This window comes from Pinus tabuliformis, chromosome 3_2 (assembly GCF_031772625.1).
Source record: "Pinus tabuliformis cultivar Carrire ecotype Pingquan chromosome 3_2, CPIR1, whole genome shotgun sequence".
NCBI classification, from domain to species: domain Eukaryota; kingdom Viridiplantae; phylum Streptophyta; class Pinopsida; order Pinales; family Pinaceae; genus Pinus; species Pinus tabuliformis.
In genome coordinates, this window is record NC_142302.1 from 732,098,016 (window position 1) to 732,170,104 (window position 72,089).

The following is a 72,089-nucleotide window of genomic DNA, read 5'->3' on the forward strand; positions in this document are numbered from 1 at the left end:
TTTATATAGAGAAACCTCCTAGTTTCAAAGTTCTTGAATAAGAGCATAAGGTATGCAAACTGAAGAAATATTTGGATGGTTTGAAGTGAGATCCAAGCGCTTGGTACAGTCACATCAACATTTATCTCATCAAAAGTGTTTTTTTGCAGAAGAAACCGTGAGCCAACCTTGTATACCAAAACTCATGAAGGTAAAATTCTCATTATATCCCTTTACGTAGATGATCTTCTTTATACAGGAAATGATGTTAGAAGACTTCAAAGCAGCAATGCAAACAATGTTTGGTATGACTGATCTATAGGTCATGAAATACTTTTTAGGAATTTAAATTCATCAATCTTTTAATGGAATTTTTGTTCGTGAACAAATAGATGCCACTAATATCATAAAAAAATTTAGAATGACTGATTGCAAACTAGCTGATACACCAATTTCTCAAGGCACCAACCTCAACAAAGAATATGTAGCACCACTAGTTGAACCCACACAATATAAAAGTCTAGTTGGTACTTTGTTGTATCTCACTTCAACTAGACATGATCTCATGTTTACAACAAGTTTTATCTCCACGTTTATGGAGTCACCTAGGATTTTTCATTGGAAGGTAGCAAAAAGGATCTTAAGCTATATTGCAGGGACCATATACAATGGTTTTCTCTAGACACATTCTGAAAGTTGTTCACTTTCAGGTTATACAGACAACAATTATGTAGGCATCATGGATTATCACAAAAGCGCCTCGGGTATGATTTTCATCTCGGAACCAATTTGATTTCATGGACCGCTAAGGAACAATCAACTTTTTCAACATATTCTACAAAAGAAAAATATGTAGCAACAAATTCAACAACTTGTCAAGGAGCGTGGTTAATGACTAAGTGTTGGGCGGTGGAAAGTTTATATATGGGGGCGGTCCCGCACATGGGCGCCCACACCATGGGCCGACGCGAAGTTGGGGTGAGTTGGACAAAACAACGGGTCAGTTGGGTGAGTCGACACCCGAACGATGGACCAAATGCCATATAAGTAAAACGTTGGAGTGGTGGCAAAAGTCAATTCAAGGAAGTTTCCAAGTGTTCATGTGAGATGGAGGGTGAGCTAACTTGGAGAGGATTGAAATTTGGCAAAGTGTAGGCAGACTCTTGGGCCGAAACACTGAGCCAGGATAAATGTAGAAGATGGAGCCGCAGGTCATGCGAAGGCGTGCAAGGGTGTCGGGCTGAACGATTGTGCAAGGGCATGCAAGGGTATCAGGCCGAATGACTGTGCGATGGCATCGGCCCAAACAATTGGGTGAGGGCATCTGGCTGAATGACTGTGCGAGGGTCTGCAAGGGCATCGAGCAGAGCGACTGGGCGTAGGTGTTTGATGGTGTTTGTCTGAATGACTGGGCGAGGTCATGTGAAGGCATTTGGGTGAGGGTGTGTGAGGGTGTTGGGTGGAATGACCGAATGGGGTGAATGTTTGGGTGAAGTCATTTGAAGACATTTGAGTAAAGTTGTTCAAAGGCATTTAGGTGAAGGGGCTGAGCCAAACGAGTGAACGGGCGAGGGTTCCAGGCCGAATGATTGAACAGGTGACGACGTGCAAGGGCACTGGGCCGAACGAGTGAATGGGTGAGGGCGTGCGAGGGTGGTGGGCAGAACAACTGAACGGGCGAGGGCATGCGAGGGTGTCCAATTGAATGTGTTGAGGGCATTCGGCTCAATGGGCTGAGGGTGAATGACGTGCTGAACAGTGCGACAATGAACGAGGTGCGATGGGCGAAAGTATCCTTGGGAACTTCGAACACTGGTTCATGTAGTGCGAATGGTGCAAGTAGACTTGAACAATTTGATAGATATTGTATCAATGAAGCTTGGGGTTTCTTGGAAAGACTGTAAAACTGAATATTTGTGAACTATTGATATTATCGGGCAGACTCATATTTCATGGAGTTGCCCCTCCCAGCTTCTTATCCGCTATGCAAATATGTGTAAAAGATAATAATGATGAGTGATGTAAGAAAGTTTCTGTTGTGTTAATGAAAGTATACTTACGATAGTTGAAAGATAAACTAAGTATAGAAAGTAGGCGTAGTCCACAATCGTAAGTATTGTTAAAAAGAAAGTGGTCAGTGGTGTTGCACCTCCTATAGTGTGGTTGAAAGAGTACTGCCAGTCTAGGGGCGTGACAGTTGGTATCAGAGGCCTGAATCAGAGAATCGGATTTATAGAAAAGTTGATCTCACTGCACTTCATGACAATTGGTATTAGAGCCTACTGATACATGACAAAGAAAGATAAATACTTGACATTCATAATAGGTGATTTAGATTTGGAGAAGGGAAGTGTAGTACTTTGTGATAGGTTTAGCAGGGGTGAAGCATTGTGCTTGGACCAAACTGAACGACAAGACATGGCGGGTTTGTAAGAATTTCGAGGGAAGCTCTTGCTGACCTTATACAGGTTGAAGTGGATGAAAGAAGAGAACCCATGGATTCAAGATGAACTTGAAGTCTTGGAAAGGAATTCTTAAGATGAACTTCTTCGACTTGGTTGGGTAATGGAGCAGGTTGCAGCTGCAGATTGCGATGATGAAGAATAGGAAGCCATGAGGTTTGAGGATGTTGTAGATATGGCAACGATGGAGGATGAACTTGAAATTGATCAAGTTGGACCAAGATCATGCAGTTTGCCGATATTTGTGGATGAGCATACTCCTATGGATGAGCCTCATGGTGAAGTAAGCATTATTTATACTTGTGTTTCATTTCAGATTTTGGTAGATGGACCATATGCAAGGAAGGGAGAAATCAGTTTGTCGATGTGATGGAGGATCTTACCATGGATGTCAACAATGAGACCTTGTACGGAGAGGCAAGGACCATTTACTCTTGCATAGCTTGTTGGGGTTGTTTGTGACATTATGGCAGAAGGTGCAAAGGCCCGTGACAAGGGAGGAATGTGATGATCATTACGGAGGAATGGGTCATGCTTTAGCCATATGGAGAAATTGGCTAAGTGCCTGACATGACTCATGGACAGATTTGGGAAGGGCATGCACTTGAGTATGGTGATACTTGGGTGGATATCTCATGACCGAGACCAGGTGGAAGTCTTGGTGGAATCTTCAGTGGGGGAGCCATGGTGGAAGAGACTCATGTGATGATGATATGGTTTGGGTGACCAAGTTCACTAGACTGGATTGCAAACTTGGATGAGGATGGTCGATTGTTGTGACGGGTCTACTTAGTTGGATGACATGGGCTACTTGATTCATGGACGTCGAGTTGGTGACATGGAGCTCATGATGACATGAGGTTGTGACTTTTGGGGACTTCATATTACGGTGGACTTAGAGGATCTGATGCATTGAGAAGCTGAGGTCATAGACTTTGATGCAGTATGGGATGCATACTTTTGAGTACATTTATGGGTGTGCTTGAGAGAGTGACTTGATGTGGAGGATCGATATGAGACACTTTGGAGTGATGGAGTTGCAGCGATGATGATGCCTTGGTGGAAACACTTGGGCATGGATTGAGCCGAGACTTAACCACTTGTGATACATGGAGTTGATTGGTCTATGATCATGGGCAGCACATGGGAGATGAGACAGGTGTATACGTGTTTCCTTGGCAGACTTGAGGGATGGCACATTGAAGATATGATAGAGGCTGCTTCATGGGCCTAGATGTGGCACATCGAGAGTCGGATTTGATGAGAGGATCTCTTCACTTTGAGGAGATGGATTTTATACATATGGATGATGATGTTGGGATAGATGTGGCTGATTTCATGCAGCGCATTGACACCAAACATCATGGACAACATGTTGCATATGAGATGGAGTTTACTTCATGCACCTGGGCATGGCTTACCTAGATGGAGATGGATTCTTGATCGAGTTGATGTTGTGATAGGAGTCAGAGAAACGACTGATGATGGCATGAGGATGTTCATTATCATGGTTTGAGTGCGACAGTTAGACTAGCTACCCAACTAGTTCAAATCATGGGGTCGGGAAGTGTACAAAAATGTGTTGGCATTGCGTTGGAGTATCATGATAACAGTTCACATGATAGTGATACATGATGAGGTTGTGTTGGGTCCCTATAATACTAGTGATTACCCCATTACTATTATAGTTATACCCCTTATTAATATTTTTGTGCCCCTATTGTCCCTATATTGTTATTACTGTGCCCCATAGAATCCCTCTATTGTTATTTTTGTGGCTTTATATTATTATTGTTAGGTCGGCTGTATTATATTGTGACTCCTTAGACTCCTATATATAGAAAGGAGGCTTTGTCATTTGAATCATCCAAGAATTGTTCATTTATGTAATGTAAAGGAGGTTGCCCCCTCGAAGAGGCTGAATTCTAAGGCGTTTATCTATCCTTTCTATCTTTTCTTGAGCTAGTTTCATAACATTTGGTATCAGAGCTTTGGATTTTAGGGTTCCGCTGTTCCAAACAGGTCTTCGTGGCATTTTCGCTATAACTTTTTTTCTACGATGTTTCAGAAGTTGCAAAAAACACCCATTTGAGAAGAAATCACGCTGAACCTCAGGTCCAAATTTCAAAGCTTTTCACACTATATTTGCGGAGATATGATCTGAGGAAGTTGGTTTTTTTACAGACTCTTGAATTACATTCCAAACAGTTGACCTGGGGAAAATCGTCATAACCTTCTCTCTGGGGATCGGATTGAAATTTCATAAGAAGGTAAAAAAAGAGGACGGATTTTAGTTTCTTGTATGCATTTTTCAGATCCAAAGGCCGAAATAGTGACTCGTGGCATGTCGTACAAGTTCGCTCTATTGAACTAGTCTATAATCAAGTCACTGTGGGAGATTTAACATAACTATTCCTTGGAGAATCCAATTTGGGTCAGACTTGTGGCATTGGAAAGAGGATACAAAGGGCTACTATAGATCAAAAATTCAGAACTAGATGATCAGAAAGTACAGAGATACATCAGAGGTAATATCGAGCTCCTACAAAGTGAAAAAAAGGTGTGTAGTTTTTTAAATTTTTTGCATAAGATTGGTTTGAAAAATTAGTTTGAAGGAATTCAACGGGCATAGTAAAGCATTATTATTGGTAATTGATGCTTCGAGGAAAGAAAATGCAAACACCTAATAGGCAACTTGAAAGCTCTAGCATGACCCATGAAGAAGAGGAAGAAATGCAACACGATATATTAAAATTACGAGACCAAGTGCAACAATTGTCACTTGCACAAAAAGGAGCAGAATCTAAGATGGATGGTTTAAAGAAAGATGTAGAAGCTAAGATGGATGGTTTAAAGAAAGGTGTAGAAGCTAAGATGGACGATTTGAAGATAGATCTGAAGACAGACATGGACGAATTAAAGATAAATATGAATAAGTTGTTACAAGAAATGGTCACTAAGGGTGAAAGGTTACTAAAAGAAACACATGATGAGAACAAAAGAAATGTTAATCATGATTCCATAGACTCTAATGTTGGATCGAAGACTCACCATATTCCAAAAATCGGTATGAGGAAGTTTGATGGCAAGGATCCCGCCACATGGATATTGCAGATGGAGCAATTCTTCGATCTCAATAATGTGCAAAACACACAAAAGGTACGTATGGCAACTTTATATTTGGAACCAAATCAGTTTGTATGGTATCAATGGCTTTGCTCTCGTAAATAATTCATCACTTGGGAATTTTTACGGAAGAATTTATAGCACATTATGAGGATACAAAAAGCAACACTTTTTTTAGCCAATTGATAAGTCTCAAACAAAAGGGTTCAATAATGGAGCACATTGAGGAGTTCCAAAAATTGAACATAAGGGTAAAAGATATTCCAGAGGAGCATAGGATTGATGTGTTCATAGGGTCTTTAAAGGATAATATGCAACATGATGTTCGCCTTTGGGAACTTGATTCATTATACAAGGCATTTAGGTTAGCAAGAAAAATGGAAAGAAAAATTATGGCAACCAGGAAGCATACCACTCACAACTATAAAAATGGAAGTGTTGTTTTCCCTAGTCTTCCACAACCTATAAGGTTGACACCACAACAATTGGAAGAAAAAAGAGAAAAAGGGATTTGTTACAGTTGTGATAGCAAATACACTAAAGGTCATAAGTGTGCTGAGAAGAAATTATTCTACATAGATTGTGAAGAGGAAGATTCCACATGGGAGGATGAGAATTTTATGCAGAAGTATCCAGAACTACTCAAGCGATGAAGACAACACTTTTTTGAAGAAGAGGGGCATGTTGGGTCCCTATAATACTAGTGATTACCCCATTACTATTATAGTTATAACCCTTATTAATATTGTTGTGCCCCTATTGCCCCCATATTGTTATTACTGTGCCCCATAAAATCCCTCTATTGTTATTTTTGTGGCTTTATATTATTATTGTTAGGTGAGCTGGTTTCATAATAGGTTGACATGATATGTTCCAATAAGCATGTAGCTTGAGTTGGAGGGACCAACCTTCCACAGTGGGAGTAGCAGGTGGGGATTACGACGGATGTGGTTGATGATCATGGATTGGGGAGACTTTCTGATTCATGGAGACATAAGCCTTTATGGTTTGTGCGATGGCAGAGCAAAGGCAGGCAACATGGTCATCTTTCGATATTAGAGCTAACGACACTTTATGATGTTTTATGATGGTGTTGTCGAGGATGACAACCGTTTAGAGTGGGGGAGTATGTAAAACCCACGAGTCGGGCATGCCAGGCTGGCACATTTAACTGACGGGTCGACAAGAGTTGGAATGGGTGCACGGCGGTCGAGCGACGAGCTGGGAGGTTAAAGGATGAGTTGAGGGCGCGTGAAAATAGTGCGAAAATCCGACCGAATGAAGAAAACATGCGATGCGAAGTCATCTTGTGAAAATGACTAAGTGTTGGGCAGTGGAAAGTTTATATGTGGGGGTGGTCCTGTACATTGGCACCCACACCATGGGCCAATGTGAAGTTGGGGCGAGTTGGACAAAACAATGGCTGGGCTAGGTGAGTCGATGCCCAAACGATGGACCAACCACCATATAAGTAAAGCTTTGGAATGGTGGAAAAAATCAATTCAAGGAAGTTTCCAAGTGTTCATTTGAGCCTTGGAGAGGACTGAAATTTGGCAAAGTGTAAGTGGAGTCTTGGGCTAAAACACTAAGCCGAGATAAATGTAGAAAACAGAGCCGTAGGTCATGCGAAGGCATGCGAGGGCGTCGGGCTGAATGACCATGTGAGGGCATCGGTCCGAATGACAGTGCAAGGGCGTGCGAGGGTGTCAGGTCAAACGACCAGGCGAGGTTGTGCAAGTGTGTCGGGTCAAACCACTGTGTGAGGGATTCAGGGCAAACGACTAGTCGAGAGCATCCGAGGGTGTTTGTTTGAATGACCGGGCGAGGTCGTGTGAAGCCGTTCAGGCGAGGGCATGCGAGGGGGCTAGGCCGAACGCCCGAACAGGTGAACGTTTGGGTAAACTAATTTGATGACGTTCGGGAAAATTTGTTTGAAGGTCTTCAAGCGAAGGCGTGTGAGGGCACTTCGCCGAACGAGTGAACGAGAGAAGGCGTGCAAGGGCACTGGGCCGAACGAATGAATGAGAGAAGGCGTGCAAGGGCACTAGGCCGAACAAGTGAATGGGCGAGGGTACCAGGCTGAGAGATTGAATGGGTGAGGGCGTGCGAGGGTGCCGGGCTGAACAAGTGAATGGGTGAGGGCATGTAAGGGCACTGGGCTAAATGACTGAACGAGCAAGGGCGTCCACATGAATGAGTTGAGGGCGTTCGGCTGAACGGGTTGAGGGTGAATGATGTGTTGAACAGTGTAATGGTGAATGAGGTGCGATATGTGGAAGTATCCTTAGGCACTTCGAACATTGGTTGTAGCAGTGCGAACAGTGCAGGGAGACTTGCACGATTTGAGAAATATTGCACCAAGGAAACTTGGGGTTTCCTGCAAAGAATGTAAAACTGAATATTGTTGAAGTATTGATATTATCATGCAGACTCATATTTCAGGGAGTTGCCCCTCTCGGTTTGTTATCCGCTGTGCATATATGTGTAAAAGATAATAATGATGAATGATGTAAGAAAGTTTCCACTGTATTAATGAAGGTATACGTAGGAATGTTGAAAAATAAACTAAGTATAGAAAGTAAGCATATTCCACGATCACAAGTATTTTTAAAAAGAAAGTGGTCGGTGATGCCGCACCTCCTATAGTATGATTGGAAAAGTACTGCCAGTATAGGGGTGTGATAGATAGGGTACAATGTCAAGTTTCTTGATTTTCCATTCCAATAAGTTAGTGATGACATCTGATATTGTTCATGTTCTAACATAATTTTGCAACTATACATGGGATGGGATGGAAAGAATATTTTACTCTATACTGCTTCATTCCTTTAATATATTTATTTAATAGAAAATTGGAGATCCAAATGCATTTTTGTTTGTGACCGAAAATGATGGTACTAAAGTTTGTGTATATTTTGATTTTTATTTTTTTTAACTTGAGGTTATTTTATTTATTTTTAATTTGAATTTGTGAAGTGGGTTGTGATGGAATTGTGTTCTTCTTAGTGAGCTATGTTAACGTGAATGATTTCAAGTATAGTTAATGTAATTTAAAAATATCACTTAAATGTAAAAATGACTAACGCCTATCCACATTTCTCAATTTTGAAGTGATTTTAACTTGAATATGTGAGGTGATTTTATTTATTTTTAATTTGAATGTCTGAGGTGGGTTGCGAGGGAATTGTGTTATTCTTAATTGAAAAAAAATCACTTAAATGTAAAAATGGCTAATGCTTATCCACATTTCTGATAATGTCTAAGTGATTTTTACTTGAATATGTGAGGTGATTTTATTTATTTTTAATTTGAATGTGTGAGGTGGGTTGTGACGGAATTGTATTCTTTTGAGTTAGCTATGTGAACATGAGTGATTTCGAGTATAGTTAATGCAATTTAAAAGAAAATCGCTTAAATGTAAAAATGACTAACGCTTATCCACATTTCTCAAAACGTATTTCACTTATATTACAAATATTTCAACATAGTCCTGTTTTATAAAATTAGATTTAATTAATTGTATGATATATTTTTAATGGAAAATTTATGTATTAACTTGATTAAAGAAAACGACCATATTTTAAAAGTTGAATATATGTTAATTTATAACGTTTCTTAACCATAATATCTTTTAGACATTAAAGTGAATGTTAAATTATTAATTTTTAATATTCCGTAATCATAGAGATTATGCAGATAGATATGGAGATGTACTCGGATCGGTTTCTCAGGGTTCTTCCGTTAAATGCAAGATCATTTAATTCAAGATTTAATGATTGATATAGAAATGGATTAGTCTACCCAGGCGGAAGAATGGCCCAGTTTCTGGTCACCGCTCGGAAAAACCACCGGCTCCGACCATCGGTAATTTCTCCCCAGCTCCGCCACCCTCGGCGAGCTCCGCCCAACTCCGCCACCCTCCGCATTTAATGATTTCTGACAAGAGTTCCATCGCTGTGTTGCCGCCATTCACACCTCAGTTCGAATTTGGGAATTAACCGCTAGCTGCATTCGACCCGGCACTCCCTTGCAGGTCACTAGAACAAGCAAAACCGGAAGGGCAAGAACAGGTTCGAGGCTGCGCGCTGTGGCATCTCATTCATTCATGCAAACATCGTTTGCATTCTCTCTGTTCACGACATGCGCACTAACCCATGGAAGCTTGATGCACCCAACACATATTTAGAGAACAAAATCAACAAGTTCAACACTGCATATTTCGTTGTGGACTTGCTCCACTATTTGCTTGCCAACCCATCTGATCACCTCTTCCTTCTACCTAGTAACTTGCAGGTATTGTGCAGGCCATGGAGGGCTCTCGGCCATCTCTCTGATAGCTGCAGGGGAATCGACGACTCCATTACAAAATGTGTGGACAATTTCTCGTATGGCTAAAACGGAGTCTGCCTTGGTCAACATGATCTATAGTTCTGTTTCTCCATTTTTTACTGTGTATTTTACCGTGGTGAGGTGCATTGTTGGGCCTTGGTTGGCATGGAAGTTGACCTCCTTCTACTTAGCTGGTAAGGCAGATGTGTTATTCCTTACTGGATGGCTAGTTCATGGATGGTTAAACCGTATTGTGGGAAGAAAAATAAATCAGAGAAGCTGAAATTGAAGCATCTTTCGCCTGTGACTGATCAGCCTTTGTCAGATAAGAGGAGCTTGAATCTATTGGAATTCATATCAAAAGATCTTCCTGCTTTGGCCACGACCCCAGCAGATGTGAGTGCATCCCTTACAGAGCAAGTCAGAGCAGAAATTCTCTCAGTAATTTGAATCGTTTTTCTTCTTCTTGAATTACTAGGCTGTAACTTAATCTAATTCAATATGATGAGTGCTATAAATTTACTAAAATTTAATATGTTGGGGTATTGAACAGGACGCTGTGAATGAGATGATGAGACAATTAGAACAGGCCAAAGCGGAGCGCAAGGAGAGGAAAAAACAATTGAAAGCGTAGAAAAAGGCTCTGAAATTAGCTGAAAAGCAGAGGAAAAGAAAAGGCCATTGTGAAGACTCGTCCTCTTCATCGTCTGATAGTGAGAGCGAGGTCGTCGATATGACTCGGCTCCGGTCAACACAACAAGCTGATCGAATTTTAGAGACTTCTGACCAAAACCTGTCTGTGTCGATAGAAAACCCTCCAGCGGAGGTTAAAGGAGATGAAAAGGCTCTGCATGTAGAATTTGCAGAGGATAGTGATAGATTGGGATTGAATTCGGGGTTGAGCATTCCAGTGCAGGAGGCGAGCAGCGTGATAAAAGTTTGTATGGGTGGTAAGTGCAAGAAGTCAGGGTCTGAGATGTTGTTGGGGGCATTTGAAGAGAGATTAAGTAAATCAGGGTTTGAAGTTGAAGCAGTAGGGTGTAAGTGCATGGGCAAATGCCGAAATTCCCCCAATGTTCGAGTGTAAACCGAGGAAGATATCGGAAAAGGAATGTTGCATATGGGTTTCAACATTGGGGATGTTGATCAGATTATTTCTCACTACTTTGGATTGAATTTGCAGCAACCACCGTCACCAAAAGAAGGCCAAATTGCTACCGGCCTTGTTCCCACGTAATGGTATTTTTTTGTATTACTATCCCTCTTCTTTAAATTGGAGATCAGGGAAAGTCAGATTGGTACTTTGGAGGTGCTAGATTATGTGCTTCAAGGAATTTGGAGTCACCAAAACGTCCAAGCTTTTATTTTGTAACATATCTGATTCTTGGTGAGGGGAAAGGTCAACCAAGTTGTTGTGATTTGCTCTCAGGAAAATAGTCAATTATGTTCATGGTCATTGGATTTCGTCCCCTTAATCTTAGTACCAATAAAAGGTTTTGGGATTATATTCTTTTGCAAGTCTCCCAGCTTGTGTATTGAGATAGGTAGTGTCTAATAACTCCATCTCCAGCCTCTCCAATTCTTGGAGAAGGACAATGGGATTTATGTTCTGTTTTATCTATTTGTCTTCTCTCTTTACACTTTTTTTTGTCGATTCTTTGATTTTTGCTCTTTTTTTCTCTCCATGCTATTTGATATGATTCATATATAATCTATGCTTATGGATCATGATTTTGGACTTATGCAGAGTCTAGAATTGATTACATACATATACATTTGCAAGAAATTGATGGGTTGCTGGACAGAGCACTTGTGCTTCAGTAACATCTTCAGTAACTAGTTTTGGAGAATATGCGGAAGTGAATTTTCCAGAAGCCTTTTTTTTGCAAATATTACAGTTGATACTCCTTTTCCCCCGATATCCATGACAGTTACATGGATGGAAACTGTATAGGGTACGGAAGCATGCAACAAAGGGCATGCTATCCTTTAGACAACTATTCTATTTGCATTCACAAAATGTAATCCACATGAGCTTTGCTATAAATTAAATTGTTTGAATTGTGCTAGAGGATGATGCCCTGGCAGAAACCATCACTGCAGCTCCTAGAATTGCATTGCAAATGCCTTTTCTCTTCTGCATTATGCAACTGATTTTTTCAAGCATAGGAAGATCAACTTCCCCTAACTTCAATAGGTGATGGAAGCTGCCTTTGACAGGTAGACATGAACATAGGAAGATTCAGAAAACACACACGTTGTCAAAAGTGAAAACACTTGTGATGACAACGTGAAAACACTTGTGATGTTATATGACAAATGGCATTTCTGTCACACACAAGGCATATACATGAATCATTCCTTGCTTAGACAATGCTCTATTAGTCTAGGGTTATGTGGTTTTTGGTGTATGGACAGTCGGTAAGGATAAATATTTTTAGAGTTTGCAAGCAATTCCAGTAAAGTGGTGATTGCTAGATGTGTTTTTTGCATAATAGTTGCCAGTATTGAAACTGTTGCAGTGTAAATGAACACAAATTATCTGCTTTTTGAATTATATATGATTGAAAAACATGCTGAGTATTCGGAAATAGATAATTGCTTAACATGAATTTATTGTTATTTTATTTTGCAGGTTTTTTAAGTGTAAAAAATAGTGCAAAAGTGGTGTTTATGCATTGAAGTGTCCTGCTTTCCAAATCCAGGTCTAGCAGTTATTAAATTTGTCCTTTAAAATATGGAAACAAATCATTTATTTCATGGAAAGAGAGAAGTTCCTGGAATTACGACAAACAATGAGTCATATTACATTGCCCTTGTTGAAGGGCTAAAAGAAGCAAAACAACATGATGTCAATGATATTGAAGTCTTCACCAACTCGGAGTTGATATGTAATCAGATGAAAGGCATCTATCAGGTTCGGAAGGACAATTTAAAACCTCTTCATACGGAATCAATAAATTTGAGTTGTTAATTTCAACATTTTACCATCAGTCGCTCTGCAAATATTCAAAAGATGTCCACTGATATAATGTCCAGAGCATTTTTAAGCACATATGTAGATGTCAAATATGACATAGGATCACCATCCACTGCAACAGAAATCATTGATGACCATCAATATAGATCCTCATTGTGCGAATGGGTTGTTGTTATCATTTTTCTGGGGTCCATAATAGCATTGTTCTTTCACTAAAGAACGTTTTAATGTTTTATTTTTCCCCAAAATGCAATGATTACAGTTTTTTGTATGGGAGACAAATGTATTGACAAATGTGATATATTCCATGTACATGGACAGATGTATTTTGAGAAAAGTAATTGGTTGATGGTTTTGTGATTATCATTAATATATTATGGTGTTGTCTGATCCTTCCAAACACCTCAAATCTTTAATTCTGGAGAGATATTGATATGCTATGTGATTTCTTTGTCGGTTATTGATCAGTGATGAAAGGTTTTTTTACTATGTTTATAAGGAATTTAATCTTAATAACACTATTATTTCTCAATCACCCAGTCACTCTTCATGTCTCCACCTTGGATTTCATCCCAATAGTTTTTCTAGATCACAACTATATTTTGGCTTTCCTTTTCTGTATTCCATATCTTGTGCTTGTGGATTTATCATGATAGTAAGGACCTCGTCTTTTTAAATCAAAGCAAATCTTTCTCATGCTCAGTGTTTCATATGTAATGAAATGTCAATATTTCTCCAAGAAATCACATCCATCATGATGGTCTAGTATGCTAAATCTCCATGTGACCACCCCACTTCCTCCAAATATTGCACTAGTTTTTCCTCTACAAAGGGATTCTTAGATAAAAACTAGAAAATATGCAGTTAGTGTTTTGGCTGTCCTTGTAAGACAGCTAAGAGGATTACTTGCAATTAGTGACAAGAAACAATACAAGAAACAAACTTCTACATTTTTTTTCGAGAATAGAAATTAGTTTAGATCCTTTGCATTATTTTATAAAATGTGGATAAATATAGGGTAGCTTTGGTATTTTGACATTGCTGTAAATTATGTCTGAGCTTAAAGAACTTAAATTTTCAAAATTTTGATAAGGATCTTAGAGGCATCTTCATAAGCATCACTCTCTTTTTGTGATAAAATAAGCTCTCACATCACAAACACCAAAGAGTGCACACGATTACATTCAATGATACAACTGATCCTTTCCGAAAAATGTCCAAGCCATGTAGTTTTGAAGATCGTAAATGTTTAAACAAGATGGCAAAAAGTTTATTAGAGAACTTCAAAAATAGAATTCTGACTTTGTTATTGTCAAATTAGATTTTCCATTCAAAATAAAAAAATTCAGGGATTGTTGAAAGTAATCAAATCCTTTCTGCAATCTTTAGAAACCTGAAAATCAATTTGTCTAATGCTGTCCATATTGTTAATAATTTTAATATGATGTGATAGTTATCGGATCTTATGTTTTACAAGATACCAAAAGTTTCATGACAGGATTAATAAAGTGCATCATATATGGCTTCTTTTTATATTTCACCCATTCTTCTCATAATAAGGAATGAAAACAATTAAAAGAGAGCAAAGCAAGAAGAATCAAGGGCAACACTAGTTTTTTTGTTCATTCTCAAACTATTTGTGAGAAAGTGAAACTAATGGTGAACAAAAACCATAAGCATTATGGGTAACACAAATTCTTACATCATTATCTAAGTGATATAAATATTAACACCATAAGCATGATTAATGATAAAACCGTTTCAATGATAGTCCAAGCCATAGAAAGTTAATTAATATTTTAGAGAGACATCACCAGGGACTTCATTCATGCAATGATTGCATAGGAAACACTATCTTACCAGCTTATTACACATACAAGATTGTATTGCGATCATTAAATATTACAAACTAGTAAACCATCTTGTTTCAGATGCTTAGAGATCATTCTAACCTCCCTCAAAATTCAGTTTATAGCTAAAAACTTACCTTTAAGAAATATGACAGAGATGACAAACATATACATTATGATTGCAGAACATGATGAAGATATTCAGCTAGAGCCCATATGGGGAAGATATTATGATAGGCAACATAAACCATCACAAAGCAGCATAAAGGAAGGCTTAGCAGACCTGAAAGACCCATAAAGAGAGGTCTGAAGATATGAAATGGTACAAAATCTGAATAAACTTGTCAATAAAGGGGTATTCAATAAGGGGGAGTGCTCAATATAATGCAAACTGTCAATATAAGTTAATGATGAGATACTTTTATACAAATTAGATAATGGAATAATATTTCCCCACTTAAACACTAAGGGGTGATGTTAGAATTACTTGTACGTAGATACCTTTCTACTTGCAACTGGTGAATGGAAAATCAGGTAATTGACAACACATAAGACTGAAAATAGGTTTTACTAATAAGGGAATAATTTTCTTTGTTACCAGTTCAACACGAAATGAACTAAAGATAGCAAAATGTTCAAAAACATCTAAAAATAGCATAGGCTCATGGCTCTGCAATTATTAACCTGTTGAATCTTCACTCTTTCTTCACAAGTACTCGATTAAACTTCCAAACTAACTACAGCTACAAATCAATTTTAGTTAGCAGTATATTCATGGCCACAAGTTTTCAATATAAACAAAGGCTATATTCCAGAGCTGTAAATATACAAAACTGAATGTAACAATTTTGAAGTTCCTAGTAACATGCATTCTAATTGCAAGGCTATTGCCGCTCAATAACCACATCACAAGACATGCTAGAATGAATTAAAGCGACATTTATGCTCTTTGCTGTGAAAACGGGCTGTAAATTTCCCAATTCCTTCCTTATCCATTTAGTGACTTCTTCTGGCACACGAAAGTGCTTACATAAGCTACTCCTGTGACTTTGGAAAGAAAGTGGATGCTAAAGAAGATGATGATGAAGAAGATGTAGGTGACTCCCTTCCATATGTTTTGACAGACTTTAGGAATTCACTTCCTGATGAGAAACATGTGAACTTGTTTCTCTGTTGTGTAGATTTCACTGGAGACCCTGCTGGCGAGCTTTCTTCCGTATCAGAGAAGGTATGCATTGTTAAACGTCCATCCAAATAATCTACAATTGGTGAATCTGGCATGTTCACTTTATATAGATCAGGGGCAACAAGGCCAGATTCACTAGTCCACTCACTAGCACGTCCTCTGCCACTTGTTGTGCTAATATTCTCAGGTTTTGATGCCAATGAAGCACTTTGGCTACGGATACGAGGACTCCAAGGAGCATCCAGTTCATATCTTTGTTCCCTTTCAGCTCTCTGCCATAGAAAAATTGACAATTTGTTAGGCTCTCCTCAGCATGCTTTGAATCTCTAATCTCAACTGGTTCTTATTAGCAAAACAGATCTGACCCTAGAGTGAAAGATGTAGCTTTTCCTGACTATACCTTTTCTGCCTCGTATGGAAATTCCATGGAGTCCACTGGGCAAGCAAGAGCCTTCAACTGCTTACTAAGAACAAGTATGGTTTCCTGGCACTCTGCAAGCTTCCCTGCAGCCATGGCTATGTCCTTTTTCCTCAAATTACAGTTAAGTACAAGTTACTCCATTGCTATAGGACTTTAACAAACATTATTGCAAGTGTCTAGGAAGAACAGACTGACAAGGGAAGGCTGTAAAACCAACACAATTCGTTGAGGGAACTACTCTGGCCATGTGATTGATTGGCTCTATAACTGGGTAAATCTTGCCATTTAACTCTTTAACTGTCCTGCTCAATAGCATGTTCATGTCATTCTGTTTAAGATAAAAGCAGATCCAAAATACTGTCCAGACTCATAAATGTGGCCCAAATAACTTATTTCCTCTCACACTTCAAGCTTTTCTAAAATACTTCATGAATAGTTGATGAATTTATTTGTAGCCCACATATTGGAGTCACATTGTCCAAAAGATACAAACCACCATACAATATAATGAATTACCTGAACAAGTTATTACAAACTTCTACAAGAAAATACAATGAAGAATCCATTCAATACTCAGAAGGGTGTATTACGGACTCCACATAGCCACTACCATATCTTCAAGTAGTATTGGTTGTCAGTGGTAATATGATGACTACCACAATGCAACTACAAAAGCTCTTGCCAGTTTTGAGCGGACAGAATAAATATTGAGATGAAGAACAAAAGCTATTTAAGGACTCCAAATCTTAACACAACATGACTAACATGGTCCTATAGAGTGGAAATAACTATATTAAACACCTATGTGATTAAGACCTTGATTCCTGCTCTTTGGGTACTCAGAAGCCTAATATTTGAATGAACTGATGCATTACAATTATACTACATGGTTCCATAGTGACAGTCTCCTTCATCTCCTCATTCTCTGATAAATTTTGGGGTATCATGCTCAAGAGGCAACCTTACTATTTCTTTCTGTTATTGCATTCAAGTATAAATGACTGACAATGAAATTCAGTAATTGAAATATGAATAGATCAGAATTCCATTCACTAGAAAAAAGAACTAGTCCTTGACCACTGAATGAACTTCTAAGTATTTAGAATTATTCATTTCTGTGAAAGCTATTAGTGTAAAAATATTGCAATCCAATTTGTGGCAATTGATTACTTTGGAATGAGTACTCGTCAACAAATTGACTACTACACTTAACATATATAAGCTTGTAACTTACATGTCTTACATTTTTCAGAGTCTCCTTGAAAACACACCTGATTTCTTACATCTTATTAGATTTTCGAATGCAAGATGTGAGTTCATTTAATGAAGATCTGACAAGCATGCCACTCTTGTCAGGTTCATGACCAAAGAGCTCTCTATACTCTGTTCATACAGAATTCTTCTTTGAATCCACAAGACTTTGAGTGTTTCATCTGCATCTTGGGCATCCAATTATTTCATTTCATTCAAGTTGGCCAAAACAATGCTACTAGAACTTTATCTGCTTTCTAAGCTTGCTTGAATTTTGGATGTGTGTTTTCTGAATCTTCCTATGTTCATGTCTACCTGTCAAAGGCAGCTTCCATCACCTATTGAAGTTAGGGGAAGTTGATCTTCCTATGCTTGAAAAAATCAGTTGCATAATGCAGAAGAGAAAAGGCATTTGCAATGCAATTCTAGGAGCTGCAGTGATGGTTTCTGCCAGGGCATCATCCTCTAGCACAATTCAAACGGTTTAATTTATAGCAAAGCTCATGTGGATTACATTTTGTGAATGCTCATAGAATAGCTATCTAAAGGATAGCATGCCCTGTGTTGCATGCTTCCGTACCCTATACAGTTGCCAGCCATGTAACTGTCATGGATATCGGGGGAAAAGGAGTATCAACTGTAATATTTGCAGAAAAAAGGCTTCTGGAAAATTCACTTCCGCATATTCTCCAAAACTAGTTACTGAAGATGTTACTGAAGCACAAGTGCTCTGTCCAGCAACCCATCAATTTCTTGCAAATGTATATGTATGTAATCAATTCTAGACTTTTCATAAGTCCAAAATAATGATCCATAAGAATATATTATATATGAATCAGATAAAATAGCATGGAGAGAAAAAAAGAGCAAAAATCAAAGAATCGACAAAAAAAAGTGTAAAGAGAGAAGACAAATAGATAAAACAGAACATAAATCCCATTGTCCTTCTCCAAGAATTGGAGAGGCTGGAGATGGAGTTATTAGACACTACCTATCTCAATACACAAGCCAGGAGACTTGCAAAAGAATATAATCCCAAAACCTTTTATTGGTACTAAGATTAAGGGGAGGAAATCCAATGACCATGAACATAATTGACTATTTTCCTGAGAGCAAATCACAACAACTTGGTTGACCATTCCCCTCTCCAAGAATCAGATATGTTACAAAATAAAAGCTTGGAGGTTTTGGTGACTCCAAATTCCTTGAAGCACATAATCTAGCACCTCCAAAGTACCAATCTGACTTTCCGTGATCTCCAATTTAAAGAAGAGGGATAGTAATACAAAAAAATACCATTACGTGGGAACAAGGCCAGTAGCAATTTGGCCTTCTTTTGGTGACGGTGGTTGCTGCAAATTCAATCCACAGTAGTGAGAAAGAATCTGATCAACATCCCCAATGTTGAAACCCATATGCAACATTCCTTTGCCGATATCTTCCTCGGTTTACACTCGAACATTGGGGGCATTTCGACATTTTCTCATGCACTTACACCCTACTGCTTCCACTTCAAACCCTGATTTACTTAATCAATCTTCAAATGCCCCCAACAACATCTCAGACCCTGACTTCTTGCACTTACCACCCATACAAACTTTTATCATGCTGCTCGCCTCCTGCACTGGAATGCTCAACCCCGAATTCAATCCCAATCTATCACTAGCCTCTGCAAATTCTACATGCAGAGCCTTTTCATCTCCTTTAACCTCCGTTGGAGGGTTTTCTATCGACACAGATGGGTTTTGGTCAGAAGTCTCTAAAATTCGATCAGCTTGCTGTGTTGACCAGAGCCGAGTCATATCGACGACCTCGTTCTCACTATCAGACGAAGAAGAGGACGAGTCTTCACAACGGCCTTTGCTTTTCCTCTGCTTTTCAGCTAATTTCAGAGCCTTTTTCTGGGCTTTCAATTGCCGTTTCCTCTCCTTGCGCTCCGCTTTGGCCTGTTCTAATTGTCTCATCATCTCATTCACAACGTCCTGTTCAATACCCCAACATATTAAATTTTAGTAAATTTATAGCACTCATCATATTGAATTAGATTAAGTTACAGCCTAGTAATTCAAGAAGAAGAAAAACGATTCAAATTACCGAGAGAATTTCTGCTCTGACTTGCTCTGTAAGGGATGCACTCACATCTGCTGGGGTCGTGGCCAAAGCAGGAAGATCTTTCGATATTAATTCCAATAGATTCAAACTCCTCTTATCTGACAAAGGCCGATCAGTCACAGGCGAAAGATGCTTCAATTTCAGCTTCTCTGATTTATTTTTCTTCCCACAATACGGTTTAACCATCCATGAACTAGCCATCCAGTAAGGAATAACGGCATCTACCTTACCAGCTAAGTAGAAGGAGGTCAACTTCCATGCCAACCAAGGCCCAACAATGCACCTCACCACGGTAAAATACACAGTAAAAAATGGAGAAACAGAACTATAGATCATGTTGACCAAGGCAGACTCCGTTTTAGCCATACGAGAAATAGTCCACACATTCTGTAATGGAGTCGTCGACTCCCCTGCAGCTATCAGAGAGATGGCCGAGAGCCCTCCATGGCCTGCATAGTACCTGCAAGTTACTAGGTAGAAGGAAGAGGTGATCATATGGGTTGGCAAGAAAATAGTGGAGCAAGTCCACAACGAAATATGCAGTGCTGAACTTGTTGATTTTGTTCTGTAAATCTGTGTTGGGTGCATCAAGCTTCCATGGGTTACTGCGCATGTCGTGAACAGAGAGAATGCAAACGATGGTTGCATGAACGAATGAGATGCCACAGCTCGCAGCCTCGAACCTGTTCTTGCCCTTCCGGTTTCGCTTGTTCTGGTGACCTGCAAGGGAGTGCCGGGTCGAATGCAGCCAGCGGTTAATTCCCAAATTCGAACTGAGGTGTGAATGGCGGCAACACAGCGATGGAACTCTTGTCAGAAATCATTAAATGCGGAGGGTGGTGGAGCTGGGCGGAGCTCGCCGAGGGTGGCGGAGCTGGGGAGAAATTACCGATGGTCGGAGCCGGTGGTTTTTCCGAGCGGTGACCGGAAACTGGGCCATTCTTCCGCCTGGGCAGACTACTCCTTACTTATTTAAATCAGATTCCTAAAATCTATGTCACATAAATGCAGGGCCCAGTTTCAAATATAAAGAAAGCCTAAACCTCAGTGGCCCCCTCTTATCTTTCCATTGGTATATGTGAAGGTTACAACAGAGATAAAAACAAGTGAACATTCCAAAAATTTATGACTTTCTAATATTTCCATGTTATTGATCATTTTTTAAAGGAGTAGTCTACCCAGGCGGAAGAATGGCCCAGTTTTCGGTCACCGCTCGGAAAAACCACCGGCTCCGACCATCGGTAATTTCTCCCCAGCTCCGCCACCCTCCGCATTTAATGATTTCTGACAAGAGTTCCATCGCTGTGTTGCCGCCATTCACACCTCAGTTCGAGTTTGGGAATTAACCGCTGGCTGCATTCGACCCGGCACTCCCTTGCAGGTCACCAGAACAAGCGAAACCGGAAGGGCAAGAACAGGTTCGAGGCTGCGAGCTGTGGCATCTCATTCGTTCATGCAACCATCGTTTGCATTCTCTCTGTTCACGACATGCGCAATAACCCATGGAAGCTTGATGCACCCAACACAGATTTAGAGAACAAAATCAACAAGTTCAGCACTGCATATTTCGTTGTGGACTTGCTCCACTATTTGCTTGCCAACCCATCTGATCACCTCTTCCTTCTACCTAGTAACTTGTAGGTACTATGCAGGCCATGGAGGGCTCTCGACCATCTCTCTGATAGCTGCAGGGGAATCGACGACTCCATTACAGAATGTGTGGACTATTTCTCGTATGGCTAAAACGGAGTCTGCCTTGGTCAACATGATCTATAGTTCTGTTTCTCCATTTTTTACTGTGTATTTTACTGTGGTGAGGTGCATTGTTGGGCCTTGGTTGGCATGGAAGTTGACCTCCTTCTACTTAGCTGGTAAGGCAGATGTCGTTATTCCTTACTGGATGGCTAGTTCATGGATGGTTAAACCGTATTGTGGGAAGAAAAATAAATCAGAGAAGCTGAAATTGAAGCATCTTTCGCCTGTGACTGATCGGCCTTTGTCAGATAAGAGGAGGTTGAATCTATTGGAATTCATATCGAAAGATCTTCCTGCTTTGGCCACGACCCCAGCAGATGTGAGTGCATCCCTTACAGAGCAAGTCAGAGCATAAATTCTCTCGGTAATTTGAATCGTTTTTCTTCTTCTTGAATTACTAGGCTGTAACTTAATCTAATTCAATATGATGAGTGCTATAAATTTACTAAAATTTAATATGTTGGGGTATTGAACAGGACGCTGTGAATGAGATGATGAGACAATTAGAACAGGCCAAAACAGAGCGCAAGGAGAGGAAACAGCAATTGAAAGCGCAGAAAAAGGCTCTGAAATTAGTTGAAAAGCAGAGGAAAAGCAAAGGCCGTTGTGAAGACTCGTCCTCTTCTTCGTCTGATAATGAGAGCGAGGTCGTCGATATGACTCGGCTGCGGTCAGCATAGAAAGCTGATCGAATTTTAGAGACTTCTGACCAAAACCCGTCTGTGTCGATAGAAAACCCTCCAGCGGAGGTTAAAGGAGATGAAAAGGCTCTGCATGTAGAATTTGCAGAGGCTAGTGATATATTGGGATTGAATTTGGCGTTGAGCATTCCAGTGCAGCAGGCGAGTAGCGTGATAAAAGTTTGTATGGGTGGTAAGTGAAAGAAGTCAGGGTCTGAGATGTTGTTGGGGGCATTTGAAGAGAGATTAAGTAAATCTAGGTTTGAAGTGGAAGCAGTAGGGTGTAAGTACATGGGCAAATGCCGAAATGCCCCTAATGTTCGAGTGTAAACCGAGGAAGATATCAGCAAAGGAATGTTGCATATGGGTTTCAACATTGGGGATGTTGATCAAATTCTTTCTCACTACTTTGGATTGAATTTGCAGCAACCACCGTCACCAAAAGAAGGCCAAATTGCTACCGGCCTTGTTCCCACGTAATGGTATTTTTTTGTATTACTATCCTTCTTCTTTAAATTGGAGATCAGGGAAAGTCAGATTGGTACTTTGGAGGTGCTAGATTATGTGCTTCAAGGAATTTGGAGTCACCAAAACCTCCAAGCTTTTATTTTGTAACATGTCTGATTCTTGGCGAGGGGAAAGGTCAACCAAGTTGTTGTGATTTGCTCTCAGGAAAATAGTCAATTATGTTCATGGTCATTGGATTTCCTCCCCTTAATCTTAGTACCAATAAAAGGTTTTGGGATTATATTCTTTTGCAAGTCTCCTGGCTTGTGTATTGAGATAGGTAGTGTCTAATAACTCCATCTCTAGCCTCTCCAATTATTGGAGAAGGACAATGGGATTCATGTTCTGTTTTATCTATTTGTCTTCTCTCTTTAAACTTTTTTTTGTTGATTCTTTGATTTTTGCTCTTTTTTTCTCTCCATGCTATTTGATATGATTCATATATAATATATGCTTATGGATCATGATTTTTGACTTATGCAGAGTCTAGAATTGATTACATACATATACATTTGCAAGAAATTGATGGGTTGCTGGACAGAGCACTTGTGCTTCAGTAACATCTTCAGTAACTAGTTTTGGAGAATATGTGGAAGTGAATTTTCCAGAAGCCTCTTTTCTACAAATATTACAGTTGATACTCCTTTTCCCCCGATATCCATGACAGTTACATGGCTGGCAACTTTATAGGTTACAGAAGCATGCAACACAGGGCATGCTATCCTTTAGACAGCTATTCTATGAGCATTCACAAAATGTAATCCACATGAGCTTTGCTATAAATAAAACCGTTTGAATTGTGCTAGAGGATGATGCCCTGGCAGAAACCATCACTGCAGCTCCTAGAATTGCATTGCAAATGCCTTTTCTGTTCTGCATTATGCAACTGATTTTTTCAAGCATAGGAAGATCAACTTCCCTTAACTTCAATAGGTGATGGAAGCTGCCTTTGACAGGTAGACATGAACATAGGAAGATTCAGAAAACACACACGTTGTCAAAAGTGAAAACACTTGTGATGACAACGTGAAAACACTTGTGATGTTATATGACAAATGGCATTTCTTTCACACACAAGGCATATACATGAATCATGCCTTTCTTAGACAATGCTCTATTAGTCTAGGGTTATGTGGTTTTTGGTGTATGGACAGTCGGTAAGGATAAATATTTTTAGAGTTTGCAAGCAATTCCAGTAAAGTGGTGATTGCTAGATGTGTTTTCTGCATAATAGTTGCCAGTATTGAAAGTGTTGCAGTGTAAATGAACACAAATTATCTGCTTTTTGAATTATATATGATTGAAAAACATGCTGAGTATTCGGAAATAGATAATTGCTTAACATGAATTTATTGTTATTTTATTTTTCAGGTTTTTTAAGTGTAAAAAATAGTGCAAAAGTGGCGTTTATGCATTGAAGTGTCCTGCTTTCCAAATCCAGGTCTAGCAGTTATTAAATTCCTCCTTTACAATATGGCAACAAATCATTTATTTCATGGAAAGAGAGAAGTTCCTGGAATTACGACAAACAATGAGGCATATTACATTGCCCTTGTTGAAGGGCTAAAAGAAGCAAAACAACATGATGTCAATGATATTGAAGTCTTCACCAACTCGAAGTTGATATGTAATCAGATGAAAGGCATCTATCAGGTTCGGAAGGACAATTTAAAACCTCTTCATACGGAATCAATAAATTTGAGTTGTCAATTTCAACATTTTACCATCAGTCGCTCTGCAGATATTCAAAAGATGTCCACTGATATAATGTCCAGAGCATTTTTAAGCACATATGTAGATGTCAAATATTGCATAGGATCACCATCCACTGCAACAGAAATCATTGATGACCATCAATATAGATCCCCATTGTGCGAATGGGTTGTTGTTATCATTTTTCTGGGGTCCATAATAGCATTGTTCTTTCACTAAAGAACCTTTTAATGTTTTATTTATCCCCAAAATGCAATGATTACAGTTTTTTGTATGGGAGACAAATGTATTGACAAATGTGATATATTCCATGTACATGGACAGATGTATTTTGAGAAAAGTAATTGGTTCATGGTTTTGTGATTATCATTAATACATTATGGTGTTGTCTGATCCTTCCAAACACCTCAAATCTTTAATTCTGGAGAGATATTGATATGCTATGTGATTTCTTTGTTGGTTATTGATCAGGGATGAAAGGTTTTTTTACTATGTTTATAAGGAATTTAATCTTAATAACACTATTATTTCTCAATCACCCAGTCACTCTTCATGTCTCCACCTTGGATTTCATCCCAATAGTTTTTCTAGATCACAACTATATTTTGGCTTGCATTTTCTGTATTCCATATCTTGCGCTTGTGGATTTATCATGATAGTAACGACCTAGTCTTTTTAAATCAAAGAAAATCTTGCTCATGCTCAGTGTTTCATATGTAATGAAATGTCAATATTTCTCCAAGAAATCACATCCATCATGATGGTCTAGTATGCTAAATCTCCATGTGACCACCCCACTTCCTCCAAATATTGCACTAGTTTTTCCTCTACAAAGGGATTCTTAGATAAAAACTAGAAAATATGCAGTTAGTGTTCTGGCTGTCCTTGTAAGACAGCTAAGAGGATTACTTGCAATTAGTGACAAGAAACAATACAAGAAACAAACTTCTACATTTTTTTTCGAGAATAGAAATTAGTTTAGATCCTTTGCATTATTTTATAAAATGTGGATAAATATAGGGTAGCTTTGGTATTTTGACATTGCTGTAAATTATGTCTGAGCTTAAAGAACTTAAATTTTCAAAATTTTGATAAGGATCTTAGAGGCATCTTCATAAGCATCACTCTCTTTTTGTGATAAAATAAGCTCTCACATCACAAACACCAAAGAGTGCACACGATTACATTCAATGATACAACTGATCCTTTCCGAAAAATGTCCAAGCCATGTAGTTTTGAAGATCGTAAATGTTTAAACAAGATGGAAAAAAGTTTATTAGAGAACTTCAAAAATATAATTCTGACTTTGTTATTGTCAAATTAGATTTTCCATTCAAAATAAAAAAAATTCAGGGATTGTTGAAAATAATCAAATCCTTTCTGCAATCTTTAGAAACCTGAAAATCAATTTGTCTAATGCTGTCCATATTGTTAACAATTTTAATATGATGTGATAGTTATCAGATCTTATGTTTTACAAGATACCAAAAGTTTCATGACAGGATTAATAAAGTGCATCATATATGGCTTCTTTTTATATTTCACCCATTCTTCTCATAATAAGGAATGAAAACAATTAAGAGAGAGCAAAGAAAGAAGAATCAAAGGCAACACTAGTTTTGTTGTTCATTCTCAAACTATTTGTGAGAAAGTGAAACTAATGGTGAACAAAAACCATAAGCATTATGGGTAACACAAATTCTTACATCATTATCTAAGTGATATAAATATTAACACCACAAGCATGATTAATGATAAAACCGTTTCAATGATAGTCCAAGCCATAGAAAGTTAATTACTATTTTAGAGAGACATCACCAGGGACTTCATTCATGCAATGATTGCATAGGAAACACTATCTTACCAGCTTATTACAAATACAAGATTGTATTGCGATCATTAAATATTACAAACTAGTAAACCATTTTGTTTCAGATGCTTAGAGATCATTCTAACCTCCCTCAAACATCAGTTTATAGCCAAAAACTTACCTTTAAGAAATATGACAGAGATGACAAGCATATACATTATGATTGCAGAACATGATGAAGATATTCAGCTAGAGCCCTGTTGAGGGCCCCGAGGTCGGGTCAACATTAAGGGGGATACCCACCCGGTCCGGAACCTGGTTGGCGGCTCCTTTCCCGTTTGGAGTAGCGGGTCCGACTGGGGATAACGGGACCAGCTTCCCGATGCATGGGATGTGTATGTGTGTGTGTGTGGAATTTTGGTTAGGTTACTTCTAAGAAACGTTCTAAAGACTATTGTAAATCTATCTTACAAACTTGAGCCTAAATTACTATAATCAAATGAAAACAACACACAGAATTTACATTAACCCGGGATGTTTCTTTTATCATGCGATCTAGAAAGATTTCTAAATAGCAGCTGGTAATAAACATCATTCAACTGATATAAGAATATAAATCACTAAAGATAAACCATTCTGCATAAGAAGTTAGACAGATCGGTTGTGAACAACACATCACATAATCAAATCATTCGCATATTAAACATGAATAGACAAATCCACCGTACAGAAGTGCCAAATGATAACTTATATATTCATACATTAACATGCAAACAATATCAGTTGTATATCGCTTTAAGAATACAAGCAAAAATTAATCAAGAGATAAAAGTACCATTGATGACTAGTTCTTTACCCATAGACTTCAAACAATAACAATCTACCTGTACTTGCTTCTAACATCTACCAAGAGTACAGAAGTGCAACATCAGTAGCAGACATAAGGATGCAAACATAAATAAATCACGATCCTTCCATTCATCAAAACCTCCTCTGAGGGTGCAGAAGTGCATGTTCTGAGGACAAGTTTTTGACAAATATCTGGACCCTTCTCCAATGCAATGAGAAGGGTTAAAATACTACTATCTAATCCTAATAATAGTATTATTACAAAATTTTAGGATACGGCTCTCAAATGACCGTCCTTCTTCTAATTCTGTAAAACAAAAAGAAAAACAACTTTCTAAATTGAAATTACTTCTTAATCTGGTCTCTGAAATTGCAGTTTTCAAGCATGGGCTTGAGAAGAGTCGGTTGGCCGACTTCCGTGCTTAGTTGGGCTGCGAAAACAGCGTCCATAAGAGCTGGCGGTACTTTCTCGGCCGCGTTCATGATGCACCTTACTGTCATGCATTGGCTGTGGGGCTTAACTAAGTAAGTCCAGTAACTTTCCCAGTTTAGCCTCGATAATGCCCGGATTGTCTCCCCATTTGCCTGTGCTTTCTGCTTCCATTCAGCCTCTAGTTGCGATGTGATTGGTAGGTACCCCGGAGTGGATTCTGAAACTAAGTTGGCCCTGTGTAAATTTTCATTTACACAATCGATAAGTATGGTCGCCTGTGTTGCCGCTGACTCTGCCGCCTGCTCCGCCTGTGTTATTTGCTCGTCCCACTTGTTAAAGAGCAGTTCTTTATGATTTTCATTAATCTTGGGTGCCCCTGCTCTTTTCCCTTCCTCGTCATTTTGCCAAGCCAGGTATTCTGTTATTCTTTTGTTGGCCTGGTCATAGTCATTCCGTAGTTCCACTACTTGGCTGGTGATCTTGTCGCTTATTTCACAAAACTCCCTCCACTGTGATATTTTGCGTACCATTTCCTCCTGTTGCTCTGACAATTGGTCGTTCAAGCCGATGGACTCTGAAATAAACTCTGTCAGCTTGGGTTCATCCTTATGCATTTCTTGCACCGTCTGCAGTTGGTTTTCTTTTTCTTCAATACTTCTTTGGTGGCTCACCTGCATCTGGCGAAAGCTTTCTTGTAACTCTTCAAGCTACTTGGAGGCTTCAGCGTTCTCATTGGCTTGTCGCAACTGTTGTTGCAGCAGTTCTATTTGACTTTCACGTTCTTTTAGAAGCTGTTGAACTTCAGAGGCCTTGTCGATAGTTGCAGAAGCGTATGCTCCTGCAATTTGAGATAATTTCGTGAGATTTTCTGTTGGATTGTTATTCGGGTCTTTCCACAAGACATCTAGGTGTTCAGCATTCTGAGCCAGTGCATTTTCAAGCTTCCTTTTCTTTCTTTGTCTCCTCACAACTGCCTTGTGTTGTGGACTGTAAAATACGTCCAGTGGAGGGATTTCTTCTACGCCGAGTAGAAGTTCTGAGGATGAAGCGATAGGGAGATGCTCCGTCTCTACGGTATCACTGACTATGGTTGAGAAGACCTCTTGCACCACCTGAGTATTGCTCACAGGTGTTTGTGGGACTTGGCCTTCAAGATTTATCAGTTCATTGAAGGTCTCCCATTCTTTATCTAATTCTATTGTAACAAGAGGTGCTTCGGTGACGGGGCGAGGAACTTCTCTTGATGATGAGGCGGCAACTTGCTGCTGAGCCATCGAACTTGACCGAGCCGTGTCTTTGATTGTTTCTTCGTTCTTGTCTTCTTTGTGGACAGACTCTTCAAGATCTGGAGATATTTCTTGCACGGCGTTGGAATCAGGTCTGGAGGCACTGGAGTGTTCACTGAGGCTGACGCTTGGAGTTGGTTCTCTGGCAGCTATCCGCAGCACTTCCAGTGGAATGTTAGCCAGCCTTCTTTCTCTATACAACTTGAATTTTCGGAGGTTGTCTGGGGACAACCTTGACTGAGCTTCTTGCAAAACTTCTTTGATCGAGTTCTTACTCTGAAAGAGGTCGTCAAACGGATCTTTCTGTCGAGAGAACACACTTATCCTGACGCTAGTTGTAAATTCCTGGGCGACTTTATTTGGGTCGAATGGCCTTGGTGGGAGTTTAAATAGTTGGAGACACGTCACATTCTCCACCTCACCAAAAGCGTGTCCCACATCGAATAAAGATAAGGCCCCACATGTGACGGCGAATGGAGGCCAAATGGCCTTTTTTTTGTTCTTTAGGTCCTTAGTTAAACCACCTTCAGAACAAGTCTGATAAGCGATCTCTCGGGCCAACAATTTATCTGGGATGTACAAGGGTAGGACATGAGGAGGTACTGTGCTTCCAAAAACTCGAATGTAGGTAAACCATTCTTCTCCAAACCATCTTGCTACGGAGGTGATGTCGTTTTGTGCTTCGGGAGAGCATCTCGGAGGGTCTTTATCATATATCATTCTATGGATGGGCAGTATGAGCCCGTGGCAAATCTGGTAAAAATGGGGGGCAAACTGAGAATCCCACAAGACTTTATGGTAGACATGAATGGGCAATGGGTCCTGGGTAGTCCATTGCCAGCCCATAGTGGGGAATTTAGACACATAACAGATAGAGTCCATTATGTAGGCAGACATATAAAAAGGGGGATAAAACCTTTGGGAGAAGGATCTTTTAGAACGATAGTAAAGAATGGCCGTGTATAGAGTGTCAGAAAGGATTTTGGCCCAATCTATTACCTCGAAGTTAGTCACAACATCAATTAATGGTATCCATTCAGATGGAAATTTATTGATATCAGGCTTACCGAATAGCCTACAGAGCATGGCTGCAGCAAAACAATACGGAGAAGTAAGGGAACCGGTGCTATACATACCGTTCTTATCTTTCTTCAGTGGTTCATCCCTTTTCGACCATTCTTTGGTAGTGTCTAATAGGTCCGGATTCTCTGCTGCGAACTTCCTAACAAAATCTGCATTGTAGGTCATTTGAGGTTCGGGAAGGTGATACATGAGCTTTAGGTCTTGAGCCGCGAACGATCCTACGAGCCCATGTCCTTTGACTTTGAATTGCCTATGATGCAGCTCTGTGTCATCTAAAATCCACTTGATCATGTCCGTATATGGTAGGATCTTTGGCCTTGATGCTATTCTGTGGAGGAAAGAGCACGCTAGATCTTCCAGGGATGCTTCTGAAGAGCGTCGTGCATCTGCGACAGCAGCAGTTGCCTTGATTATTCTAGGGTTCTCTTCCTCCAATAGTCTATACATGCCTTCCCATGTGGAAATTCCTGCATCTTTATTGCATGCGGTATCTGTGTAAAGGGGTGCCATCTCCTTGGTCTTTTCTCTTGTTTCTGAGCTCTCAGCTTTGTTCTTCTTCCCCATCTTGCTTATCGTTTCTGTTTGATTTTTTGCCTTCGCACTTCACTCCTGCAGGTTATGAGAGAAATGGAAAGATTGATCAAAAAGGTGATGTGAGAGTTTTGAATGCAAGATATAAATCAGATACGCCACCTTACGTGAAGTAAATCCGCATTAAGGCACGCGTCTTTATGCCACTTAATAACTGACAACTAATTCATTACTAACATTAAAAGCGCAATAATTTCCAAGTCAGGTTATAGTAAGTGGATTTTCTTTGGGTGGTGTGCCCGAAGGAGTCGTATCAAGGTGCTTTTATGACTTGCCAACGCATCCTGCATGCCGCGCGATCACAAACGGTAGAGATCGCAATATCGCATATCGCAGCATCGCAACATCGCGGATCGCGATGGTTCAATGTTTGCTAACGTACCCCACCTCATTTCGGCGATGTGCGATCGCGCCATCGCAATATCGCAAATCAGTGGACTCGTAAGCTTTTGTCTATGGATGTTAAAGTATTGCGATGCAACGTGGTTTATTAATGCCGAGATGATGTGCATATTGGCCTTTAGAAGGGGAATGCGGGCGTTTCTTACCCTTTCGTGCTGCGACCTTGAAGATTTGCTTTTATGAACACAGGTTTAGGCTTAAGTTGTCCAAGAAACCTTTCCTAAGCTGATGCTTGCAATTTCAAAAGAAATCTTTATTATTATTATTTTTCTTTTTTGAAATGTAACTAAGGGTCCCCATTCATTCTAGCATCGTGGTCGATTCTAGTTTGAACAAAAGGGGGGGGGGGGGGGTTGTTGCTGGCCACAACAATTGGCGATACACTTGGGAGAACCAGTTATCTCTGCTCTTTTTCTATTGACGTTTTCAGACCCTTTTTGAAAAATTTCTCAGGGAATTCGAACTTTATTATAAAAGGATAAGACAAATAATACTTTAAAGCATCAATGATGTTTTGTCTTCGCCCCATTCTATTCCAATTACTTGCATTCCCAGGTTGTTTTCGAGTTTAGATCAGTTATTACTTGGTCTTGTAGAACATAAAAATAAAGTGTTCTCTATGTATCGGCCTCTTTTTAAAGAATGTCCCTTTGTCGCAGGTAGAGCCACTGCTGCCAGTAGGTGTCCATAGCCTCGACAGGGTTACCTATTATCCAGGAATGATCCTTTATCCTGCCTCAGTTTCTTGCAACTTTTTCAGAAGAATTATACCTTTCTTGATGCTTTTTTTTTTTTTTTTTTTTAAATAAATCCTCAAAAGAACAATGTCTTGGTTTGGTGGCCAAATTATGACACAGTCATTCACTTGATTTATACTTTTGCTGAACAAGCTGGCTCGTGATGAGACCCCTTGTCTTTTGATCGCAACAATCTTGAGTCGTTGCCCTGTTTTGGTAGACAGTTTTGGCAAAGTCAGCAAGTTATAATATCTGTGATCATGATAAGTCGGCTCGTGATGAGACCTCTTATTCTTCGAGATATAGCATCCTTTCGGGTTATTCTCCTGAATCGTTGCATTCTTCTTCAGCAGGGAGGAAGTCAAATTCTCTTTCCTTAAGAAAGTTCTGGACGACAATGATAGGGCTATTTTTGATAATGGCTGTTTTCACAGAGGACCTTTATTCTAATATTGATACCTTTTATTGTGCTGATCTAACACGAATTCCTCACTGAGATAGCTTTCTTTAAAATTTTCTGGGTTTGAATTCTAACACCATCTTCCGGGTTAAAGATCTATTGACAATAAAGACCGAATTCCCACAAGCTTAGTTGTTCACAAGAGCCGAAATTCCAAAATCTTTAACAGAGACAGGGTTTCTTTCGCAAACGTCAAATATTGCTTTGCCAGAACAAACTTTTATTTGGGAGAGGCAACTATTCTCTGGGGTTATGTAGAGAATATAACTAACTTTGCCTATCAATTATTGGAAGCAAAACTAATAACTTAGCTAAACTACTCCTACTCCTATTCTAATTATGTGCAGGAAATAGCTAAGAGAAATGGTATTTCCAGTGGAACCAACGATTCATTATTATTCCTAGTCGCATAGATTGCCTAAGGATAAAAAAAATGAATCGAATTCCCCATGGATAGGACTTGTTGTTTAGGGGATAAGGGATCATGAATCCAGTTGGAATCTTGTTTGATTTTATTTTCTTGTGATAGGTTTCTTCCAACTGAATACCTATCGGATCGCAGAAATTGGGATGAATTTCTTTTGTGAATGGGTGATCTTTCGATGGAAAGGAAAGCAAGCCAATCTGTGAGATATGTTCTTCGATTTTGGTGGCTTGTGACCCGTCGATTGTTAATTCTGAGTGTTTAGCGATCTCGTTTGAAATGAAAGTTTTTATACATAAATCGCCAAAATCTAATCTATCAAAATTTTGGAGTTTTAAAGAGAGATTCGATTTTGTACACAAAGAAAATAAGTGAGAAAGAAAGGTTTGGGTAGCTGTATATACAGTGGGGTCGCACGTCTGGGAGTTACTTGAAACTCTGTGTTTTTCACAAGAACTGGCCGGGTTCTGTGAATCAGGAATTGAATCATGATTGCGATCAGGGATGGAGATCTCCTCTGGATATGAATCGTAGATAGGATTATCACTTTGGACAGTAAAATTATTCAAATGAGATTCTGCTTTGAGATGAGGGTCAGATAGAGCAGTTTCTGATCTAAGATGTTTCTTATAACCAGACCCTAGTTGAGTTACTTGCGACAATTCAATATCATCATAAATATCAAAGCAACTATCACGAAAGATTTCACAATTTTCCCTAGGTTCCTCTTTTTCATTATATGTTTTTAGACAAGGGAGATGAGGCAGCTCTTGTTTGATATGAATCGTAGACTGTGATATAGTGGTCTCTTTATTTTGGAAACCCAGTGATGTCTTGTTTGAATAGCCCTCTATTGGAATAGACTTGATACTATGAGGGAGAAGATTGTCATTACAAAAAACATCGGGGTAAAGGGAAAAATGTTGATCTGGAAAAATGTATTTAAAATCATCAAACAAATCTCGTTCATCAGATTCACAATAAGCATCGGTCTTTAGATCGTACCTTTTTGCGTCGATACTTTTCAAAAGAGAAACAGTAGGTGGATCTAACCTTGGCACCAGGAGTTGATGATTTGAAATGATGTTGTCTGACTTTACATTAAAGTCAACTTCTGATGTCAGGGCACCTTCCCCTTCAGTACTTTCGTCTGCATTTTCTGATGTTAGAGCATGAAAAACTCCTAGGCTAAATTTTGTCTGATCAGGTACAGGAGGTGGGAAACACTCATCATAATCCGAAGATTCTTCATCTGTGAGTTCATCTTCAAGATCATATTGTAGACATTTAAGATGAAATCGTATATTGAAATCCCTTACGGGCTCGTCTTGTTTCCGCAGATGGTCGATCTCATCGTATACCTGGTCGTATTCATAGCAATCAAATTCCAAGTTGAAAGCTCTAACAAGTTGGTCCCAGCTGTGGACTGATGCAGTTGGGAGGTTCCTGCACCATCTCCTAGCTTCTGCTGTGAACGTGAGAGTAAAAATCCTGCATAGAATGCCTTCGTCAATTTTCTGAATATCAGCACTAGAGACTCTATGAATGAACTGTAAGGCGTGATGAAATGCAGAAGAATTATTCCCACCATTAAATTTTACCTGAGATAATAGTCTTACCACGTCCGGTGGACTGTTGGAAGATGTAGGACCCTGGATGCAACTCCAAATGGGAATTTTGTGAGTAGACATCCTTTTCCAGGACTTCTAGTTTTAAACATATCCCAACAGACAATATGCTCAGGCCCTCCTTCTAGCGCCAGAAATGTTGAGGGCCCCGAGGTCGGGTCAACAACAAGGGGGATACCCACCCGGTCCAGAACCTAGTTGGCGGCTCCTTGCCCGTTTGGAGTAGCGGGTCCGACTGGGGATAACGGGACCAGCTTCCCGATGCATGGGATGTGTATGTGTGTGTGTGTGGAATTTTGGTTAGGTTACTTCTAAGAAACGTTCTAAAGACTACTGTAAATCTATCTTACAAACTTGAGCCTAAATTACTATAATCAAATGAAAACAACACACAGAATTTACATTAACCCGGGATGTTTCTTTTATCATGCGATCTAGAAAGATTTCTAACAGCAGCTGGTAATAAAGATCATTCAACTGATATAAGAATATAAATCAATAAAGATAAACCATTCTGCATAAGAAGTTAGACAGATCGGTTGTGAACAACACATCGCATAATCAAATCATTTGCATATTAAACATGAACAGACAAATCCACCGTACAGAAGCGCCAAATGATAACTTATATATTCATACATTAACATGCAAACAATATCAGCTGTATATCGCTTTAAGAATACAAGCAGAAATTAATCAAGAGATAAAAGTACCATTGATGACTAGTTCTTTACCCATAGACTTCAAACAATAACGATCTACCTGTACTTGCTTCTAACATCTACCAAGAGTACAGAAGTGCAACATCAGTAGCAGACATAAGGATGCAAACATAAATAAATCGCGATCCTTCCATTCATCAAAACCTCCTCTGAGGGTGCAGAAGTGCATGTTGTGAGGAAAAGTTTTTGACAAATATCTGGACCCTTCTCCAATGCAATGAGAAGGGTTAAAATACTACTATCTAATCCTAATAATAGTATTATTACAAAATTTTAGGATACGGCTCTCAAATGACCGTCTTTTTTCTAATTCTGTAAAACAAAAAGAAAAACAACTTTCTAAATTGAAATTACTTCTTAATCTGGTCTCTGAAATTGCAGTTTTCAAGCATGGGCTTGACAAGAGTCGGTTGGCCGACTTCCGTGCTTAGTTAGGCTGCAAAAACAGCGTCCATAAGAGCTGGTGCTACTTTCTCGGCCGCGTTCATGATGCACCTTACTGTCATGCATTGGCTGTGGGGCTTAACTAAGTAAGTCCAGTAACTTTCCCAGTTTAGCCTCGATAATGCCCGGATTGTCTCCCCATTTGCCTGTGCTTTCTGCTTCCATTCAGCCTCCAGTTGCGATGCGATTGGTAGGTACCCCGGAGTGGATTCTGAAACTAAGTTGGCCCTGTGTAAATTTTCATTTACACAATCGATAAGTATGGTCGCCTGTGTTGCCGCTGACTCTGCCGCCTGCTCCGCCTGTGTTATTTTCTCGTCCCACTTGTTAAAGAGCAGTTCTTTATGATTTTCATTAATCTTGGGTGCCCCTGCTCTTTTCCCTTCCTCATCATTTTGCCAAGCCAGGTATTTTGTTATTCTTTTGTTGGCCTGGTCATAGTCATTCCGTAGTTCCACTACTTGGCTGGTGATCTTGTCGCTTATTTCACAAAACTCCCTCCACTGTGATATTTTGCGTACCATTTCCTCCTGTTGCTGTGACAATTGGTCGTTCAAGCCGATGGACTCTGAAATAAACTCTGTTAGCTTGGGTTCATCCTTATGCATTTCTTGCACCGTCTGCAGTTGTTTTTTGTTTTCTTCAATACTTCTTTGGTGGCTCACCTGCATCTGGCAAAAGATTTCTTGTAACTCTTCAAGCTGCTTTGAGGCTTCAGCGTTCTCATTGGCTTGTCGCAACTGTTGTTGCAGCAGTTTTATTTGACTTTCACGTTCTTTTAGAAGCTGTTGAACTTCAGAGGCCTTGTCGATAGTTGCAGAAGCGTATGCTCCCGAAATTTGAGATAATTTCGTGAGATTTTCTGTTGGATTGTTATTCGGGTCTTTCCACAAGACATCTAGGTGTTCAGCATTCTGAGCCAGTGCATTTTCAAGCTTCATTTTCTTTCTTTGTCTCCTCACAACTGCCTTGTGCTGTGGACTGTAAAATACGTCCAGTGGAGGGATTTCTTCTACGCCGAGTAGAAGTTCTGAGGATGGAGCGATAGGGAGATGCTCCGTCTTTACGGTATCACTGACTATGGTTGAGAAGACCTCTTACACCACCTGAGTATTGCTCACAGGTGTTTGCGGGACTTGGCCTTCAAGATTTATCATTTCATTGAAGGTCTCCCATTCTTTATCTAATTCTATTGTAACAAGAGGTGCTTCGGTGACGGGGGGAGGAACTTCTCTTGAAGATGAGGCGACAACTTGCTGCTGAGCCATCGAACTTGACTGAGCCGTGTCTTTGATTGTTTCTTCGTTCTTGTCTTCTTTGTGGAAAGACTCTTCAAGATCTGGAGATATTTCTTGCACGGCGCTGGAATCAGGTCTGGAGGCACTGGAGTGTTCACTGAGGCTGACGCTTGGAGTTGGTTCTCTGGCAGCTATCCGCAGCACTTCCAGTGGAATGTTACCCAACCTTCTTTCTCTATACAACTTGAATTTCCGGAGGTTGTCTGGGGACAACCTTGACTGAGCTTCTTGCAAAACTTCTTTGATCGAGTTCTTACTCTGAAAGAGGTCGTCAAACGGATCTTTCTGTCCAGAGAACACACTTATCTTGACGCTAGTTGTAAATTCCTGGGCGACTTTATTTGGGTCGAATGGCCTTGGTGGGAGTTTAAATAGTTGGAGACACGTCACATTCTCCACCTCACCAAACGCGTGTCCCACATCGAATAAAGAGAAGGCCCCACATGTGATGGGGAATGGAGGCCAAATGGCCTTCTTTTTGTTCTTTAGGTCCTTAGTTAAACCACCTTTAGAACAAGTCTGATAAGCGATCTCTCGGGCCAACAATTTATCTGGGATGTACAAGGGTAGGACATGAGGAGGTACTGTGCTTCCAAAAACTCGAATGTAGGTAAACCATTCTTCTCCAAACCATCTTGCTACGGAGGTGATGTCATTTTGTGCTTCGGGAGAGCATCTCGGAGGGTCTTTATCATATATCATTCTATGGATGGGCAGTATGAACCCGTGGCAAATCTGGTAAAAATGGGGGGCAAACTGAGAATCCCACAAGACTTTATGGTAGACATGAATAGGCAATGGGTCCTGGGTAGTCCATTGCCAGCCCATAGTGGGGAATTTAGACACATAACAGATAGAGTCCATTATGTAGGCAGACATATAAAAAGGGGGATAAAACCTTTGGGAGAAGGATCTTTTAGAACGATAGTAAAGAATGGCCATGTATAGAGTGTCAGAAAGGATTTTGGCCCAATCTATTACCTCGGAGTTAGTCGCAGCATCAATTAACGGTAGCCATTCAGATGGAAATTTATTTATATCAGGCTTACCGAATAGCCCACAGAGCATGGCTGCAGCAAAACAATACGGAGAAGTAAGGGAACCGGTGCTATACATACCGTTCTTATCTTTCATCAGTGGTTCATCCCTTTTCGACCATTCTTTGGTAGTGTCTGATAGGTCCGGATTCTCTGCTGCGAACTTCCTAACAAAATCTGCATTGTAGGTCGTTTGAGGTTCGGGAAGGTGATACATGAGCTTCAGGTCTTGAGCCGCGAACGATCCTACGAGCCCATGTCCTTTGACTTTGAATTGCCTATGATGCAGCTCTGCGTCATCTAAAATCCACTTGATCATGTCCGTATACGGTAGGATCTTCGGCCTTGATGCTATTCTGTGGAGGAAAGAGCACGCTAGATCTTCCAGGGATGCTTCTAAAGAGCGTGGTGCATCTGCGACAGCAGCAGTTGCCTTGATTATTCTAGGGTTCTCTTCCTCCAACAGCCTATACATGCCTTCCCATGTGGAAATTCCTGCATCTTTATTGCATGCGGTATCTGTGTAAAGGGGCGCCATCTCCTTGGTCTTTTCTCTTGTTTCTGAGCTCTGAGCTTTGTTCTTCTTCCCCATCTTGCTTATCGTTTCTGTTTGATTTTTTGCCTTCGCACTTCGCTCCTGCAGGTTATGAGAGAAATGGAAAGATTGATCAAAAAGGTGATGTGAGAGTTTTGAATGCAAGATATAAATCAGATACGCCACCTTACGTGAAGTAAATCCGCATTAAGGCACGCATCTTTATGCCACTTAATAACTGACAACTAATTCATTACTAACATTAAAAGCGCAATAATTTCCAAGTCAGGTTATAGTAAGTGGATTTTCTTTGGGTGGTGTGCCCGAAGGAGTCGTATCAAGGTGCTTTTATGACTTGCCAACGCATCCTGCATGCCGCGCGATCGCAAACGATAGCGATCGCAATATCGCATATCGCAGCATCGCAACATCGCGGATCGCGATGGTTCAATGTTTGCTAACGTACCCCGCCTCATTTCTGCGATGTGCAATCGCGCCATCGCAATATCGCAAATCAGCGGACTCGTAAGCTTTTGTCTATGGATGTTAACGTATTGCGATGCGACGTGGTTTATTAATGCCGAGATGATGTGCATATTGGCCTTTAGAAGGGGAATGCGGGCGTTTCTTACCCTTTCGTGCTGCGGCCTTGAAGATTTTCTTTTATGAACACAGGTTTAGGCTTAAGTTGTCCAAGAAACCTTTCTTAAGCTGATGCTTGCAATTTCAAAAGAAATCTTTATTATTATTATTTTTCTTTTTTGAAATGTAACTAAGGGTCCCCATTCATTCTAGCATCGTGGTCGATACTAGTTTGAACAAAAGGGGGGGGGGGTTGTTGCTGGCCACAACAAGCCCATATGGGGAAGATATTATGATAGGCAACATAAACCATCACAAAGCAGCATAAAGGAAGTCTTAGCAGACCTGAAAGACCCATAAAGAGAGGTCTGAAGATATGAAATGGTACAAAATCTGAATAAACTTATCAATAAAGGGGAGTGCTCAATATAATGCAAACTGTCAATATAAGTTAATGATGAGATACTTTTATACAAATTAGATAATGCAATAATATTTCCCCACTTAAACACTAAGGGGTGATGTTAGAATTACTTGTACGTAGATACCTTTCTACTTGCAATTGGTGAATGGAAAATCAGGTAATTGACAACACATAAGACTGAAAATAGGTTTTACTAATAAGGGAATAATTTTCTTTGTTACCAGTTCAACACGAAATGAACTAAAGATAGAAAAATGTTCAAAAACATCTAAAAATAGCATAGGTTCATGGCTCTGCAATTATTAACCTGTTGAATCTTCACTCTTTCTTCACAAGTACTCGATTAAACTTCCAAACTAACTACAGCTACAAATCAAGTTTAGTTAGCAGTATATTCATGGCCACAAGTTTTCAATATAAACAAAGGCTATATTCCCGAGCTGTAAATATACAAAACTGAATGTAACAATTTTGAAGTTCCTAGTAACATGCATTCTAATTGCAAGGCTGTTGCCGCTCAATAGCCACATCACAAGACATGCTAGAATGAATTAAGGTGACATTTATGCTCTTTGCTGGCAAAACGGGCTGTAAATTTCCCAATTCCTTGCTTATCCATTTAGTGACTTCTTCTGGCACACGAAAGTGCTTACATAAGCTACTCATGTGACTTTGGAAAGAAAGTGGATGCTAAAGAAGATGATGATGAAGAAGATGTAGGTGACTCCCCTCCATATGTTTTGACAGACTTTAGGAATTCACTTCCTGATGAGAAACATGTGAACTTGTTTCTCTGTTGTGTAGATTTCACTGGAGACCCTGCTGGCGAGCTTTCTTCCGTATCAGAGAAGGTCTGCATTGTTAAACGTCCATCCAAATAATCTACAATTGGTGAATCTGGTACGTTCACTTTATATAGATCAGGGGCAACAAGGCCAGATTCACTAGTCCACTCACTAGCACGTCCTCTGCCATTTGTTGTGCTAATATTCTCAGGTTTTTATGCCAATGAATCACTTTGAATATGGATACGAGGACTCCAAGGAGCATCCAGTTCATATCTTTGTTCCCTTTCAGCTCTGTGTCATAGAAAAAATGACAATTTGTCAGGCTCTCCTCAGCATGATTTGAATCTCTAGTCTCAACTCGTTATTATTAGCAAAACAGATCTGACCCTAGAGTGAAAGATGTAGCTTTTCCTGACTATACCTTTTCTGCCTCGTATGGAAATTCCATGGAGTCCACTGGGCAAGCAAGAGCCTTCAACTGCTTACTAAGAACAAGTATGGTTTCTTGGCACTCTGCAAGCTTCCCTGCAGCCACGGCTATGTCCTTTTTCCTCAAATTACAGTTAAGTACAAGTTACTCCACTGCTATAGGACTTTAACAAACATTATTGCAAGTGTCTAGGCAGAACAGACTGACAAGGGAAGGCTGTAAAACCAACACAATTCGTTGAGAGAACTACTCTGGCCATGTGATTGATTGGCTCTATAACTGGGTAAATCTTGCCATTTAACTCTTTAACTGTCTTGCTCAATAGCATGTTCATGTCATTCTGTTTAAGATAAAAGCAGATCCAAAATACTGTCCAAACTCATAAATGTGGCCCAAATAACTTATTTCCTCTCACACTTCAAGCTTTTCTAAAATACTTCATGAATAGTTGATGAATTTATTTGTAGCCCACATATTGGAGTCACATTGTCCAAAAGATACAAACCACCATACAATATAATGAATTACCTGAACAAGTTATTACAAACTTCTACAAGAAAATACAATGAAGAATCCATTCAATACTCAGAAGGGTGTATTACGGACTCCACATAGCCACTACCATATCTTCAAGTAGTATTGGTTGTCAGTGGTAATATGATGACTACCACAATGCAACTACAAAAGCTCTTGCCAGTTTTGAGCGGACAGAATAAATATTGAGATGAAGAACAAAAGCTATTTAAGGACTCCAAATCTTAACACAACATGACTAACATGGTCCTATAGATTGGAAATAACTATATTAAACACCTATGTGATTAAGACCTTGATTCCTGCTCTTTGGGTACTCAGAAGCCTAATATTTGAATGAACTGATGCATTACAATTATACTACATGGTTCCATAGTGACAGTCTCCTTCAGCTCCTCATTCTCTGATAAATTTTGGGGTATCATGCTCAAGAGGCAACCTTACTATTTCTTTTTGTTATTGCATTCAAGCATAAATGACTAACAATGAAATTCAGTAATTGAAATATGAATAGATCAGAATTCCATTCACTAGAAAAAAGAACTAGTCCTTGACCACTGAATGAACTTCTAAGTATTTAGAATTATTCATTTCTGTGAAAGCTATTAGTGTAAAAATATTGCAATCCAATTTGTGGCAATTGATTACTTTGGAATGAGTACTCGTCAACAAATTGACTACTACACTTAACATATATAAGCTTGTAACTTACATGTCTTACATTTGTCACAGTCTGCTTGAAAACACACCTGATTTCTTACATCTTATTAGATTTTCAAATGCAAGATGTGAGTTCACCTAAAGAAGATCTGACAAGCATGCCACTCTTGTCAGGTTCATGACCAAAGAGCTCTCTATACTCTGTTCATACAGAATTCTTCTTTGAATCCACAAGACTTTGAGTGTTTCATCTACATCTTGGGCATCTAATTATTTCATTTCATTCAAGTTGGCCAAAACAATGCTGCTAGAACTTTATCTGCTTTCTAAGCTTGCTTGAATTCTGGGAGTGTGTTTTCTGAATCTTCCTATGTTCATGTCTACCTGTCAAAGGCAGCTTCCATCACCTATTGAAGTTAGGGGAAGTTGATCTTCCTATGCTTGAAAAAATCAGTTGCATAATGCAGAAGAGAAAAGGCATTTGCAATGCAATTCTAGGAGCTGCAGTGATGGTTTCTGCCAGGGCATCATCCTCTAGCACAATTCAAACAGTTTAATTTATAGCAAAGCTCATGTGGATTACATTTTGTGAATGCTCATAGAATAGCTGTCTAAAGGATAGCATGCCCTATGTTGCATGCTTCCGTACCCTATACAGTTGCCAGCCATGTAACTGTCATGGATATCGAGGGAAAAGGAGTATCAACTATAATATTTGCAAAAAAAAGGCTTCTGGAAAATTCACTTACGCATATTCTCCAAAACTAGTTACTGAATTTGTTACTGAAGTACAAGTGCTCTGTCCAGCAACCCATCAATTTCTTGCAAATGTTTATGTATGTAATCAATTCTAGACTTTGCATAAGTCCAAAATCAAGATCCATAAGCATAGATTATATATGAATCAGATCAAATAGCATGGAGAGAAAAAAAGAGCAAAAATCAAAGAATCGACAAAAAAAAGTGTAAAGAGAGAAGACAAATAGATAAAACAGAACATAAATCCCATTGTCCTTCTCCAAGAATTGGAGAGGCTGGAGATGGAGTTATTAGACACTACCTATCTCAATACACAAGCCAGGAGACTTGCAAAAGAATATAATCCCAAAACCTTTTATTGGTACTAAGATTAAGGGGAGGAAATCCAATGACCATGAACATAATTGACTATTTTCCTGAGAGCAAATCACAACAACTTGGTTGACCTTTCCCGTCGCCAAGAATCAGATATGTTACAAAATAAAATCTGGGAGGTTTTGGTGACTCCAAATTCCTTGAAGCACATAATCTAGCACCTCCAAAGTACCAATCTGACTTTCCCTGATCTCCAATTTAAAGAAGAGGGATAGTAATACAAAAAAATACCATTACGTGGGAACAAGGCCGGTAGTAATTTGGCCTTCTTTTGGTGACGATGGTTGCTGCAAATTCAATCCAAAGTAGTGAGAAAGAATCTGATCAACATCACCAATGTTGAAACCCATATGCAACATTCCTTTGCCGATATCTTCCTCGGTTTACACTCGAACATTGGGGGCATTTCAGCATTTGCCCATGCACTTACACCCTACTGCTTCCACTTCAAACCCTGATTTACTTAGTCTCTCTTCAAATGCCCCCAACAACATCTCAGACCCTGACTTCTTGCACTTACCACCCATACAAACTTTTATCACGCTGCTCGCCTCCTGCACTGGAATGCTCAACCCCGAATTCAATCCCAATCTATCACTAGCCTCTGCAAATTCTACATGCAGAGCCTTTTCATCTCCTTTAACCTTCGTTGGAGGGTTTTCTATCGACACAGACGGGTTTTGGTCAGAAGTCTCTAAAATTCGATCAGCTTGCTGTGTTGACCGGAGCCGAGTCATATCGACGACCTCGCTCTCACTATCAGACGAAGAAGAGGACGAGTCTTCACAACGGCCTTTGCTTTTCCTCTGCTTTTCAGCTAATTTCAAAGCCTTTTTCTGCGCTTTCAATTGCCGTTTCCTCTCCTTGCGCTCCGCTTTGGCCTGTTCTAATTGTCTCATCATCTCATTCACAACGTCCTGTTCAATACCCCAACATATTAAATTTTAGTAAATTTATAGCACTCATCATATTGAATTAGATTAAGTTACAACCTAGTAATTCAAGAAGAAGAAAAGCGATTCAAATTACCGAGAGAATTTCTGCTCTGACTTGCTCTGTAAGGGATGCACTCACATCTGCTGGGGTCGTGGCCAAAGCAGGAATATCTTTCGATGTGAATTCCAATAGATTCAAACTCCTCTTATCTGACAAAGGCCGATCAGTCGCAGGCGAAAAATGCTTCAATTTCAGCTTCTCTGATTTATTTTTCTTCCCACAATACGGTTTAACCATCCATGAACTAGCCATCCAGTAAGGAATAACGGCATCGGCCTTACTAGCTAAGTAGAAGGAGGTCAACTTCCATGCCAACCAAGGCCCAACAATGCACCTCACCACGGTAAAATACACAGTAAAAAATGGAGAAACAGAACTATAGATCATGTTGACCAAGGCAGACTTCGTTTTAGGCATACGAGAAATAGTCCACACATTCTGTAATGGAGTCGTCGATTCCCCTGCAGCTATCAGAGAGATGGCTGAAAGCACTCCATGGCCTGCATAGTACCTGCAAGTTACTAGGTAGAAGGAAGAGGTGATCAGATGGGTTGGCAAGCAAATAGTGAAGCAAGTCCACAATGAAATATGCAGTGCTGAACTTGTTGATTTTGTTCTCTAAATCTGTGTTGGGTGCATCAAGCTTCCATGGGTTACTGCGCATGTCGTGAACAGAGAGAATGCAAACGATGGTTGCATGAACGAATGAGATGCCACAGCTCGCAGCCTCGAACCTGTTCTTGCCCTTCCGGTTTCGCTTGTTCTGGTGACCTGCAAGGGAGTGCCGGGTCGAATGCAGCCAGCGGTTAATTCCCAAATTCGAACTGAGGTGTGAATGGCGACAACACAGCAATGGAGCTATTGTCAGAAATCATTAAATGCGGAGGGTGGCGGAGCTGGGCGGAGCTCGCCGAGGGTGGCGGAGCTGGGGAGAAATTACCGATGGTCGGAGCCGGTGGTTTTTCCGAGCGGTGACCGGAAACTGGGCCATTCTTCTGCCTGGGTAGACTACTCCTATAGAAATCTTAAAAATTGATATAACTTTATTCATCGGTGTTATGTCTTCCATTCGAGGTTGATTAATTTTAATAATATAATATTAATATTAATGTGATATTAATATGTTTAATTATCGTTGAAAAATATTAAAGTAATAGTTTTCAACATTAAAATGTAATATAAATATATTATTACATTAATGGTTAATTAAGGTTAATTATCATTAATTATGGCTAACTTTTCTCAATAATGATTAACCTTGTTAATGAATGTCAATCATGTCAACTCTTTTAATCATAGTTAATCATCAATAATCTTTGGTAACCATGGTTAATTATTGTCAACCATGGTAAGCCATGGGCAACATTGTTTAACCATAGTTAGACTGTGTCTACTATAGGCAACCTTGTTTACTAATCTATTCCATGCACCTCTACTATCAACTAGTACAACCACATCAATAATGTGGTTACCAATTTCATTTTCCATCTTTCATATTCCAATTGGCACCATTATTTTCCACCATTCATATGCATATCTACAACATTATAAGTGAAAAATGATGACTATCAGCCTATATCAATGACGTTATTAATAACATAACTATATAAGCTAAATGGGTAATACAATTGATAGGCTTAGGAAACCAATGTAAGTAAGAAAGACAATTGTTTAAATGTTAGAATTGAAAGTTAGCTATGTGGCTATATTTTCTAATAAGTTAAGCATAATCATATAAGCTAAATGGGCGATACACATTGATAGACTTAGGAAACCAATGTAAGTAAGAAAAAAATTTGTCTGAAAGTTAGCTATGTGGCTATTTTTTTTAATAATTTAAATAATTATAAATATTAATTTGAGAAATGTAAGTAACTTAATAAATTTAATCACAACCTTTCATTAAAGAAACCATGACAATTGTTTATTATTATTAAATCTCAAACATACATATAATGTTTATAATAAAGAAACTCTAAAATATGACACCCTCTAACATGTGTGTGTGTGTGTGAATTGATTAATGTAAGTTAATATTAAGTTTCAAATTTGCAAAATAATGTTGATTTTGAGCTCTAAGAATTTTTGGTTAATGATAGGATGGGGTCATGTGGCTCTTAAGCATATATGTCATCATCATTGTGTGGTGTGGGGCTTTATGGTGACACATCATCTACCAAATGTTAGTTTTTTAAAGCATTGAGTTGGAAAATTTGAGGAAATATTCTAAAGGCCACATTTTTAGCCTAGAGCTTGGATTTGGATTAAATTTATGTTCTTGGAAAGATCTTGATGTAGTCTTAAATATGGTGTTTGAGGTGAATTAAAGAAACTAAAAAAATTATACCTCCACCTCCTAAAGGTGACCTAGAGGTTTCAATGTGTTACACATTGTCACAGATTTCTCCAATTTGAGGAGAAGTTAAGATAGGTACACTTAGGGACCTATAATAAATTGTTGTGAAATAAGTTATAATATGCCACCCAAATATATGATGCTTAAACTTATGGTTGCTTATGAAACGTTTGTGCCCAACATATATGAGATCCCCTCCTTATATGGGTGTACTAGGGAAGTTCTCTAGTGTAATTGCACTCTTTGGTAGAACACATTATTCGTGGGCACATGTCTTTGTCCTCAATAGAGATCCACAAACTCAAAATCCTATGATTTCCTTTCTAACATAGGGGTTTAGACACTAAAACATGGGTGAGGGGATCCCTGTACCCATCTTATTTTTATATGAGGGTGGATCTTCTAGTCTAAGGGGAGGTGATATTCTGCCACATTCTATTACCTAATCTAAGAAATAATACTTAGCCCTCAATTTCTTTTCATATATTGTTACATTTTGAAATTACATTTGCTATCATGTGTGCTTGTTTGAGGGACTACTCGATAAAAGGTTTTGGTTTAGTTTAGATAGCTTGTGCAAGGTTAGCAACTTTAGGGAAAGTTTTATGGACATAAAAAGTGTAACATTATCTATAGGTAACATTTCAACTACTTAGAAACTCTCAAAGGATGAGGGATGGCATGTTGTAAGGCTATATAATATTTTATAGACTAGATATATTTCTTTATCGATAAGTTACTATTCATAGCTCCCAAACTAGATATTATTTCATGTACTTTATTTAATTTAAGGAAGACATAATCTCTTATGCTTTTAAACTTATCAAAATATTACCGAAGGCATGGGAGAGGGATTTTAATTGTGTGATTGTATATTTCCCTATAAATTATTAATATGGTTATCTCACCTCTTTATGGATCTAAGGACTTATTGATGCATTTTAAATGACTCGATACATGGAACATAGCTTAAAAAAATGAATATTTGGTCATGTCCTATTGCCACAACATTTTCAAATCTTATGGCTAGCTAATTTAGGAAAGGTGTACAACACGTGTTCATATGCCTAGAATGCAATGAAATGTTTGTCCAATGACACAGTATTTTACCACAATGTGTGGGATCATAAGAGGGAGGAAAGGTGGGTATTAAATTTTCAACAAGAGAAAATAAGATAGAGCATCACACTACCAAATTGAAGGGACCCACATTGGGGGAGGGTCAAGGAATTGGGATAAACTCTTATGTACTGTTCCTTATATTGTGTTACCTCTCCCAATCCTTCAAGCCTATCCTGAAATTCACTTGCGATATTAGGATTTTAAAAACTTATGAGTTGGTTAAGTTGAACTTTGTCAATTATACATGTAGGAAAGGTTTTTTCCAATGATCTTTAGTGATTTTCTAATGTGGTAGTTATGATTTTTTTCTAGAGATAAAGTTATATGAATTCTCATCTACTAATAGATATTAATGAAACTTATCTATGGCTTAACACTCAATCGAATAAAAATATCTCTTTAGAAAAGACAAAGCTTTATTTGTAGATAATGAACTACCAATAATTCTTGTGTAAATCATTTTCTTTTTTCACTAATATTTCCTAAAGAGGATGCTTTCACCATGATGATGGACCTTTCCATCATTGAGTTTTTTTAGAATTGTAAACATTATTGTATTGGTGAACACTATAATGTGATATATGCTTGATTGCATACTAAATCACGGGAGCACATGTGAAGTCATGAGATGATCAATATCTTATAAAATGTCAATAGAAAGGAAATGGAAATAAATCTAAACAATATATATAGAATATGTTAAAGCTACTTAACCATAGAGTAAATAAAGTGCATATACATATCTTAAAAGAGTTTGGAGAAATCAACTAACTATGTTATTAACTTTAGAAATTCAAAGGTAAATATTTACCATACATGTATTTCTATTATACAAATAAAAGATAAAAATAAAATCGTATATAATAAGAAATTAAAACAAAATGATATATAAATGTCTCTAATAAAATATTAAAATAAAATTGTATATAAATATCTATAATAAAAAAAGAAAATAAAGTGATATAAATATATATTTGTATATGACTATTTTTAAAATTGAATAATTATAAATAACATAAAGTTATTATTAATATTTTAATTTTATCATATAAGTAAATTTGATCATTCAGTCTGTACACAATAATCTGAATTAATGATCAATATAGCGTGTTAAAATGTGGCCAAAAGAATCATAAATGTTTGATAACAAAAAGGTGAGTACATATATGATCAAATACTCTAAACAAAAAAATATTATTGAAATCCTAAGAAAGATATTGAAGGAAACCATTGAAAAGAGAAAGGTATGGGCCTAATTTGATAGAGGATTTGAAAAGGAACCTCTAATTGTTCAATATGGTGATATTTTACAGTTGCCAAACATTTTTTAAAACAATGATTGGTTTGGGATCTAACAATCTAGCAAATTAGGAATCCCTAATTGTTTGATATGATGATATTTTACACCTGACAAACATTTTTAAGACAATGATTGGTTCCGGATCAAATAATCTAACAAATTTATTTGTTTAAGGTTAACGTTAAAAAATATATGGGTGGTTAGAATGTGATGATTGTTCTCTATAGATATTTAGTGATTCTTTTAACATTTAAATGAATCAAAAACAAGGTATCTATGATGAAAAATATCCATTTACAACTTTTGTTTAATGAGATAATTTCATAAGCGAATCAATGGTGAAATTTATCAAACTTATAACCTTTGTTAAAAGTTGATGAGATAATTTCATTAAAAAATACCATAGATAGTTTATATATTTCCAACTCCTTTAAAGAGCTAAATCGAGAAATAGATGTTGTATATACAGAGACACTAATTTTTCTAGAAAAAAAAAGGATAGTGTGATACTAAAATTTCATCTTCTTTATTTCTATATTTTCATCCCCATTTTTCATGTTTTCTAAATATCATATATTCATATTGGTATATTATATTTGGATTTTTTTTTTTTTTTTGCATGTTGGTGTCAGTCTATTCATCTTGATATATTATAATTGGAATTATTTTGTTTTATTGCATGATGGTGTCGTCAAATCAAGTTTTGATGTTGCACTTTAATCAACGACCAAGGTTAATTTGGGATTATTTGTGGAAATATAGTTTTTTTTATATATTATAATTGGAATTCTTTTGTTTTATTTCATGATGGTGTTCGTCAAATCAAGTTTTGATGTTGCACTTTAATCAACGACCAAGGTTAATTTGGGATTATTTGTGGAAATATAGTCTTTTTTAATATGTATATTGCACGTGGCTAAATTTCTTAATTTGATAAGGAAATTCAACTAGATCTTATATATTTTTGTTTTGATGTAAAATTCATTATATTATATATATATATATATATATATATATATATATATATATATATATATATATATATATATATATATATATATATATATATATATATATATATATATATATATATATATATATATATAGTTAGGTAGGTTTTTCTATTTTCATTAATATAAAAGTAAGTACATCTATATAACAGATACTTAGGTGTCTTTAATTTCTTTTGAGTGAAACCAAGTTTGTTGGTGACCTAATAGTGTGATATGCCATACAATAGAAAAAAATAATAAGTTTGACTAACCACGCTAGATAAGTCTGAATTTCTTTACCTTGGCTGAATACTACATGCCTAAAAATAAAATTATCACTACTTTGAAAATTAAAAACTTCCTGCATACAAAAAGAAAGAGGAAATTGAAAAACCAGCTAGTGCACTACTCTACTCCCTAGGTAGACGTAGACTCCATCGGAGTTGGGTACTTAACATTGGAGCATGGGAAATCTGTCTGCAAGAGAATTCAAGGGAGGTTTTCTTCTATTCTTCGAAGGCGGCCATCATCCTTTTTCATCTAAAACTGGAGCTTCTGAAATTCCTGTTTATAGTTGGGAAAGTCCTGCACCGTTGCAACCATGCCCACAGAGACCTGCTCCAAAGCCTTTTCCAAGGTGCTCCTCATGTACCAATACAAGAACAAGGTCTATTTGACCTCAGTGATGCAGCCACAGGTGTGGCCTAGATCCAGCACCGTAGCCTCTCAATCCTCCACCTCAATTTCCATCAAGCGAGCATCACATTTAAAGTTTGCTTCCCTTTCCTCGACTAGCTACTAGATTTCCTCACTCGCGCCTTCATGATAACTTGTAACCGCATCGTTCATGATGGTTGAAACTAGTTTACAACCCCTTGATTTTCCCCAAGAGGAGCTCAGCTACCCTGTTATCATGGGCCCCATGGTTCTTCTACCTCGACCACTCGGGGCTGGGCTTCAAGCTTTTACAATCATTGTTCAAGCCATTGTCATGTGCTTATGTTGTTTAGTAGAGGAAATGGTAAGTCAAATTGCTTGTACATATTGTAGCCCAAGCCCAAAAGCTTCTAACTTCCAAGTGCCACTACTGCCCCACACACCTACCAAGGGAGAAGCATGAAGCTATAATTTCCAATAAAAATCTTGAGGGACTTCCTCCCTTTTCTTCCATTAAATACCTTCCTTACCTACCAACCCAAAAATAGATACAACCGCCACAACCCAGAGCTTGTTAACATAATAGTCAGACAAATGTATGGAGAAACACTAGATCTTATACGATAAGAGCAAACCTAGTGCCTGAACCACTATAGAGCCATAGATATACACACATGAAGACTCCCAGAGGGACAGATTCCATAGAGAAATTTGGCTCGAGAGCAAACAATTCAGCTCCAAGACAAACAGAAAAGAAGCCTCGACCCATCCCCAGAAAATTCCCAAAGACAAAACCGAGGAGAAAAACTATAAACTACCCATCCCCAAGTCCATGCAATGTCGAGCCAAGCTAGAAAGAAGTCCCAGGGGTCAATCGTACAGAAAGAAACCCCATATAATCCCATCATGGATAAAATAACCCCAAATAGAACAAACCCAGAGACCATGCCGGTTAGATGGACCTATTGCAACAAGTAAACACACACATGTAGATACATTCCTAAATCCATTCATTAGATAAGTCATGGCATGGAGGAGTGAAAGGGATGGTGAATCACATAGAAGTTTACCCTCGCACGGAGAAGGCTAGCCCGCCACATCACCTGAATTTGCGTCATTCCATAGAGCTCGACACCACCCTTCTGCACTCATTTATCGGTAATAGGACACTCACCAACTTCTCTCTCTGAGTGTCTAACAAAATTCCAAAACAAAAACTCAATACCACTAGCAACTTTTTCTAGAGTATTAACACCATGCATGCGTGAGGCCACCACACTAAATGCCTCAAGCATGTGGAGGATGGTGGGTTTGTACCCAAGGTTGTCTTCATTAATTTGTCATAATGAAAATGTCGTCTAACTCACAGCATGATAAAAAATAATTTAAAAACATATATATTTTAAATTATTTTAATAATTTATTAAATATAATTTTAATTCGAAAATATATAAAATTGTAATCTATTCCAAAAGTATAAAAAAATTACTGTAATAATACAAAGAGATATTTAAATTTAATTTCTTAAGAATCTAATAATACAAATATATATTTAACTTTAATTTCTCTAGATTCAATAAATGCTTTTAGATAAGGAAATCCTCGAAACAATTAACCTCTCATTTCTAAATATGAACATAATAATTCAAATTTATTCATAATCATAATTCATGGCCTAAAATAATATATAATAAAAAAAATAACATTCAACCAATTAAGTAATTTAAAAAATTAACATTCAACCAATTAAATAATTTATGTGACGATTATCTATTAGTCCCTGCCACAGCCATGATAGGGACTATAGCAATCGAAAAATGTGGGTTAACATTAGTCCTAGCTGGTCACTATCATGAATAACCTAACTTCATCCAAACTCTTTAAAGATCACCGTGTAGTTTTATAAGGAAATTTGTTTCATCATCTTATTTGGCCTCTTCCCTGGGTGGGGAGGCTATAAGAGACTAAAATCTTATCTTATATTAGTATGTTCCTTTCGCATTTTTGAGAATTTTTTTAGAGAGGTAAACTAATTCTAGTATTATTTTAAAGCATTAAATGTTATGAATATCGACCACTATATGTAACTATATTATCATATTATGCACCATTGAACAACCACTGCATGTACGCACCACCTGCATGTACACCACCACTGCATGTATGCCTGCCACCACTTCATTTACATGTGAATAGGTGGCATACAGGTGTCACACATTTGAAATTTGACAGCACTATGTCATACACTTCCACTTGAGCCCTCTATCACACCAAGAGCTCTTTATCACACCAAAAGAAAACAAGATTTTTTAAGAAAAACCAGGTAGGTGGTTAACAAGTAGGATAGGAAACTAGGCAGATGGTTAGCAACTAGGATAGCAGGAAGGTAGAAACCAAGAAAATGGTTAACGCATAATAGGAAGGCAAGAACCAAGCAAATGGTTAGTTCATAACAGGAAGGAAGCAACCAGGCAGATGGTTAGAAAGTAGGATAGCAGGAAGGTAGAAGCTAGGCAAATGGTTAGCACATAACAGGAAGGAAGAAACCAGGCAAATGGTTAGGAAGAAGATAAAAAAAATCGTACCTATGTGTATCGCATGCCTGTGTGTATAACATGCCTATATTGCAAAACAACTATGTGTATAACATGCCTATATTGCAGAACACTCATGCTCTGTCACTTTTTTGCTTCTGAGCCTTTGTGTTGTCAATGCATTAAGGTCAATTAGATCTGAAGCTATACTGAAACTGGCCAAGACATTGTGGACTTGAAACTAGCTAGCCAGGATGTTGTGGACTTGAAACTAGCTAGGATGTTGCAGACTTGACTTTGTCTGGTCCTAAATCAATTGGATATGTTGAACCCTACTACGGATTACGTCTGATTTGGTTCAACTTGGGTGCACTCTAATATGCTAGTTCTTCATCAATATGGAAAATTATTGCAAGTCTATAGAAATCAATATTGTAGCACTTCCTCCCACTAGCAATCAATATTGTAGTGCTTCCTCCCAAGAATAGGAGAAATCATAAAGTGATCTGAGCATGGTGGCTACTGGCTCTCCCACTCTCACTTGGTCAATAGAATAAGAAACAATTGCTATCTAATAATGGTGGTTACACTGCTAGCTCATATAAAGGCCTTCTAATTTGTGGCTTGTCGCCTAAAACACATGTTTCATTAAATTTGGAATTAAACGGTGAATCTAGAATTTCAAAATAACCAAAAATCTCAACTCTAGTGATGTCTTTGTAATAAAAAATTCTCAATTTTAATGAAATATGGTTTTAATCTTCTGCCTCAACTGCCAGGCTAGCTTGAGCTTAATTTATCCATCCATCAGGCTCAATCCTCAGAAGAGAAAGCCACCCACCAAGGAGTTGCTAAAAAAAATCAACACTGAACTAGAGCATCAGTAGTAAAGACGAAATCACTGATTTATTGAATGGGGGAGCTAACCTTATATTTGCATATGATGACTTCCATCTAGCAACATTCTCTGCAACTAATGAATGGATGAATCTGATGATTGGACACAAGAAATGATTGGAGTAAAGGTAAAAACAAAAAGGTAATATTCTTCCCCAACCTAATATACTAATTTTTTAGGAGGCACTAGTTTGGTTTTGGTCCAGTCAAAGATCCAACACAACAAAAGTAGATTCACCACCTTGCCTCACATCTCTCCCTATCCCAACATTTGATTCAGTTGTTTAAGCTAGTGATTCTGTATATTATTAAGACCCAACACCAGTAACAAGAGTATATCCCAGTCCCATATCTGTTTATAGATTACATCCAGAGCAAAGGTAAGCCCTTGTACTAGTTTCATATCCTTCAGCAGGAGTAGATGTAGCATATACTGTTGGAGACCCACCAGCAAAAGGTGATCCACCAGCATAATTCGATCCAACACCAACGTTAGTAGATTTAGTAGCAAAGATAACATGAGCTTAAGTCCCTGTCATAGAGAGAGCTTAAGTAGAATAGGCAAAGGTAGTAGTAGATTCAGATGTTCCAAATCCCCCAGGAGCAGACGCATTTGACCGAGCATAACCACTACCAAAGGCAGATATATCTATGGCATCTCAAGTAACAGTATAAGTAGAACCAGAACCAGGAGAAAAGACAGTAGCAAGAGCAGTTTCAAATCTAGTAATAGATCCAGCTGCAATACTAGCTCCATTTCCAACACCAGCAACAGGGTAGTACTGTAGTTCCAACACCAGCAATAGAGGCATAGAAAAGAGAAGAGGAAACATCACGAGTGATGAAAGAAGCAAAGGCATGGGGAATTTTTTTTATCTATTCAGTGGATTCAACAACTTACACACCCTCAAACTACTCTTCTGGTGTGTCGAAGTGTCCAACTAGAGAGAAACCCAAGAATCAGTTCATGGGACACCTTCGATGCATGCATGGTCAACATCTCCACCATCTAATTTTAATTAATTTATTATTATTTTTTTAATTATAGCTTTCCCATTCATTGTATCTATTCAAATGTATTCAAATGTAATTTAGCTGTAGAGTAATATTTTGATCTCAATCAAGTGGTGGATAAATGCAACGATCAATCAAGGATCTAGCCTAGGAGTGTCAAACACTTTTTTCTTGTGAATTGTGGAGTCTGAAGAGAATAAGCCTTTAATTGCAGAAGATTTCAATAAAGCTATGGTTGATCTAGTACGAGGATCAAGTTTCTCAGTAGATTCATTTGTTGATTCCTCTTCGTGATTCAATGTGCTTTAAATGCTATAAAATTTCATGGGTCTGAATAATGCTTGTGGGGATGCATTTCAGGAATGTGTGCCTTTGGATTAGGTGCTTGAACAACTATGATGTAGTTGTTCAAGAGAAGGTCTTACATCTCAGGAAAGCACGCTTCATTTGCAAATTTTTGGTTTCAACAAATTAGAGGAGAAACCCTAAGTGTCCCATACTTTCTATGAGATCCATTGCCCTGGAAAATGTCAACTTTCACTTTCTTAAATACATAACATTATAGTGTTTAGCTACTGGAAAATGGAACCAATAAACCCAGTGTCCGTAAAGCGCAACTGTCTATGTTATGTATAGTGTGACATGCTTTTTTAGCATCCACAGTTTCACTGTTTACTGCCGCTAGTATGTGCTTTTTTTCATAATGATGATGTAATAAAAAATATATCAGTAATCAATCAAATCATGTTGTGTTGTTTATCATACAACTCACATCACATGTTCTCATACATTTTTTTTCACAAACTCATTGTAACTAGTTGCAATACACTTAATTTTTTCCACAACTTGTTGTAAGGAATGAAAATACTAAAAATCAATAGAAAACATGGAATCCAATATAACGATTTCCCTTTTAAACAATGTCAAAAATAGTTTTTTGACCTAACATCCCATGGAGGCAGTTCTTTGCTTTATACTATTTAAGTAAAATTAGGAGTATAAGAGTTGCTCGAGTCAAATCCCTTGATAGAAAAATAAAGGAGAAATTACAAAGTGCAAGACTGTTAAACTGGATTAGGTGTATCAACGCTCTCATCCATTTTTATATCTTTCCAAGAAAATTCATTCACTCTTACCCTAGGATCCTCAGGGCTAGAAAATCTATTCCATTTTTCCTTAGTTTCTCAGAAATTTAAAAAATAATTCCTATTTTATCTCAATGCCCTCTGTCTGGATTATAGTGGTCAAAAGAAACATTTTGGCATATAAAATCTCAAATTTATAATGCTAAACAGAACATTTTATATTTTCACATCGTCGTTAAGTTTATCATTTTTATTATTATTTTCAAGTTTTGAGCTACAGGCTCAGATTAAGGGTCTCATATATATTGTTGACCTATCTATAGTTCTACAATTTATATATTTTTTTCCCATTTTCTTCTTTTTATTTATAGTGTTTCCCCAATCAATCTGCGATTTTGGATGCCCCAAAAATTTTCACTCTTCCATCCATCGTAATGTCCTTATCTTACTTGGAAACTCGAGGAGATATTTTCCTTTGTACATATTTTAATAGGTCTCGTAGTGTATTTGTGGGTATTATTCTCACATGTGGCCTTTTGACAACATCACTCAATTCTTGGATTAATAATTTTAAATTTATGTTTTCGCAATCAAGGAATGAAAATGAAGGAGAATTGATTGAAATGTCAAAATAGAACATTCTTCTCGACAGAGGTATTCTATTTTGAATAATAATATGCCAAAGTTGTTTACTACCTATTTGTCAGCACTCATGGCTATTTTTCTTGCTAATAGAGAAATAAGATAGGAAAAGTTTGTGCAAACCTTTCTTACATTCTGGTCGATTAACTCGTTTAATATTGTTAATTTGGAGGAATAAATTAATTGCAATCATTTGTGTGTTGTTTATAAACTTAACATTTATTTTCATAGAAGAGAACAATGCAGGTAACACTGAAGCCACTTTCATGGTGTGTTTAGCTACCAAAACAAAGGTCTAGATTCTCCTCTTTAACAAACAAAGTTAGCCAAAACAACAAAGATTGCAAGCTAAAAAATGTAGCTTATTCATTGTCACGACAACCGTAATTAGTGCAATTTTTTTTATTTAGGTTCTCGGAGAAAAGAATTGGAAAGAAAAAGATGCAACAATTTTGGTTACAGGGGATGTTATTAGCATTAAACTATGATATATTGTTCTTGCAGATGCTAGTTTTGATGATCCTTTAAAAATTGACCAGGTATGAGCACGCGTACCACTTATCATGGTTAAACAAGCATTGTATGTCATGCCAATTAAAGCACCATTTCCTCTTTTCAGAGTGTAATATATACATGTAGGGATACATGCCCCTCTTTTGATAGATTCCGGCTTCTTTTTCACTCTTTCCCTAGAAATATTATTTTTTCCTAAAGTTGTGTCTCTTGTGTTTTTCATGCAGGCACCCTTGATTGGTGAACCTCTTCCTATTACAAAGAAGCCTCAAGACGAAGTCTTCTCTGGTTCAACGTGTAAGCAAGGGGAGTTTTCACTGCTACTGTTGTTCATATATTCTTTGGTAAAGATGCCCATCTTGTTTATTTGACATAATTTATTGGGCATTTAGGAAGGTAAGGGGATCATCGACTTGAAAATCAAAGTGTCGAATTGACAGGTTCTGAGTCATGTAGATGTGCTAAATTTAATGAAATATCATACATTCAATTCTATATTTTACTGACTTAAGCCAAAGCAATTTATGTCTGATTTTGTTATGGAAAAACTAGTCAACTTGTTGGATTCAAGGTTTCCCGACATTTCGAAGTAAGTCAAGTCGGAAATGCCTTCAACCACAGTTACCTTCATGAAAATCTATACCTTACATAATGGACAGACCAAGTTTTCTTGTGAGACATACAAAGAAAGAACTGGAAAAATCCTCGTGATCAAATCCAGAAAATACCTCTCTGCAATCATTCACTGGAGTACAAAGTTAGTGATTGCAATCATTTGTAGGAGTACAAAATTAGTGGTTGCAGTCTGTATAGAGAAGTAGCCTTCCAATATATACCTTTTCTTATGTTGGTGGGTCAACGATGATCTAAATCTCGCTTTGGCTAACTATCTCTGTTGTTTATTATATGGTTAGACTTTCTGACACTTAGGGATCTCCCAATAAAAGGCAGGGACTAACTGCAACACAACCTCCCTTGTTAATATTAATAATCAAATAAAATTTCATTGTTTGGGAATTTTATTTAAATTATTGTTGACCAATATCATTTTTTTAGAAAGAGCGAGACAAAATTCTACTTTATCTTCTGTAATATCAAGTTTTTAAATCAACACTTAAAATAAATTTAAAAATTAAAATAATAATTTTAATATGATAAATGCTATTTATTTTATTTGATAAATAGAAATAACTATCCTAATTATTTATGAGAAAAATAAATAATAAAATTAAAAAGTAATATATATGAATGAATATTTTTTTATTATCTATATTCAATAATAAAAAGTTAAACTTAATGTATTTTCAGGAGATTTATATATGGAGAAATACTTTATTTTTATATTAATTTTTTAAAAAGAAAAAATTACATATTATTGTCTAAAAAATTGTTACTAATGGCGAATTGTTCTTGAATATATTGTTGAAGCTCCTGAGTATGTTGCCGGTGAGAGGTATGTTGTGTTGTGAATGCCTATTTAGATGTTGCGACGTATTGCTTATATATATCGTAATGTCAAAGGTTATTTTGTTGAAGAGTTATGATGCAAAGATATGTTGAAGAAGTACAGATGTTTAGCTAAAGATTTCATGCTCACACCGTATAATTCATATTTTCTTAGTTAAATTCTTGTTCATACGTTCATTGGGAGTGTGCTCAATTTAGTTTGAGTGATTCAATGAGTAACTTTTGTCATTAATGTCGGTGAGTTTGTATTGTTGAGTAATATATATTGATATTGTGAGTATGTGATTTTTCTAAAAAAAAATTGTGTTATTGGAATGCGTGGCCAAGTGTTGACAGGAAAGAAGATGATCGAGTGTATAAAAATGTTTTGATGTTCTCCGAATGTATCTATATTAGTTGGTAGTTTTCGTAATATTGGTTTATCCATGCTCTAAGAAATCATTATATTTGGTTGATGTAAATATTTGAATATTACTAGGACAATTATTTTATTTTAATTTTTAAAATTTGAAAGATTTCAAAAGTTGAAATTATTTGGAAATGAATATGTAGTATGCAAAGAAGCAAGATTTTCCCTATATATTCCTGTATGGAATATAAATAGTCGACAAGTTTTAATTATAAAAGATGACTTTTTGAAAGGTATTAGTTAGCTAGTTAGAGAGTGTGAGAGAGATGAGATAGTTTTTGTGAGTTACCTCACATAAAGAGAAAGAAGAAGCAAAGATGATGTGAAGTATTTGAAGAGAAGGCAAAGACTAGTGATGGAGGTATGCAAAGTTAAAGAGCTAGTATGTTGATTTTTGATGTATGAGGGAATGTTTTTCTCATTTTAGGTAGTAGCTTGAAAATGAACAACTTGAAGCCTATAAGTGGAAGTAGGAGTTTCCAACTAGGTAGAATCCCATAGAAAATTAATGTAAGAGAGAGTAGGAGATTCCTAAGAAGTTGTAGCTTGCAAGATAGTAGAGAGGTTTGGGCCTCTAAAAGCTGATGTAATAGAGAAAGTAGGAGTTTTCTCTTGCATCACAACAACAAAAAATTTGGAGTTTTCTCCCTTTATTGGTTTCCACTTATATTTTTTGTCCATTAGTGATTTCTTTTATTTGTGTTTCTTATGTTGTGATTTAGATGTTGTTTAAATGCTAAATCTAGTATCTATGAAGTACTACTTCTCATCTAAACATTTAGATAAATAGTGAAAATAAAGTAAACATAAAATTTCATGTTTATAAATACACTATACTGATTCACACCCCGTGCCCCAGCTCTTAATATAGTCACATTTCCAACAATTGGTAACAAAAATGGTTCCTTTTGTATCAATTCATCAACTAGAAGGTAGAACTGGTCGAATAATGGATTATTGAACTATACTTTTGATCATTACTTCAAACTTTTAGGAGTGGAGAGAAAAGGTAAAATATGAACTCATAAGTTATGGACCTAGTTTCTGGAAGCCAACATGTGATGGATATATTAAGTATTCTCCGTAAAGGCAAGGAAAAAAATGAAATTCCTAAGCTAAACTTACAATTTACAACAATCTTCACAATTCGGATCTTGAGATGGTAATAGATCTCACATATGTAAAAGAAATTTGAAATAGGTTATAGGTCATGCATGAAGGGGAAACAAGTAGTAGTAGTTTAGAAAAAATAAAGAAGAAGAGGAAGAAAAAGAAGAAAAAGGATTATAAAAAAGAAATTTTTTAGTCGAATGAGACTTGTTTTGCTAGTGTGAAAGTACATGATTGTCTTATCAAGAAGTTAGTTGAAAAAAAGGAAAGATTAACTCAGGCTTCGATGAAATAGTAATACTTAGAATAGAAAAACAAATGTCAAAAGAAATAACTACAAATATGTGATGAGAGATATCATGAGTACAAAGAACAAATCAATAGCCTGAAGACATAGTTATAAGAGGCTAGAAAAATTTAAGGGGTCATGACCAGTTAGTTGAAGGAAAGAGAGGAGTAGTGTGAAATATTAGGAGCACTGGTTGTTTCAATAAGAGATGAGTTATAAGAAAAGAGTGACCTATATGAAAAGTTATAAGAGGGGGTTTTCTCCATGAAAAAGAAGTCAAGAAAGAGAAGTATCTCGAAGGAAACCACAAAAGTTAATAAAGAAACTCTAAAAAGTCTTGTAATAGAAAGTTGAATAAAACAAAGTCTTTTAGGCAGAAAGTTGTTGATTAAAAATCCCAGAAAAAGAAAAATAGGCATGCATACTTGAATAAAAAAACAAGGAGACATAAGTATTTTCCTCCATTTCTTGTTCACCCAAGATATTATGAATGTGACAACCTCCACCACAAGGAAAAATATTAAAAGCTTCCTGGTACCTTAAAGGAATCTAGACAAAAGATGGAGGTCACACATTGTATACCAAATAATAAGGCAAAAGGAAATGCACATAGAAAAAGCTATCCCACAAATGTATAGAAAAGGAAGAAAAAGAGACATGCGACTTTGATGAAAAATTGAAGCCAGCATGGCCCTATGGGGGACTAAAGGAAATGAAAGAAACCATTAGAAAGTAAGATCATGGTCAATGTTACAACAACAATCATGAAATGTGAAGTACCTTAAGGGGAAACCAACCCCAAGAATGTTTTTGAAACAAGAAAGTAGATATGAGGAGACAAAACTTGCAAATGTGGTGTGTCAAAGATGCTCTACCTATGGTTAGTAGAATAAATTAAGACATGTTACTTTCTTGTTTTGATTATTTAAAAAGTGTTGAAGCAAGACTTTGCTGGTAGTTAATCTAATGATATAAAACTCGCATCTCTTTTAGATGAAATCTATATGGTGGTCATTTTCCAATGAGTGCATACTAACATGAGGAACATGAAGTAAACAAAACTAAATTTTTAAATTTTTTCATTCATAAATAAGCCATTGGTGGTTTAAATAAAGGATCAAGCATTGATTTACAAAAAACACATGTCAAATTCTGAATTAAATGATTGCAAAAATGATTTAATTATTTTTATTAGGAAGAGGCCTAGTAAAATCGTCAACTATTTACTTGTAACCATATCATAGAAAAGATTATTGACATTCATGTCTAGTAACTTGGTGCATTTAACATGAATTGTCACACAAATGGAAGCTAGAAACTAAAATTTATATGTGTAAATGGAGAATTGAATAAATGGTAGTGAGGATTCGTTATTCATGTATTCACAAGCACATGGGGGAGTGACAACATCATAAGGATAACATAATTTAACTTCTAGAAATAATTCAACCTTGAAGCATACCAAAGTACCATTAGTCCTAGAAGAAAGACATGAGAAGAAAAATTGAGCATTAGGCATTTGAACATAGTGAGTAATGTCAATGTTTCAATGATTAATAACATTTACAATATGCATGAAGAATTTGAATCTTGAATGGGACATTTTGGAAATCTTGTTTGAGCCTGCAAACCTAGCTCTTGAAGTTTCCCTCATTACTACAAACAACAACAACCCATTGTTCATACATTCCTCTTACAGTTGGAAAAATCTTGAGAACATGAACAAGCCTACTACACCTCCATTACAAACAAGCACATGACTTATCACACAATTCCCAAGCAAAATAAAGGTATCCAACACTGGATCTTCACTAGTGTTGTAGAAAAATACAAACTAAACTATGATTGCATGATGAAAGCACAACAAAGCAAGAGAATTATGGAATTTCAAATATCATTCTTGTGCACCATGGAGAACTAATGTGAAATTCCTGTGGTATATTCTATTGGATTTAGATATAATTCTAGAATGTAAACACATACATAATGAGATAGATTAGTTGGATAGAATGTGCCATTATTGTTGGGAAAACATAGATAATGAAGGATTAGACGCCCTAAAATCAATGGGATATTAAGTAGGAAAGAAGAAGGAAGAGGAATGAAATGATACTTCAAGGGTTTTGAACCTATAATCTTCAAATTCGAACAAGGACATCTCTGATGTCCTAAAAAATGAGCATATGGTCCAATCTATTCAATGTTAGCAGACAATCTAGAAAGCTTGACTTCATAGGGAGTGCATCTATGAGAAGCTACTTGATGGTGTGGCATCAAAATGCCCTAAATGTGATTTTTATCTTAGCTAAGTGGCTATGGAGAAGGCTAGTTAGTATGGATGCTAGGATTATTGAATATTACAACAATGTTAGTTGTTATATCACTCTTGTTGGACTAAGATTTTCATGGTGGATTTTAGTGTGACATTTTTAGATTGTGAAAAGGACAAAAAAAAAAGAAATAATGGTGTTGATAGATCCTGCAACAAAGGGACCAAAATGGAAGCATTGTAAAATTAATGTTGAATTTAGAAAGGAGATATTAGTTAGCAAAGAAATTTATGACATTTCATCGATACTGTATAGAATTTTTATGCATCTAGAATTTTCATTCTTAATGGAAAGAACCATTGTATAGGTGAGTTACGACAATTGATCATTATTAACATTGTTTCATAGTCTCAAAGCCACTACTACACAATATAGAAAAAAGGATAAATGTATGCTATTCCCGAAGTAGAAAGAAATGTGCCATATTGGAGTTGTTACAATAGAAACAAATGTTACGTAGTCTAAATTTGGATAGATATCCACTAACAGGAATGCCACAACAAAAAAGAGGTAGCATCATTATAATTATGATACATTTTCTCTAGCCCTAGCACCGTTATTGTTATGACACTAATGTTAGTTGAAATGTGGCATGAACGGGTGACTATGGTTGAGAATTAGTGTAAACTAAGGTGTTCCATGTGCTTTATAAGTTAGAAAAGTCAACAATTTGAGGTTTTCTATAGTTTCATATTACCATAAGACAAAATATGTGGAAGTGTTACTGAAGTTTGAGAGTGCTAACATAAAACTTTCACGTTATAATAGTGGAATGTTTAGCATTAACATCATGAACCAAGCAATGCTATAATTGATGTACCAAAATGCTGAGCCCTAGTATTGCAACAAGAATTTTTCAAATCCCAAGGTTATCAACTTATATTATCAATATGTTGTTTGTACAAACTTACAAGGTGCTAGAAATATATGTGCAGTAAACAATGTGTCCTTTCATTGATCTGATGCAATGAAGTGAATATCATTAAATAAAGCCTAAAAAATGGAAATTTTATCCTATTTTCAAGAAATAGAAATCTTTCCTACTCAAATGTAAATACTAATCCTAATTGTAGAAATGTAAAGGCTATACTACTTACAAAAATGTAAAAATTAAGCTAGAAAAATGTAAATGTTGCATTGAAAGGAAACCTAGAATATGGCATGGAAATAACAATGCTTGAAATAGAAGGCATAACTTAAGAATAAATAAAGTAAACTAATATAGCCTGAATGAAGGAAAGAACATGTAATTACTCACTACATTCCAAAGAGTTTAGATCCATTGACAAATTTCATTAGATGTGTCAATAGAGAAAATCATTTTGTGCACTCCAATTGTTCCTGTAGAATTTTATGTATTCCTATAGCAGTGCTTTCCTGTCCTATAGAATCTATAAGATAAGCCTATATATCTTCTGTATCACCCTAGGGAACCTATACTAGCATCTAGCTCAACCTTTAATGAAGTATTGGGCCTCTCTTACCATTTTGGAAATGATATCTTGGTACAAATAAAGTTCTAGCTCATCCCTTATTCATTTATTTGTTTTTCGGTGGGCTTAGCACATTGGATTTGTTTTCCCACAACTACCACCTTTGTAACTTCCCATACCCATTGGCTTACTCATTTTAATTATCATCCTCCTTTTCTTGCTATTTTCTAGGTTGCATGAGTGAGGGAGTTAGCTGCACATAACGTTTCGAGGGTGGTTGAGACTGTTGGCCACCTTCAACCTACAAAACACTCTTTTATGCATTGAAAACAATTTTTTAACCATAATACGCTCAAGAGGAGGGGTGAAGGATAATGCATACCTATGCCTACATGGTGGTAGGCTGTAGATGTTTTGATACTTTCGTTCCATGGAAGATATTGACATGGGTTAGTTTTTTTTAGTATCTTATGAGAGGTCATTGGTTTGTCTCCACTACTTCCCGCAATTTCAAAAATATAAGAATTTTTTATGCTTACTCCTGACTGAAACTTTGATGATGCAAGTCCTTCTGGATTCAGGTTCTCTTCTTTGGATGATATGTTTTTGTTTGTTGGGTAATCAAATGCACTTTGGAGGTTGTATCTATGGTCTTCTGCTTCAAGGATTTATTGCTTCAGAAATCGTTGTGTTTGATTTTCTACATGCACACTTCTTCTGGTCTAATGATGATCTTGTAGCACTCTACAGGAGGACTTATAGCTACTCAATATCATGGTTTTGAATCCTCAAATGCTACATGGCAGCTGACTTCTAGATTTGGTACTCTAGCTATGGCTTGGCAGGGGAAGTGCAGACTACTAGAGGATTGCGTCTCTTCATGTAGTAGTCACATAGACCCTACCAAGATAACAATTTGTTTTAGCTTCTACCTCTAAAAATATTGATAATTCATGAGCGACTAGTTGATAGTGGTCAAAGGTATTTTTTGTGGTAGAAGGTATCGAAGAAGGGGTGAAAAGTGGTGTTTTGTATGGACAAAGGGGAAAATGAGAGTGGAAAATAGGTCAAATTGTGTGGAAAATGAATAATGAGGCTATGGTGGAACTATCATATTTTTCTTAGATTAAAAAAATAAGATTTTAACCCCTTTCTATGTCGATCTCAATCGTATAGAAATTCTCGTTAGTCTTGTAGCATTTTAGGATAATCCTTTAGGAGACTTGTTTTATCCATATCTTCCAAATGGTAGATTGGATTGACCTAAGTTTTTTTCATAATGTTTCCATAATAATTATGAATCTTCCCATAAAATATCTTGGTAAATGGATGCATGAATCTCAAGAAAAATTAAAAATGGTTGTAGGTGGTGGTGACCAATTTCTCTAAAAATGTGCACTAGAATTTGGTGAAATTTCTTGAGAATGCTAAAGTAATCCATATGAATCTCCCAATGAAACAAATAATCCAATGGATTCATGGTTTCCATGATATGGTAAAACTATTTTCTTCCTTATGTATTTTGAGAGTCGTGTAGCAAAACAAAACTTGCTCGTAACACTTCAGGAAAACAAGGAAAATGAGTGGGAAAGGCTTAGGAATGATGGGAAATGTCACAAAAAAGGATGTGGGTGATGGATTGACATGGCCTTGGTCATGTTGGAGAATTCGAGTAATGGGGGATAAAGTCTAAGTTTGACTTACATTGACTAGAATTTTGATCAAATTTTTGCTTTGGTGACAAATTGTCCTTGTTGCTTGTAGAGGTTGGAGAGAACCTGCATTCATGAGAGAAATATATAAAGAGAAATTATTTGTTTCCTTTTTATACTTATTTTTCTCTTTTTTCTTAGGCCTATTAGCTACCTTAATGAGGTTTTCAACTAGTAGGTGTGCCTAGCTGCTTTAAAGGATATTTTCACCTAGGATATGTTTTTTTCCAACCCACTGACTGCCTCAAGAAAGTTTTCAATCAGTGATCCAATCTCAGGCACTTCAAAAGAGGGTTTCAACTAATATTTTATTATTTTCCTATTAATTTTTCTTTTCCCATTTTTTATTATTTATTTCTATCCTACTCTAATTGAATAAAACAAAATCTCTTTCAATTATAGGAATACTTCTAATGCACCCATGTGCATATCAACATGACACATAAACTCATGTGTAGGCATGAAATATATGATTTTAAATGTACCTGAATGTGAGAGACTAACTTGTTTAATGATCTAAAGAATTTTTGAAGAAGAGTGTGTTGTTGCAACTTAGTGATTATCTGGAACCTAATTTCAATATAGTTGTGATTCCCTTGGTTCACTTGCACATTTGGATCACTTTATTTGTCCTTTTCTAACATGACATCCAAATGTTCTTCTCTTTGTTGATTATTCTTTTGAATGAACAAATAATCTGATGATAATCATAGAATAAATTATTCATCTCGAGCTCCAATGTCGACTCTCCATTAAATGATGTTTGTGATTCCTTGGACTTTCTGGATCTTCTTCTTATGGGTGTTGTTCTTTATTACCATCAGGAGAATCACATTTTTGAAGTACTCTTCCTAAGCTAGGATGAATACCATTTATACCAAGAGGAATTGTTTGGGACAACTTCACCTCAGCATTGTAATGGGGCTAAGCTACTTCATTGTTTCGGTTTGGAAATGGTGGTACAGGTACTTGAGTGGGAGTCGATCTTTGAGATGGATGTTATTGAGGTTATTTTTCTAGTGAAGGTGGATGGTAGGCATATAATGGAGTTGGGTGTGGAGGATATTGAGGAAAATATTGAGGATATTGTGGATTTCTTCCATAAGGTCCTTTCTAACCTTGTTGCAAAGATTGGTTTTGGAGTTAATATGGTCAAGGTTGCCAAGGAAATGGTGTGCTTTAATTTCTTTGAGATAGATGTGCATCAGTTTGACTAGGCTTCCATGGTCCTCTTGGAGCTAGATAATAGAGTTGCTTTCATGATTGACTTGCTCCATTGTCTTCTTGGTAAAATTCCTTCAACCTTGGTAATGATGTGAAATATTTAGTAGCATGTGATTCTGCATGGATAACACAAATATCAACATCTTATTTTTTCTCATTTTGCATTCTTAAAATTTCTATGTGTGCGCTTAGATTTCTAAGAATTTATATTCTAAATTTATCGAAAAATTGTGAAGTTTAACTTGAATTACCAATCTTGATGTTGATTTACTTACTCTTGCCCTTCCTCTTGATATGCACTTGCATATTTCACACATTTCATCAAATCATAATTGGTATACATCACCTCTACTCATGCAATCGAGGAGATCAATCCACTCATCCCTAATTATTCTAAGTAAGAGGGCTTAGTGTGTGAGATCCTAAATGATGTAAATTTTCCCTCATAATATTATACATAAATATGTATATTTGAACCTCAAGGCTCTCATCTTATTTTTTATTCATTCTAAAGATTTATTCTTTAAGATCATGGTCTTTGTAATTTTCTAGAAATATATTTCTCATATCATTCCATAATCTTATTAAATTAGGTTGTAAACTCGTGAACCATTTAAGAGCTTTGTCCTTCACTATTGCTGGAAATAATCTCAAGTTTTGAGTGTTTAACAAGTAACCATAAGATCTACAAAGTATTTTAAATTCAAAGATAAAGGTTTTTGTATCCTCTGACCTCATACCATAGAACTTGGGAAGTAAATATGGAGGCATGTTCCACATATGAACACTAATATCAATGTATTGAATGGGAAATCCAAGAGGATATTCCTCATAATCATCATCTCCATTCATTTCTTCTACCTTCTCTATCACCTATTCTTCTTCTATTTACAATAGTGGATGGTGATGTTGTTATTAATACATCGTGTGATGAAATGGGGGGGGGGGGGGGTGGGTTGGTGTTGGAGAAGTATTTTTTCTATTTGCTACAAAACTAAAACAACAGTGCTACAGGACTGCTATAAGACTAATACTCCTCGAGATAACTTGATGAATGCCCATGAGATGGGAAATTTTTTGTTATTAAGTAGGATGGGAATATTTTTTTTATTAATTAGGATGTCCTAGGACTCCATTCCAAGTGGGATCACTGAAAAATACCCTTGTTAGCATGTGCTAAAACATAGCAAAAAAATTATTACTCTAAGAACTGAAAATTCAAGAATTAGTGAGCTAGTTAACCTACCACATGCCTAACCTAAGAAAGTGAAAATAATATGGGGTGGATTTTTTTATTAACTTGAATGTTTTTATGACCCAATACAAGTCTAATAAACTCAATTGAAGCTCATTAACATGTTCTAGAAAATAGCAAAAAATTACTACCGTTTTGCTACAAGAGACTTCCAGAAATTCTATATTTGTTAACTAGTAAAGGCATCCAAGTAGCTCAATGACGAATACAATTTTTCAAATTTGTTATAATAATGTATAATTCTTGTGACTTTTTAAATAGCCTACAAAACAACTCACTTCAATCATTTAACCAATATAACCTACAACAAAAGAACTATGAATAACAAACCTAGAAATAAGAGATGCAAGGGAAAGTAGTCAAACAAGATAAAAAAATTGTACAAGAGGGCTTTGAGGTTCTTGGGATATCCAATCCCAAAGATAATCAAATTCCTATAAAGGAAATCAAGTTCTAGAATCTAAAAATCGCACCAAACTTCATTATTTGAAACAATCCAAGTACATCCCTACTAGAAATGAAAGTGGAGCTACTAAATAATAAGTTTTCTCCACATGAAGACTGAGAAATACATGCCCCAGAGGAAAATTTGAATTCGTACTTATAAAAATAGATGGGGAAGCATCATCCATGAAATGAGTCAAATTTACCCTCCAAAATCCCTCAAAAAGTGGATCTCGTTCCCAACACTAGGAATCTTCATTAAATGATAGGGAACACCTCCCTAGATTTTTTTTAATTAGTGGAACTCCCAAATTTGTCAATAATATCATGATATGTTTTTCATTTATTATTCAATCTTGGTCCATCCTGTAATATGGAGCAAGTCCCTATAGTATCTCATTCAAAATTTACTCAATATTCTGCAAAAATAGATAATATTAGGAAAAAATATGAAATTATGTCTAAACTTTCCTAATGAACATATTAAAGCTAAAAATGCCATCTATTGGAAAAACAAAGTTTTAATGTGCTAAAGGAGATGATTAGATTTAGTTGATGTTAACCTTTTAATATTAGTTGGAGGTGCATTTTGTTTTAATATTCAAAAGTTAAAATAATTTGGAAATGAAGATGTGGAATGCGAAGAGGAAAGTTTTTCACATCATATTCTTATATGGAGTAATAACAATCAACAATTTGTGTTTATAAGAGATGTATTTTTGGGAGGTAGAGTTAAATTGTTACAGAGTGTGATTTTCACTTCATATTCCTATATGGAATAATAGCAATCAACAATCTATGTTTATAAAAGATGTATTTTTTGGAGGTTTTGTAATTGGTTAAAGAGTGTGATTTTCACTTCATATTCCTATATGGAATAATAGCAGTCAACAATTTGTGTTTATAAAAGATGTATTTTGGGATGTAGAGTTAATTGGTTAGAGAGTGTGAGACATAAAATAATTATTGAGAGTTTCCTCGCACAAAAAGAAACAAGAAGAGGAGATTATGTGAAGTAAGTTTGAAGAGAAGTTAGAGACAAGAGATGGAGGCATGTAGAGTTAAAGAGTACGGAAGCCAACATGTTGAAATTTTTATGTATTAGTGGATTGTTATCTCCTTTTAAGTAGTAGCTTGATAAAGAACAGGTTCAAGCCTGTAAGTGAAAGTAGGAGCTTCCAAGCAAGTTGTACCTTTCAGAAGAAAAAGGATATAGGAGCCTCCTATAGATAGAAAGTTTCAAAAAAATAATATAAGAGGTAGTAGGATCTTCCGAGCAAGTTGTATCTTGTAAAATAATAGAGAGGTTGGAGCCTCCAAAAGTTGATGCAATAGAGAAAGTAGGAGCTTCCCTTTGCATCACAAAATCATCAAATTCATTGTTTTCTTCCTTTATGGATTTCCATTTATATTAGCAGTCCACATATGATTGCTTCTGTGTCGATCTCTTATGTTGTGATTTAAATGTTGTTTACATGTTAATTTTGCCATTTATATGAAGTATTATTTCTCATCTAACAATTTAAATAAATATTAAAGAAAATTTAAATAACAAGTTTGATAATGTTGATATATTAAATATGCTATTTATATGAAGGATCGCTCCTCATCTAATAATTTAGATAATAATAAAAAAAAATTATGTCTATGAATGCATTATACTCATTCACGAATATATTGAGGTTTTCAACATACTCTTAATAATTATTCCAAATGGTTGGGATCGCATGTGTGGGCACAATGACATGCATGCTGTTGAATTCACTAGCATGCGATAAAAAACACTTCACACCTTGTTTGCTCCGTGACACCTACTGGGATGAATCTATAAGTTGTATGACCGCAGTTTCATCCATCTGTGCATGTTGCACCCCCTGTTGTACCTGTTCCTACTGCAACTCATTCTCTCATCTCTGTAGCTACTGTTATTCCTTGAGTTGCCACTTATCCATATGCAACTCCTTCTCTGTTTCTCTCTCTGCCTTTGCGTGATCTTCGTGTCTCGTCATCACCTCATAGATTCAATCTCCAGAGCTTCTTTTGTCACGAGTGGATCTACATTGAACTCCCAACTTTGCTCTGCTTCTGTTTTTTCAACAACCTTCCTCTTGCATTCATTACATGCAGGTGTGCTGCCTTCTGCTACTACTGATGGTTCTACTTACTGTGACAGTGTTACCATTTCATCTTGATATCCTTGTCCATGAAAAACTTGATCTCTTCATAGATAGGCAAGTTCATAGTCACGTGATCGACTGCATCCCCATGTGTGCTCTGAACGGTGTCTTTGACTCTGCTCTCCTAAAAGCCATTGTACCTGTGCTGCTAAGAGGCAGACGAACACCTATGATACCTCGAGACATAGCGACACTCCTGACAAGCAATCTATCAGTCGAAAACCAAAACAAACTAGAGGACTAACATGCAACATACATGTGTGATTGTGTGTGAAGATTGCACAATTTTCACCCGGAGGCTGTGAGATTGATTGCCAAAGTTGTGCAAGGCACAGTTCGGGCTGTCTGGAGGATGATTGACTATTAGAACTATGTAATGTATAGTCCAACCTCACCTACCTAGGATTGAAATTATGTAATGACTAATTTCTGTCAACAATGACATGCAACCATCAAACTACATTGCGCAGTTTCGGGAGCCATAAGAACACCACCTCCTAGAATTGCACAATGAAAGCCTGGAGGTTAGTTCTGGGCTAGACATGCACAATTTTTGCAGGGAAGGTAGAGCCTTCGCTTCCGAAAATGTGCAGTGCTAGCCGAGTAAGGCATGGTTCAGGCCAAGGTAGCCCAGACTCACCGATGGGTGACTGAAAACATGAGAAGTCTGAATGCATGATGATACTAAGTGTAAAAAAGAGTGAATGATCATGCATGCAAACAATAAGTGCAAGATTTAGAAAACAGGAAAGCATGCATGTGTGTGAAGCGAGTTGCTGCAATGATGACCGTCGGTGAAAAAGTAATGTTATGCATGCGACAGTAACAAGATGCGAATGAAAACTGAAACGGTGCTTTTACAAGTTAACATACATCAAAAAGACAACAATAGCTCATTGAAATCAAGTAGAAAACACTTAAACAAAGTGAAACATAAAAAGCGATAGAAATGCGGCGCAAGACAGGAAAAGCGAGCTTGCCCCGAGACAACTGAGCTTAATGTACTGATGGCTCCTAGATGTGAGGAAGGATGTAAGAGATACAATATTGATATGAGGAGTCCTCTCTGTAGTCTCTCAAAAATGAGTTTTGATAAAATCAAGGTTGTGATGCGCATGCCACAAATTTAGCAAAGCGACACTTGGCGAGAGGTCTTTGAAATGATCCTTGCATCTAACCTCGAGATGTTAAAAATAGATCTCTAAATCATGCTACTTTGGGAAAAACAGTCGATGTAGGCAAGTTAGATTTCTCGTTCCCAAAGGGAACCGATCAACCTGAAGGCCCATGCATCGGTCTGCGAGCTTGGGATGAAAATTTGTGTATTTTCTGGGCTAAGCATAAATGGTTGTCTAAAATGGATTACACAATTTCTGGGAGGCATAGGTAACTACCTCCAAGGATTATTCAATTTCTGGGTTTAGCAGCTGTCTTGGGCTAGACCTCACAATTTTCTCAAGGAAGCCTCTCTGACTGTATTATGCAATTT

General features: G+C 37.2%; 1 protein-coding gene and 3 pseudogenes across 1 annotated transcript; 2 read left to right on the forward strand and 2 right to left on the reverse strand.

The window, feature by feature from the left end:
• The first annotated feature begins 10,118 nt into the window (after positions 1-10,118).
• Positions 10,119-11,223, forward strand: LOC149182699 (diacylglycerol O-acyltransferase 3-like; annotated as a pseudogene).
• A 7,551-nt stretch (positions 11,224-18,774) lies between these two features.
• On the reverse strand, positions 18,775-20,191 carry LOC149182700 (uncharacterized; annotated as a pseudogene).
• A 1,240-nt stretch (positions 20,192-21,431) lies between these two features.
• Positions 21,432-22,734, forward strand: LOC149182701 (diacylglycerol O-acyltransferase 3-like; annotated as a pseudogene).
• Positions 22,735-42,875: 20,141 nt separating this feature from the next.
• LOC149182702 (uncharacterized) lies at positions 42,876-44,025 on the reverse strand. Its single transcript, XM_089414636.1, is given in 2 exon segments — positions 42,876-43,559; positions 43,672-44,025. Coding segments are annotated over 2 exon segments (1,038 nt in total).
• Between the last annotated feature and the right edge of the window lie 28,064 nt (positions 44,026-72,089).